This window comes from Staurois parvus, unplaced genomic scaffold, assembly GCF_062004578.1.
Source record: "Staurois parvus isolate SC_StPar_1 unplaced genomic scaffold, SC_StPar_1.0 ptg000661l, whole genome shotgun sequence".
Classification (NCBI taxonomy): domain Eukaryota; kingdom Metazoa; phylum Chordata; class Amphibia; order Anura; family Ranidae; genus Staurois; species Staurois parvus.
The window spans coordinates 579,744-651,832 of record NW_028318457.1 but is presented as its reverse complement, the minus strand read 5'-3'; positions in this window follow the sequence as shown (position 1 = coordinate 651,832).

The following is a 72,089-nucleotide window of genomic DNA, read 5'->3' as shown; positions in this document are numbered from 1 at the left end:
TCCAATGCAGGGCTATGGATTCTGCATTCAGCTTGATGACGTCAGGACCTAAGATCATTAAAGCATGGGGAGAGGACACTGCAGAGACTGGTGCATCAGCACACAGTAGTGAAGGATAAAGTAAGAAAATATTATTTTCTGTGTCCCCAAGACCTAAATGAGCAATTAACCCTTGCAGTGCAGGTGCAGCCACACTGTGAGACAATTTTAAAGTGTCTCTGAAGTCGGGCTTAATCTTTCTGTGGATTGTGCCAAGTCAGAATGTGGAGTGTCTTGTAAATTGTGCTTAATCTTTCTGTGGATTGTGCCAAGTCAGAATGTGGAGTGTCTTGTAAATTGTGCTTAATCTTTCTGTGGATTGTGCCAAGTTAGCACATGGCCACAGATTGAGATCTAAAGGAGGTCAATGCGTGAAGTGGAATTTATAACAGAACAGTATGGTATTTACTAATGAAGTACATCTGCATAAGTATCATGTATATGTAAATAGTCAGGCTAAACCTGGAAGCCTACAAAGCAGTTGCAATACAAATTGGTAACTTAACAAACAAGTCTACCATGAAATCAGTTATATATGTATTCACTGTGCCAAGTTTTGTCATGTAATTTCTGTACACTGTAAAACAGCCAATATTTATATGGATTCACTTTAATATAATAATCAACAAAAATACAGTTGAAAGAGTATATTTTTATAAATATGTTCTCAAAGATTTACATTAAAAAGTTGGACAGTAATTCAAATATGAATGAATAAAATTTACTAATATCAGGTCACTGCTCTTATGCATGAGCATGCAATCTAGTTCTGCATACAGCAGGCAGTTTATGTGAATGTGACTTATCTGGACGGGTATATTGTACATGCTGCTAAGCAGTCACTACATTATACTATTTGTAATTATTGACCCATTCCATCTTTGTTTCATAATTGTCAAACACAGTTTCAGCATTTTCAGTCAATCTTACATTCAAACACAATAAGGATTGTAAATGTTTTATTCTTTCAATTACATACATTCTGGTAGTACGTAACAAAAAAAAATTATAGCTTATGTTTATTTTTCTTAAATTGTAGGTTTGTATATTTGCCTTGAAACTACCTTTGTTGCTTTAATCTGTCATTGTAGGTAAAACATAAATGCAGAGTTCTGGTAAACAAGACAATCTATCTAGATTATGAATTCAATTTATTGCAGCTGTGATTTCGCCTTTTGCTTCTAAACAATATTGAACTACTTGCTTTCTGGCTGCTACAAGTAAGACATCTGCGTATTGTATTCCTTAATGTAATCAACAAAGAACAAACTGCACCTCCAACAGCAAAGTGCATATTAACTGAGCTCTTTGTTTTGGCATTCTCTAAATGGCACAAATACTTCTTTGTTAACTGGCATTATCTTAATAATTTCCAAAAAGAATTTTGGAAAAGATCACACATAAATTGCAATCTTATACTGACAATTACCATTAATGTCAGAATAGTATTTTGCATTACTTATACTCTATTCCATCCACATCACTATGCAAGCAGTTCATGATCTATTTGAAGAAGGAGTACTGATGGGCTTTACCCTTTGTCTCATCACAAGGTCACAGATAGTACAAAAAACTGAAAGCAGTTTTCATACTCTAGTGTATGTAAAATAAATAAACAAAAATATAACTTCTACTTTAAAGTGCATGTACAACTTAAAGTCAAACTCAGATCAAATATATCCTTGCCATTCCTCCCTCCAATCCCTCTCTAACAGATCCTGCCAGGTGTTTTTTGTATCCGGTAAAGAAAATTATACTCACATGAGTGCCCACATCCAGGTTTCTCACTGACACTGTATTCTCATGCGAGGACTGCTAGTTCGGTGCCACAGATTAACCCTTGCTGCTCAGTCCCCTCGACTGCCCCCAGCCAACATCAGTAATCTTCTGGATCCCGAGCAGGGACGGACTGACAACTCATGGGCAATAGGGGATCATGGGGATGGGCAATAGGGGATCATGGGGCCCCTGTGTTCTTGCCCAAACTCAAAAAAGCCTATGAAAAAGGTACCAGGGGCATCTCATGGGGCCCCCTACTGACCCCGGGTCCTCCAAATGGTCAGTCCGCCCCTGATCCCGAGAGGTCCAGCTATAACTTAATTTTATTAAAGTTCAGGGGTATAACTCAAAAAGTTCCAATGCATTTATTTATTGGGGGGGGACTCTGGTACTGTGAGTACTGTACTGTGAGTACTGTGCCCCACTTTTGTTCTGCCCCCTCCCCCTCTCCTACCCCCCACCCTTTGTGTGTCTCTTAGGTTTTTTGCTCTTATCTCTTATAGTGGGATGTTAACTATTATTTATGTTAATTGTACTAATTTTGATTGTTATTGTCTTAGAATATTGATGTATAAATTGGCTCCTGAAGAAGTGGAATTTGTCCAAGAAATGTGTTGGGCATTTCTTTACACATTACTTCTTGAATGCGATATATCATATGAGTGATATTTTCTTTTATTGTGTAAAGCTGTTGAAACATTTTTAGATGTAATTGATGATGCAGTTTGGTCAAATACCTTCTCTTTTATATATGAATGAAATAAAAATTTATTTTAACCACTTCCTGACCTGACCAGGCCATTTTTTGCATTACGGAGCTACGTTACTTTAACTGGCAATTGCGTGGTCATGCAATGCTGCACTCAAATTAAATATACGTCCTTTTTTCCCACGAATTGAGCTTTCTTTCGGTGGTATTTGATTACCTTTTGTATTTTTTGCGCTATAAAAAAAAAAAACCTACAATTTTGAGAAACAACAATATTTTTGACTTTTTGCTATTAAATATGTCCAGTCAAAAAAATTTGTAAAAATCAAATTTCGTCATAAATGTAGGCCAAAATGTATTCTGTTACACTTCTTTGCTAAAAAAAATCCCAATATGTGTAAATTAATTGGTTTACGTGAAATATATAGTGGGATTTTTACTTTTAATATTTTTTTTTCATTAGTAATAGCGGCGATCAGTGACGTCTAGTGTGACTGCGGCGGACATTCTGACACTGGGGGGAAACTGACTTGGTGTCACTGACATCCCCAGTGACACCAATACAGTGATCAGGGCTAAAAATAAAGCACTCACACTGTACTAATGGCACTGGGCAGGAAGGGTTTAACATGAGGGGCAATCAAAGGATTAACTGTGTGCTGGGTGTGTTTTACTAGGGGGCGGTGTCTGTGTGCTTCACTGTAAGCACACTGCTTTGGATGGCTGTGCTGTGCACAGCCATCCAGAGCACTGTGCCCGAGCTGACAGGGAGGAGAACTATTAGTAAACAAAACAGTTCTCCCCGTCGGAGATCCTCGGTAATCACCAGGCGCCAGCAAGTAATCACAGGCCGGGACCCGGTGATTGACAGCCTCGATCGTGAATGGCAGCGCGGGTAGGGCACGCGTGCCCCATACCCGGAAATGCGAAATCACGTATATATACATCATCTTGCGCACCCGTGCCGCCCTGTAGCAGTATTTCTGCTATAGGTCAGTCGGAAATAGTGTGCCTCAAAAGTCCCATTCTACTAATTTTTCGATATAGCAATAAAAATTAGGTGAGTCTACAAAAGGACAATGCTCGGCTGAAAATTTTTTATGCTTTCTCATTAAAATTCTACAGGTGTAAGGCCAGCATAAAGGTCACCACACAATCTGACTGTACAATTTCCTTTAGATCTACCAACAACTAGTGAAAGGGCCTGTCTGTATTGCATAATTTTGGAAAACTTAAATGAGGCTGTGCACTCAAATTGCAACATGTTTTGTAAACTTAGAGTAGATGTAAATCTAATCACTAATATCACATATAGTCTTTAACATGTTAACATTGTTTCAAAAGTCATTTCCATTATGTTTAAATCTGGAGCTCTCATTAAAATAACAACAACTCATACTGCCATTAAAGTCCTTGTTAAGGCACTTCCTGGTATAAGGTGACAGTACTCTACTCTGTCTACAGATCATGCTTTATTGTCACCATGTCACATGGGCCTCCAATGGAGACTGCAAGTCTCTAATTATGCATTGTCCACTCTCACATTGAAAACTAGACCTGAGAAAAGCTATGCAGCCAGTGCTGAAGTGTATGCATGTTAACAGAAATTTTCTGCAAAGAGGCTGCATGAGATCAGCAATGCTAGGATGCAGCAAATGGTATAAAAAGATGGCAATAGTATTTTGTTTTAATAAATCGACAATTGTTTATGGTAAAAAGTGCTTTAGCAAACTAAAAGTCATCTGGGTAACATTTTATTCAACTTTAAAACTGCACTAAATACACAACTGCGGAATTTTGTGGGACTGTCCTGTGTTTTTAACAACATTCCGACTTCCCGCAGATCTGGGCAGTATCTCGTACCTCGCTGCCCGTCACTCTTGAGTCCAAGTAAAGGCAGAAGAGGCACTAACCACTTCTGGTGCCATGCTGCAGAGTGTGCATCTGGTGTGGGAGTCTCTTCTGCCTCTACATTGTCAGGCTGCCAAGGTGGAGAATCACCCACTTTGGACTCAGACTTCTCTCTTACTCCTAGTTTTTCTGCAGTTCTTGTCCTGTCCTTCGGGGGGAGAGGCTAGTCGGGCTACTGGTGGATGGAGCTCTGACTGAGAGCTTTTGCAGCCATATGGAGGAGGCTCAGAAGAGCTCTGTGGTATGAGGGGCCAACCAGCACAGTTAGAGTTGTGGCAAGTTCCTTTGTTTACTAACAATGCCCTCTCCCCATTGCCATCTCCCCATGTGATGTATTCCAGGGATAGGAGTAATGTTCTGCAGGGCTTGGAGCAGGGAAACAGAAGTGATGATCTTCAGGGCAGGGAGAGGGGTGACAGGAGTGATGTTCAGCAGGAATGGGAGCAGAGTGATGGGAATGATGTTCTGCAGAGCTGGGAGTAGGCGTGATGGAGTGATGTACCACAAGGCTTGGAGCAGGGTTACAGGAGTGATGATCTATAGGGCTGGGAGAAGAATGAAAGGAGTGGTATTCCGAATGAAAGAGGTGTGACAGGAGTGAGTGTGACAGGAGTGATGTTTTGCAGGAATGGAAGTGGGGTGACAGGAGTAATGTTCTGCAGAGCTGGGAGTGGGGTGACAGGAATGATGTTATGCAGGGTTGGAAATGGGGTGACAGGAGCGATGCTCTGCAAGGCTGGGAGATGGGTGACAGGAGTGATATTCTGCATGAATGGGAGAAGGGTGACAATAGTGATGTTCTGCAGGGTTGGGAGTGGAGTGACAAGAGCAAACCTCTGCTGGGCTGGGAGCAGAGTGACAGGAGCGATGTTATGCAGGGTTAGGAGTGGGGTGAAAGGTGCAATCCTCTGCTGGGCTGGGAGCGGAGTGACAGGAGTGATATTCTGCATGAATGGGAGAAGGGTGACAGGAGTGATGTTCTGCAGGGTTGGGAGTGGGGTGACAGGAGCAAACCTCTGCTAGGCTGGGAGCGGAGTGACAGGAGCAATGTTATGTAGGGTTGGGAGTGGGGTGACAGGAGCAATCCTCTGCTGGGCTGGGAGCGGGGTGACAGGAGTGATATTCTGCAGGAATGGGAGAGGGGTGACAGGTCACAATGTCTCCCTCAAATCACCCTTAACCCCCTAATGTATGCAGGGGGCAATATGTATGGGGGCAATGTTTACACAGAGGGGGGCAATGTGTGTGGGAGAATGGGGGACAATGTGTGCACAGGGGGAGCAGGGTGTAGGGAAGGAGAGTGTGTTTGCAAGGAAAAAGGGGTCAGTGTATTCAGATGGTGAATTTAATTTGTGCTAAATCTCTTTCGGCATTCAGCACACACCATGGTCAGTGTCTCTCTAAAGTGTCCCTTATTCTCAGGTTCTAAAGTTGGGAGGTATTGGTTTACAGCAAATAGCTCACCCTTATTATTTATTTATTTATTACAAGTACTTATATAGCCCCATCAATTTACACAACACTTTACATATACTGTATATTGTACATCAGTTTCTGCCCTCAAGGAGCTTATAATCTAAAGTCCCTAACTCACATTCATACATACTAGGGCCAATTCACCTACCAGCATGTCTTTGGAGTGTGGGAAGAAACCAAAGGACCTGGAGGAAACCCACACAGGCACAGGGATAACATGCAAAATCCAGATTCCAGACCGACATAGCCTTTGGATTCACCTTTAGTCTTTTGCTTCTTAAACCAAGACTTTCTTCCAGCAATAACAAAAAATGATAGATGCTCTGCAGCTAGAATTTACAGAATAATATTTGAAAACTGGCTATAGTATAGGTAGACCTAATCACCAATATCTTTAACACATTAATGTAATTTTTAAAGTAATGTTCAATGCTTTTAAATCAGCAGCTTTCATTAAATATATGCTTGATGATCCTGCCATTAAGATCCTTGTTGAAGCATGTCCTGTTATAGTGTGACTACACTGTCTTCCTGTCTCTCAATTGCTGTCCTGCATCAATTAATACATTGCACTTCTGGTGAGGCCTAGTAACAAACTCTGCTGATGCTTATTGTGCAGGGCAAGGTTGTCACCATCATGAAACCAGCCCTGAGCAATGACATGTAGCCATCACTGAACTGCATGCATGTAGACAGGAAGTGGCAGAAGCAGGGCTGCTGGAGATCAACAGCACCGAGATGCAACAAATAATGAAAAAAAAGTGAATATAGTATTTTTAAAAATAAAGAAATGACAATTATTTATAATACGCACTACTTTAGGAAACTGAATACCATCATCTTAGGGTTTGGGATGGACACATAGTTGTGCAGCCAGTCATCGTGATTGTCAAGGACCTACAATGCTGGGTGATATAATTGACGGATTTACACTGGGACTAATAAATGTTATCAAGGTGTCTTGTATTTATGTTGTCAAGGATTGTTTGTATTTATTTTTAATGGCGAAATCACACTATACAGCCAATAAATTGTAAAGCAGCTGGAGTGATTCACCGTTCCAGATGCTCTGTGTTGCTAGGGTGCAGTGTGATGTGCGATTCAGTGACCAGTGCATTGCAAGGCTCTCTTTTTTTTTTTAACAAACTTTATGTGAAATGTACAATACGTACACTCCATTCACTGCAATGTCGGGCATTGTGATGCACTGCGCTGTCCGACAGTGCGATTCTGCCCTGTACACTGTGATAAAATACAGCATGTCTGCATTTTACTGCAGCATGCTGCAGCGCAGTGCTAGGCTGTGTTGCAGTGTGAAAGGGACACATAGGAAACAATTGTTCCTGCGGTCACAGATGTTTTACAATGCGGTAAAACGACTGTCACCACACATAGAGTGAATTGGCCCTTATTTTCTTTTAGGAATGTGTAATATGGGATATTAATGTTCCCTGTACTCAAATGGAAAGTAGAGATGGAGCTTATATCCTCTCAACATGGGCACATGATGCCTTAAAAGGGGGGGAAGTTTTACCCCCTTTCAGTGGTAAAGGCATTGGGTCTCGTGTGGTTCATGCTGGAGGGGCTGCAGTCTCACTGACCCCCATTTCTTTCCTGGCCACCCAGGGCACTTTTACACTAGTAGGCGCAAGCTATGGTGCACATCAATGCATGTGCGCTGGTGTGCTTAGAGTGTTACAATACATCACAGTGCTTGATTTTTTTCTTTTAAAAATTACCTTTATTTTATTTTTTGCATTGCTACATGTTTTTTTTAAACAATATCCTGCAAATTGAAAAAGGCTATAAAAAAAATGACAGATTCACCTCCTATAGACTTCAATGGGGTCCGGTGCCATGTTCAGGGGTTTGCGGTCTTCCTGCTGGATTCGCTGAATGTCCAGCCAAGCTGGACTAATGTAAGTGTAGAAAAAAGATGATTTCTGGAGTTGTTCTTTAAGTCTAAGGTTGCTGGATTTGCCGTTATGGGAACCTTTAGGACAAAGTAAGGCCTGTCAATTTTTTTTGTTTTATATATAATGCATTATTATCAAGCAATAATGGTGCTAAGCACTATGTATCAATACCTAAGATTGCATTTAGTTTAGAGCTTGCGTGGTGAAGCGAAAGCAGAAGCTTATTGAGCCATATGAAATATACATGTATTAGTCTAATTGCATCAGTGAGCTTCATATACTTCTGATTACAACAACCTTGTTGTCTAAAACACACTAGAAGTCTCATGAGAGACGCAATGTCAGACAGGAAAATGTGTCCCCTGTGAAATCTGTTTAATTACGTCAAGTGAAATGTTAGAGCAAAGATCCTGCAGTCATCTTCTTCGCAGTAGATTCCCTCAAAAGCTTTTTTTCCTTTAGCTACATTTATTTATTATTTAAATGGTTCATTAATTATGCATTGTGCTCAGTATGTAAATGCACATCTTTTTATAGCTGCAACATTGACTTTGTATTTTCTTTTCTTACACTTGTCTACAAAGTTCCCCATGCTTAATAAGTTCAAAAAAGGATGTATAGAATAAAAAGGATTTTACACCTAATATGAAATGTGGACATCTGACTTTATGTAGGCCATAGACGGGTTGAAAATCAGCCAAAAAAAAAAAAAGAAAAAAAAATCGGCTGATTTTTGCACCGTTAGTGGGTCAATTGGTCGGCTGTTTTTCGGGACTTTGACACTTTTTTTTATCGGTGAAATTGGAAGAAAATCGGCCGATTTTGCCAATCGGCCAATTTTCCCAGCAATGATGGGCAAATCGGCCAATCTTTTTACTGATAAAAAATCTGCGCATGAGCCGTGACCTGCAAGAAGAAGAAAAATAAGAAGAAGAAGAAAAAGAAGAAGAAGAAGAAAAAGAAGAATTCCAGTCCGCTATTATATTTGACATGAAAAAGTATTGCGGTTGCAACAATGTATCTATTTGTATCCAAATAAAAACATCTGTATCCGAAATGGATACAAATAGATACATTGTTACAACCGCAATACTTTTTCATGTCAAATATAATAGTGGAGCTCTCTGCAGGGTCAGAAGTAATTAAATGCTGGCCGTAGACAGGACGAAAATCGGATGATTTTTTTTACCGTTGGTGGTAATGTTGGCCTATTGAATGACCGATTTTTCGTTTTTTTTTTTTTTAAAACGGACGGTTTTCAAAATGTCTATGGCCTGCATTAGCCTCTCTAGTGACAGTAGGGAAAGCCCAGGTGCTAGTTAGTCTAATGAAAATAAAAGAACTGCACTAGGGAGATTTGTGTTGTGCATTTGATCTGAAGTGGTACAGTTTGGGCCTTGATTTCCAGAAAACCCACCTTGCCAAAAGTTTGGGGCAACAAAATTTCAAAGAGGTGACAGAACGTATTCATTATGTAATCACTCATCTTTCTCATATAAGCCTACAAGGATAAAGCAAGATGGAATAGGCACATAAAAAGGAGTAGCAATTTCTGCAGCACATTCAAAGGGCTTCAAGAGGTGTACTGATGTTCTGATGTAATGTCAGTGCCAAGCATTATTGTTTTTCTCGGCTGAGCAAATTGTGGTCATATATACAAATGTATGCCGCAGTAATAATCTGCATTTTGTTCCCAGTTTGACTGGCAGAGAAGTCATTTGCAGCACCCCATCCCTTAAGAGTTCTATTGTTTATAATATCTCTGTCAACTTAACAGTTCAATTGTTGCATAGCTAGAAAAGCTGAGCAATGATATTAGTTTTTACCTGCAGTATCCCTAGAAAGTGGAAAATGGGTGTCCTAAGTTTCTGTATTGAGGGGTACGCAACAAAGTTTCTTTCTACAAGCACTGTGCTTTCTTTTAAACAAACCCTAAATTTATTCTGTTTCCAGCTGAGCAGTACATCTTATTGTTTGTGGAAATATTTTTCCTTTGAGCTATAGTGATATTATGTGTAGCCCTTTTTTCGGGGGGGTTATGGAAAATGGCCCTTCCCAACCAGGATAATGAACTAATCCTGTAGGTAAATAAGAGAACCAGAATAAGGTTGGCAGTGCCTCCAGCCAGGAAAGGGCCTCTGCGTACAAAGAGGTTTCCCTTTCTGGGAAATTAATTAATTAAGTAATCTAATCAAACACATAAGGAGAAGTCATTATATAGCATTAACCATGGGCATATACTGTAGATACACAACAGTATGGGAATAATTGAAGCTCTATATAAGAAGGGATTAATAACAGTACACACGTCCAATATACAAACAGGTAATATAAACAAAGGGCCTAATAGGATTCCTGGTTTATATGTGCACATATAACCAAGCATATATTGTTATTAATAAAAATAACTCTAGATACATTTTGCAGCAAAGTCCAGTTGCAGGGCCCTCTGAGGTTGATGACGGGAAGATCCTCCAATCATTGTGCAACCAGCCTGGAATGTAGTTTCTCACCAGCAGAAACCATGCTGTGAAACTGGAACTCAGAGTCAGTCTTTCTTTAATCTGCCATGCAACCGGACCTCTACGTCTGGGACGTTGGATGCCTAACCTGGTTCTAGCCTCTGCTGGTTATTGAGCCCTGAGCTACATTTAGCTATAGAATCCAAGGCCAGAAGTGACAAGATTACAGTAACTAAAAAAACAAGAGCTGCATGGAAACTTTATTGAAAATAAACAGACTCCTATTAACAAACAGCAAGGTGACCACTACACACACACATACACACACATGCACACAAACACTGTATCACATACTCTATCTGGTATAGTGCACATGAAATAAAAATACAGTATCTCACAGAAGTGAGTACACCCCTCACATTTTTGTAAATAATCTATTATATCTTTTCATGTGACAACACTGAAGAAATGACATTTTGCTACAATGTAAAGTAGTGAGTGTACAGCTTGTATAACAGTGTAAATTTACTGTCCCCTCAAAATAACTCAACAAACAGCCATTAATGCCTAAACCGCTGGCAACAAAAGTGAGTACACCCCTAAGTGAAAATGTCCAAATTGGGCCCAGTTATCCATTTTCCCTCACTGGTGTCACGTGACTCGTTAGTGTTACAAGGTCTCAGGTGTGAATGTGAAGCAGGTATGCTAAATTTGGTGTTATCGCTCTCACTCTGTCATACTGGTCACTGGAAGTTCAACATGGCACCTCATGGCAAAGAACTCTGAGAATCTGAAAAAAAGAATTGTTACTCTACATAAAGATGGCCTAGGCTATAAGAAGATTGCCAAGACCCTGAACCTGAGCTGCAGCATGGTGGCCAAGATCATACAGCGGTTTAACAGGATAGGTTCCACTCAGAACAGGCCTCGTCATGGTTGACCAAAGTAGTTGATTTCACATGCTCAGCGTCATATCCAGAGGTTGTCTTTGGGAAATAGACGTATGAGTGCTGTCAGCATTGCTGCAGAGGTTGAAGGGGTGGGGGGAATCAGCCTGTCAGTGCTCAGACCATACACCGCACACTGCATTGAATTGGTCTGCATGGCTGTCATCCCAGAAGGAAGCCTCTTCTAAAGATGATGCACAAGAAAGCCTTGTTTGCTGAAGACAAGCAGACTAAGGACATGGATTACTGGAACCATGTCCTGTGATCTGATGACATCAAGATAAACTGATTTGGTTCAGATGGTGTCAAGCGTGTGCAGCAGCAACCAGGTGAGGAGTACAAAGACTAGTGTGTCTTGCCTACAGTCAAGCATGGTTGTGGGAGTGTCATGGTCTGTGGCTGCATGAGTGCTGTCGGCACTGGGGAGCTACAGTTCATTGAGGGAACCATGAATGCCAACATGTACTGTAACATAGATCATAAAATATGCAGCGCTCCTAAATATGGTCTCAAAATCCACAGAAACCTATTGACATATAATGTTCTAAATATACCATTAAATATGAAGTATATAAAACTGGTGACTTCTGTGGTGCATCCCTGGTTAGGGAACCGGAACAAAGTTCGTGACTCTTGTGTTGAACAAGCTGGAAGAAGTTTGCACTAACCAGATATATCAGCAAATGGAGCATGGAGTAATTAAGACCTACTCCTGGTACTCTGGAAGAAAGCCACTGGAGAGGATGATGTCATCTGATCACTCGCCACTAGATGTCATGTTCCCAGGACAGCAGGACGATGATTCCAGAAATGCACAACAGCCAGTAAGGAGATGAATCCAGTAAGCCAGCCAGCATCACACAGGAGACCAAGAGAAACCAGGCACCTTCAAAAAGCCCAGGCTCCCTCCAATAAAGAGAGCCACAGGCCAGAAGCTTTGATAGTGTAGTATTGCATTTAATAAGTGGTAATTCAAATTACAAGAGAAACAACACTTACAAAATTGGTCACAGGAACAAAGGGCAGCTAAAGGATATGTCCAGACAGTGGGGGGGCACCTCCCTGACGCGTTTCGTGTCAACACACGTTTTCAAAGGAGAAAACGTGTGTTGACACGAAACGCGTCAGGGAGGTGCCCCCCCACTGTCTGGACATATCCTTTAGCTGCCCTTTGTTCCTGTGACCAATTTTGTAAGTGTTGTTTCTCTTGTAATTTGAATTACCACTTATTAAATGCAATACTACACTATCAAAGCTTCTGGCCTGTGGCTCTCTTTATTGGAGGGAGCCTGGGCTTTTTGAAGGTGCCTGGTTTCTCTTGGTCTCCTGTGTGATGCTGGCTGGCTTACTGGATTCATCTCCTTACTGGCTGTTGTGCATTTCTGGAATCATCGTCCTGCTGTCCTGGGAACATGACATCTAGTGGCGAGTGATCAGATGACATCATCCTCTCCAGTGGCTTTCTTCCAGAGTACCAGGAGTAGGTCTTAATTACTCCATGCTCCATTTGCTGATATATCTGGTTAGTGCAAACTTCTTCCAGCTTGTTCAACACAAGAGTCACGAACTTTGTTCCGGTTCCCTAACCAGGGATGCACCACAGAAGTCACCAGTTTTATATACTTCATATTTAATGGTATATTTAGAACATTATATGTCAATAGGTTTCTGTGGATTTTGAGACCATATTTAGGAGCGCTGCATATTTTATGATCTATTATTCGAAGTTTTTTGAGGTTTACTTTCTATGCTAGCGGCTCTATTAATCATCTTTATAATCCTTATACTCATTCATCTTACCATTATTAGACACCTAGCGCTGTTCCTTTCCCATTTTTATGTACTGTAACATACTGAAGCAGAGCATGATCCCCTCCCTTCGGAGACTGGACCACAGGGCAGTATTCCAACATGATAACAACCCCAAACACACTTCCAAGACGACCACTGCCTTGCTAAAGAAGCTGAGGGTAAAGGTGATGGACTGGTCAACCATGTCTCCAGACCTAAACCCTATTGAGCATCTGTGGGGCATCCTCAAATGGAAAGGTGGAGTAGCGCAAGGTCTCTAACATCCACCAGCTCCGTAATGTCATTATGGAGGAGTGGAAGAGGGCTCCAGTGGCAACCTGTGAAGCTCTGGTGAGCTCCATGCCCAAGAGGGTTAAGGCAGGGCTAGAAAATAATGATGGCCACACAAAATATTGACACTTTGGGCCCAATTTGGACATTTTCACTCAGGGGTGTACTCACTTTTGTTGCCAGCGGTTTAGATGATAATGACTGTGTGTTGAGTTATTTTGAGGGGACAGCAAATTTACACTGTTATACAAGCTGTACACTCCCTACTTTACATTGTAGCTAAGTATATCTTCTTCGGTGTTGTCACACGAAAAGATAGAATAAAATATGTACAAAAATGTGAGGGGTGTACTCACTGCTGGGATATAGTGTGTGTATATATATATATGTATATACAGTTGCAAGAAAAAGTATGTGAACCCCTTGGGATTACGTGGAGTTTTGCATGAATTAGGCATAAAATGTGCTCTGAACGTCATCTAAGTCACAACAATAGAAGAACACAGTCTGCTGAACATAATACTACACAAACATTAGATGTTGCCATGGTTTAATTGCACATAACATGTAAACATTCACAGTGCAGGGAGGAAAAAGTATGTGAGGCCCTAGCTTAATGACTTCTCCCAGAGCTAATTGGAGCCAAGAATGAGCCAACCTTGACTCCAGTCAGTGTGATGATATTGGATGTGTTGCTGACAGCTGTCCTGCCCTTGAAAAACACACACCTGTTTTGGGTTTACTGGTTTCAAGTAGCACTGTGTGATGTGAACCATGCCTCACAGAAAAGAGCTCTCAGAAGACCTACGATCAATTGTTGACTTGCATGAAGCTGAAAAGGGTTACAAAAGTATCTCCAAAAGCCTTGATGTTCATGTGTCCATGGTAAGACAGACTGTCTACAAATGGAGAATGTTTAGCACTGTTGCTACTCTCCCTAGGCGTGGTCGTTCTGTAAAAATTACTGCAAGAGCACAGCGCAGAATGCTGAATGAGGTAAAGAAGAATCCCAGAGTGTCAGCTAAAGACCTACAGAAATCTCTGGCACATGCTAACATTTTTGTTGACACATCTACAATAAGGAAAACATTAAACAAGAATGGAGTACATGGGAGGACACCACGGAGGAAGCCATTGCTGTCCAAAAAGAATATTGCAGCACGTTTGAAGTTTGCAAAAGAGCACCTGGGTGTTCCACAGCACTACTGGCAAAATATACTGTGGATAGATGAAACCAAGATTGAGTTGTTTGGGAAGAACACACAACACTATGTGTGGAGAAAAAAAGGCACAGCACACCAACATCAAAACCTCATCCCCACTGTAAAACGTGGCGGAGGGAGCATAATGGTTTGGGGCTGCTTTGCTGCCTCAGGGCCTGGACGGATTGTTGTCATTGATGGGAAAATGAATTCCAGAGTTTATCAAGACATTTTGCAGGAAAATGTACGACCATCTGTCCACCAACTGAAGCTCCGCAGAGGATGGGTGATGCAACAGGACAATGACCCAAAGCATACAAGTAATTCAACAAAACAATGGCTGCAACAGCACAGAATACGCCTTCTGGAGTGGCCCAGTCAGAGTCCTGACCTCAACCCGATTGAAATGCTGTGGCATGACCTTAAGAGAGCGATTCACACCAGACATCCCAAGAATATTGCTACACTGAAACAGTTTTGTGAAGAGGAGTGGTCCAAAATTACTCCAGATCGTTGTGCAGGTCTGATCTGCAACTACAGGAAACGTTTGGTTGAAGTTATTGCTGCCAAAGGAGAGTCAACCAGTTATTAAGTCCAAAGGTTCACATACTTTTTCCTCCCTGCACTGTAAATGTTTACATGTTATGTGCAATTAAACCATGGCAACATCTAATGTTTGTGTAGTATTATGTTCAGCAGACTGTGTTCTTCTATTGTTGTGACTTAGATGACGTTCAGAGCACATTTTATGCCCAATTCATGCAAAACTCCACGTAATCCCAAGGGGTTCACATACTTTTTCTTGCAACTGTATATATATATATATATATATATATATAGATATAGTAAACCGTTAACATAGGTGTACTTGCCTAATATTCCCTGATTCTGGTCTGGATTAGCAACAATTCTTAAGTTCTTCCATAGGGATATGTGGTTTCAATCTCTCTCTCTCTCTCCTTACTTCCTCTGGGGTTTCTAACCCAGTCACAAAGAGATAGGAAGTGATATACATAAATAACTTTGTGACATTAAGCAGCACAGCCATTCACAAATAAAGACAGCAATGGACAGGAGATCCCTACATATGTATTAACATCCAAACCGGACTATAGCTTTTGTAGTGTCCACAGAGCATTTCTCCACAGCTGCACTGCTCATTGCTCCCTTCCCTGCCTTGATAGACACTGCATGGAGGAAGGAGAGCCAAGGAGGACTTTACTAGTTGCCATTGCAGCCAGGGACTGAGCTGGCCTTTAGCAATGAGACAGGGAAATAATTTCTATTGGCCATGGCATGGTCTGGAGAGGAGCTCACCCAGAGCAGAGAGGCCAGGGAGGACACTGCTGGTGAAGGTGGTGTGTGTCCAGGGGCATCAGTGAGCCCAAGGAGGGGGCTCAGGACCTGGAGAACCATATAGCTGCTGTGTGGTGTCTTGCGTCAGTCTGCTAGGGATGCCAAGGATATATACTGCTGTTCCTGTGCTACTGCTGCAATGCGTTGCTTGCTGTGCTCACCAGATACAGTATCACTGTACGGATACTGAAAACTGTGTACTGTACCACTGTTTCAGTGTGACTCAGGGTACAATATGCTGCTGGAGAGTGAGTCACTATGCTATTGATCCAGGTTGCTCCAAGAAAGAGAGAGCTACAGACCTAAGAGAGCTACAGACCCAAGAAGGTGTTCTCCAAGACTGTGCTGTGCACTGAGAGACTGCAGAGAGACCAAGAGTTGCAGACTTGAGAGGTAATCCCGAACTCTGGCTGGCTGTTTTTTGCCTGAATCTACTCAGTAGGGAGCAAGGGCAGAATGACCATTTGGAAACTTGGGCACTGCCCAAGGGCCCGGGGTCAGTAGGGGGCCCCATGAGATGCCCCTGGTACCTTTTTCATAGGCTTTTTTGAGTTTGGGCAAGGACACAGGGGCCCCATGATCCCCTATTGCCCGGGAGCCCCATGAGTTGTCAGTCTGCCCCTGGTAGGGAGTGGCCTTGGAATGACTGTAATTGGGAGATCTGCACCAATGTACCAGGGAGGTGAGATGCCTACTGGCCGTCTTGTTGTACTGTTTTGTTATTTTTGCTGCTTTTTGCTTGAGAAAGGCTTTTTGCTAGAGGGTACTCTACAGTTCATCCCTTACTCTGCAAATTACAAATCTCCTATTTGGGGAGTGAGCACTCCAACTCAAGTTAAAGGAAAGGGCCCAACACCCTCCACTGGCCAGTGGCTCAGTCACAGATAGGGACTCTCAGAAAGGTTGCTCTCTATTTAAGTTTCAGTTGTTGAAATGATTTTAATATTGTTCATTGTGAATTGCTTTAATCCTGTCTGCATTGAATTGCTGTTACTTATGATTAATACGTTCTTTCCATTGTTGCATTTTCTTGTGTAACCCATCTTCCTTTACAGGGCTTTTTATGTTCAATAAAGCCCATTCCAAAAGTTCTAGATGTGTTGGTGCTTCTCAGGTTAAAGTATAGGGCAGTTTATCACTGGAGCAAGGCAGGAGGAACCAAACAAACACAAGTGATAAGGCACCAAGAAAACACTGGGCTGAAGTGTAGCATTGTTATAGCTAACAAAGAATAAGGATCAATACGACATGCACAGAAGACAGAAAGGGTAATGGGAACAGCATAGTCTAACACTGAATTAATCAATTACAGAGGGCACCATCAACATGACCTAGGCTCACAAAAAAGCACATTAGCAATGTCCATTGGAAGAAGACAAAAACATACATTTCTCTGGAGATGATTGAGATCATAAACACCAGAAATAGGACAACAACAAATAGACATATGGAAATAAAAAAAACAAATTATAGTAAAAGAAGAGGGAATGCATTGCCTGTTCTCATGGCCTAGAGAACATGCAAGCACATGGATACAGGTGGCAGGATTGAATCTGGGGAGATCATTTCATACCTTGAGGCTACCAAGGAAAACCATGACCATTGTTAAGTACAAAATGTTTGAGGGGGTGGGCATAAGTTGGTGTAAAAATTGCACAGGAATGATTAAAAAAAACACATACAAAAAACAAAAGTGATAATTAGTATCCATAAAACACACCCAGAAATAATGAAAAGTCCAAGTATAATTAGAAAAATCAGCAGTGTTCTAGACCAGTGGTCGGCAAGCCGCGGCTTGCGAGTCACATGCGGCTCTTTACAAACTTTAATGCGGCTCTTCTGTGTGCCGGGCGCCCGCTCCCCTCCCTCCTCTCGGGTGGCCGCCCCAAAAGTCAGGACTCTGCAGCTAGCCCAGCAATGGGCAAACTACGGCCCGGCGGACCTTTTAATCCGGCCCGCGGAGCGTGGCAAACATTGGCTGTCAGGATGTAGGCGGGGCAGCGTGACAAACTCCTCTCCTCTCACAGTCCGCCCTGAAGACCGGAACGGTGCGGGAACACGGCGAGAGGAACGCGCGGAGCAAAGGTAAGTGAATTGACACAATATGGGGAATGAATTACTATAGGGGGGATGAATTACTATATGGGGGATGAATTACTATGGGGGATGAATTACTATGGGGGATGATTACTATATGGGGGATGAATTACTATGGGGGATGAATTACTATATGGGGGATGAATTACTATGGGGGATGAATTACTATATGGGGGATGAATTACTATGGGGGATGAATTACTATGGGGGATGAATTACTATGGGGGATGAATTACTATATGGGGATGAATTACTATATGGGGGATGAATTACTATATGGGGGATGAATTACTATGGGGGATGAATTACTATGGGGGATGAATTACTATATGGGGGATGAATTACTATGGGGGATGAATTACTATATGGGGGATGAATTACTATGGGGGATGAATTACTATGGGGGATGAATTACTATGGGGGATGAATTACTATATGGGGGATGAATTACTATGGGGGATGAATTACTATATGGGGGATGAATTACTATATGGGGATGAATTACTATGGGGGATGAATTACTATAGGGGGGATGAATTACTATGGGGGATGAATTACTATATGGGGGATGAATTACTATATGGGGGATGAATTACTATGGGGGATGAATTACTATGGGGGATGAATTACTATATGGGGGATGTATTTTCAGTTTTAAAAATGTGGCTCTCAAAATAAATTTCAATCGTGGTTTTGGCGAGATTTGGCTCAGTTGAAAAAAAGGTTGCCCACCACTGTTCTAGACAATTCTAAAGTGAATGAAATTGTTTCTCTTATATAATTCATATAAAATAGAAAATTGTTCACTCAGTGAGTCTTCAAACATACACTATTCCTTCATGATCCGTTCACCTCACAATCATGCACTCACCACTCATCTGTCTTTTCTCAAGCTAGGAAAGATCCACTTATGTTAAACCCAAGAGATTGATTCTCCACTATCTGCATGCACAATCACTCCAGGAATCCAGGAGGATGGATGGATCGTCACCACAAAGAAAATTCACATAGTATAATATTGTTTTGCAAGGGACATTTATTATAAAATCATCTATTTGCTCACATTGATGCAATGTTTCAGTGCAGTGAAACACAGAAAGAAACACACAGTGAAGTCCTGCAGTTGGCTGGGTTCCCACTCACAATAGAGAACTGAACTGGCCACTCAATGAAGGAGTGCTCAGCTTTGCAAAAATTCACCTGCACTGTCTGGCTCCATCCACAATGCGTTTCATCACATTACTTTGTCAACAGGATGCTCTAGACAAAGTTGTGTGACGAAACACACCACACCACTGAATGCTATTATGTTGTAAAGAAATCCTAGACTGAAGTGCTTCCTGCCACGCTCAAAGGTTCCAACTGCTGACCTCCATGCCATACTGTGTCCTGTACAGGGGCGGACTGACCATTTGGAAACACGGGCACTGCCCGAGGACCCAGGGTCAGTAGGGGGCCCCATAAGATGCCCCTGGTATCTTTTTCATAGGCTTTTTTGAGTTTGGGCAAGGATACAGGGGCCCTATGATCCCCTTTTGCCCGGGGGCCCCATGAGTTGTCAGTCCGCCCCTGGTCCTGTAGTGACATAACAAATGGGGGGCACTAAATGTAGCAGGGACACAACAAACCCAAGCACTCCCAGAAATGTTGGTTTAATAAGACACTTCACAGGAGAATTACTTTGCAAAGGAGCTGTTTATCTGAGCTTTACAGGGGCACTGCTTTAGTGCAAATTTAGTTTTTTTACAGGATCGCTGTAAACTAGTTCGCTAAGGTATTGGGAGGTTAGTAGTTTTCCGTATCTAGCTTTAATTTGAGTGTCTAATTGTAATTTATCACAGGTCACCTTCTGACTCTATTTTACTTCTCCTTTGGTAGATCTTTAGGGGTCACTGTAAATAGACTTGCACTCTTCCTTTAGGTCAGTTGCCCCTGGGTATTGTCACACAAATACTGCCAGCAAGAAAACTATATGCTATATATTTACACGGATACAGCTGGGACACGTATCTCTCAACCCTTATAGGGTCACTGAATTGCATACTTCTCTTCCACTGATCTGCCCCTCAACTCCTACTACAATGCAACCTCATGTTCTAAAGACCTTCATTCCTCATTTTGTGTATAGTATGGCTTTCTGCAAACTGTATTGAAACTAATGCAGTCAAAGTAAAAGATTTTAGTCCGGTTTATGCATTAACTGCAATTAAAATGGCAATGGTAGACAAGCCCTTTTCTGCTTGTCCTACATCAATTTAAAATGTTATGGCTGTTGGAAACATGCAGGTGCATTTTTAGAACAGAGATGCAATCTTGGCTTTGTATTCTGTATTGTACTTTCCTGGGGCTTTCAAGAAGAGTCAATTTCTCATCTAATCATACATCCCAGTGAGGAAATAGCACTAAAACATAGCAACCATAAGTGGATTTTATACTCCAAAAACCACTGCAGACAAATATGCAAAATCAATTCAGCGGCTGGGACTTGAAGTATGATTAAGTATATCAATGTTTTAGTGGGTAATAACATTTGAAGATTTACCACAAGGTCAGAAGAGCTGTCTGTTATAACTGTGTGCCTTGCCTTTCTGCCTTTCTTAGCTATATATCTTGAAGCATTCAGCATGCAGCAAATAGTTTACAAAAATATATTATGACATGTATGAAGCATTTAATGATGGCACTCATAACTAAAGTAGAAAAGATCAGTCATTGGCGATCAGTTCACAGCAAAACTATTTATGTAGGTGACTTAGAGCAATACTGATACATCTGTTTAAGGTGAAACGCCAGTATAATTTTTTAAAATAAATAGCCCAGCAGTGGTAAAAATATCTTTTACTGCAAAGTTTAGCTATGATGTCCTCCACAGACTCCACGCTTTATGATTCAGGACTGGTTTATAGGTTTAATGTTGGCAAATGTTATTTAAACCTTTTCTGGGATACTGAACTATAACTGAAGCCCCATACATCTAAAAGTCTCAACTTCCATTCATATCCCATTACTCATACTGTAATGGAGTTACCTTCCTAAAAAAGTGACTACACTAACTATCCTTTGGAACTTTTCTCCTGCTTCTTGACCTGGGGGGATTTTGTTTAATCTAAACTATCTCCCCTTTCCTGCAGTTACGTGGACTTTGTCCCTTGATTTTGTCCTAAATATGGAGATTCTTTGGAGCTGCACTGCTGGTTTCCTCCTGATGATCTTGCATGCTCGGCAGAGGGAATCCTTGATCCTTCCAGTCTCCTACATACAATGGAACTTGCGGTTGGCCGCTGATAGAACTTTCAGTTGGATTGACCCGTCAAACTACTCTATCTTCCCTTTTTCGTTGGTTAGTGTTGTCCTCCCTTAGTTGCACGAGATGTTCGTTCAGACTTTAAAGAAGGGTACACTCCCAGCCTCTATGGCCCAGGCGATCATTGTGGTGGTCCTTAACTTTCCATCTCCCTGCTAAATGCAGATGCAAAGATATTGACCAAGGTCTTTGCCAAGAGACCTAATGAGGTTATCCTTATGCTAATACATTATTACATTACCCAGTCTAATGTGATTGCCTCACTGGACGCCGAAAAATCTTTTGATTCAGTTGAATGGGCTTACCTGTGGGAGGTATTACGCTGCTTTGGATTTGGCCCTAATTTTATTTCTCAGTTACGGACCTTATGTCTCCAACAGCTCGAGTATACAAAAGGACTACTCTCTCTCCTTCTTTTAGTCTCCACAGGGGAACAAGGGTGCCCACTCTCCGTTGGGCTATCTGCTCTTGCCATTGAGCCTATGGCCATCCTTCTTTGTTCCTCCCCGGATGTTCATGGGATAGCCATAGGTCCATTTGAGGAGAAAATCTCTCTATACTCTGATGATGCCTTATTGTACCTCAGAGATGCAGATGACTCACTACTAGCGTCCTTGTCTGTTACTAATGACTTGGGAAATTACTCAGGGATCTGCATTAACTGGGGGAAGTCTATTCTCTTTTCCCTTCAACCTTTAGCTGCCCTGCCAGTGATGGCCACTCCATTGCAGGGGGTCTCCCAGTTTCGGTATTTGGGTGTTGATATCCATAGTGATTTATCACATTACATCCTTCTAAATTTAAACCCAGTGGTCTCCCATCTGAAATGCACTGTGTGGAAGTCCCTGTGCTTGACACCAGTTGGTTGTGTTAATCTTATTAAAATGTCTATTTTACCTAAGTTTCTATATTTGTTTAGGCACACCACGACACATATACCCAGTGCCTTTTTCCATAGACTGGACAATATAGTTACCTCCTTACCTGGAAAGGTACTATGCCCAGAGTAGTTAAAAATACTTTGAAATTACCAATCACTGTTGGAAGTCTTGCATTCCCATGTTTTATTAAATCATATTGGGCTGCAGTTCTAGTCACAGTCTGTTGATGATTCTCAGAAGAACCAGCTAACACTGCGGCTACCTTGGAGGCAGCCTTGCTTGGCTCTTACACCGAAGTTCGTAAACTGGAGGCCTGCGTTCTAACCCTAATATTAGTCTACCTACGAAGGCAACTCTTAAAGTGTGGGTAACTGTGAAGGCTAAAGTGGCAAAGAATGACATCTAGTTCCCATCTACGCATCACACTCAGGGATTGGTATCCAAAACCCCTTTCTTTGTGCTGATCCAGTGGACAAAATTTCTACAAAGACAACTTGCCACTGGACAATTGGCTAGGATTTGTTGTGACGCCTTTGAAGAAGAACTGCTTACTGACCCAAGTCTGGAGCAGCTTAGAAGCCTAGCTTCAAAGGCAGAAATGGTCAAAAGGCAGCTAATTGTTCCTGACAAATTTAGGAGACACTTGCAGGTCACCTGAGAATCGCTAAGTCCAAGGTCTGAGTGATGCAGATTTTTTATTGTAGACTTTAATTTTGCTTTACGAAAGAATGGGCTTCCTCCAGGCATACATGCCCTAATTTATCCATTGTTATATATACTCCAACATAGAAACTCCCAAAGATTAGAGTAAGGACTGCACTATACAAAGAAGCCTTGACAAGGCAGTGCAGCTTTCACATATACAGTATTTGCAAATGTTGTGCAACTAAAATCTCTATTTTTAACTAAAATTGTTAGACAGAGTAATTTGTTTTGTATGGTTAGCAGGAAAGTTTCCTGGGAAATATGTTTTGTTTTGTTTGCTCTGTGGAAAACTCTTACATGATACTTCTAGATCCTGCATGATGCAAGATTTCTGTGATGTAGTCAATTATCCTTATAAATGTATGGAGAGTTCAAATCTTTAACAACACTTCCATAGCTGAAAAGCAGGGCATGCTCTATCACAGACATGCCAGTAGGATAGGCAAAGTCTTAGATCCTGGACTGCAGTGATGACTTTGGATGGGAAGTCCTCCCAAAGTAACTACTGTATATGTTATTGGAAGAGCTGTTTCTTGAAATTCACTAGTTTCCTTAAAACAGTCAGTTGGATATGTCAGGTGATGGCTATTCTAAGGGTGAACCTCTTGGGTGGAGGGGGCACCCCGGAATCCATCTTCCTTCTGCAGCCTTTAGAGGAAAGTGACGTAGGTAGTTGCAATGTATTTACATGCAAATGCAGCCTGCATAGGAATGCCCACTTCTCCAGACTGACATCCACCCATCAAAGCATTTAGAACCAGCTCACTGTTTGCATCAGGGCTGAAAATACATCAATGAGGGGAGAAAGGTGGAACCAGCGAAGGCAAAATATATGCAAATTAAAGTTCAACTTTAACTTGTATTTATTAACATGCAAGCCTTGTTTAAAATGCCAAACTCTAGTAAGAAATATGTATGCAAATTATACACTCCAATGATATTTACAGCATATCACGTAACATGGTAAATTATACAAACCAGGGACTTGTTTAGCTGTTAGGAATGACAGTGTACTTGAGAAAGATGCGCAGAAAGGGCACTTCCTTAACCACAAAATGTTGTTTCTGTCTGTAGTCGGACTCTAACCACGACCCACTTACTTCCAAATAAGTTAGAATATAGCCCAATATATCTTTGTTAAGAGCTTTAAAAATGTGGTAATAATTATTCTGGCTTTGTGGTAATAGCTGCCCACCACATCAAATAAAAAGAGGAATTCCTTGATGGTCACATCAGATACACTACAGTTAAATATAGATCCTTTGCCATACTTATGGGTTTTTTTGCACTATCAAAAATAAAAAAAAATCCATTGTATTTTATAAACACTTTATTATATAACAAAGTACTAGTACCTTTGGTTATTTACAATTCAGTAGGATTTTTTTTATTTAAGTGAGTAAAGCAAACTGGATGTTCCCTTAGTTCACTTACCTTAGTGAAATATGTAAAGCTGTGCTCACTTCAATCAACCAATAATGTACAAGTAAAAATTGGGTATTCAAAGTAAACTTTGGCTTACTTTAGCTTCTTTTTATTCACTGAGCTAAGTAAGTATGAAAGTAAATCCAAGAACATAAATATAATATCATGTCATTATTTTCACCTGGTGATCCTGTCACAAACAGTCGTCTTGTCCTGGAGTGAAAATGCTCACTTGACTGTATTGTATCTATGGAAGGGTAGTGTTGTCACCATAGGACAGGAAAGACTACAGAACCGTCACTATTTCCTCATCTTCTCAACATAGGAGGAAGGGGTTCTGTTGGCCACAGAGAGAGCTGGGAATGGGTTTTATAGTGAATCATGACAAGCATTGATGCTATAAAAATAGACATGGGGTTTGTAATAATTATTTATTACAGATATTTATATAGCACTGACAATTTACGTGGTGCTTTACCTATATTGTACATTCACATCCATCCCTGCCCTCAGGGAACTTATAATGCAAGGTCCCTACATAATACATACCAGGATCCACTTAACCAGCCAGCATGTCTTTAGTTTGTGGGAGCAAACTAGAGTATGTGGAGAAAATGCACAGGGAGAACATGCAAATGCCAGGCTGGTAGAATCCTGGCTGGAATTCAAACCAAGGACCTTAGAGACGCAAGCCACAGTGCTTACCACTAAACCACTGTGCTGCCAATGCCCATGTTGGTTGGGATAAAGGCATCTCCCCCACATCCTTAGTCTGATAAATGTGGGGATAAAAATATAAAAGCCACCTTTTAAAAAAAGGCTGCATGCATGGTATGGATTCCTTTTTCAAGTTCTCCCAATTAATCCATTGGTCTTGTTTCACCATTGAAATGGCCTTGGTGTGTCACTCTGACTCCTTCTGTCTTCTCACCTCCTTAAACATAAGCCTTCTTATCTGCACTGATGTTGTCTTGTGCCACTGAGGAGCTTTTAGGAGAATCCCAAGACCAGCTCTTCCATGTGAACTTGGCCAACCATGTCCGTGAAATTAAGAAAACTGTCAACAGCTTCAAACGAAGTCCACTCTCTCCCCTCTACCACTTGGGTGGGGGGAACCAATGCTGAATAACAGTATCTTCAGATTCTGTGAGGGTCATAACTTGCTTTGGTGCATTTAAATTTTTCCACAAGACTCACAATTGGTAAATTCATTTTTTAGGTCCTGTTCAATATGACAGGGCTTAAACACATGTGTGCTGACTACTCTTTCCCACTTTCTAGACTTTATTGCTGGAGATTTCATACACTGTCAGAGGCCACATGAGTCTTGGGAAAATTGCTTGGTGTCCTTGAGCTTTGCATCATGTCATCTGCCCAAGCTCTTTACTGGCATTTCTAAAACAGTTGGGACAGGTGTTCCATCAATATAGAATATATAATCTTTTGTTCTATTGACCTTTGAAAAGCAGATACTTCTGCACTGGATTTGATCTTTATCCATGCACACATGATGTTCTAATGAAGCTTCTACAGTTGTCGCCAATGTTGTTGTATCATCCATATAGGCTTGTATTGGTGGTAGCTGTAATCGTTGCTATAATGAAGGCCAATGGGGAGATGCTGCACCCCACCATAATGCCCACCTCCATTGTTTGTCAAGCTATAGTAAAGTCTGATGTTGAGAAATAAACTTGTAAGTCCTTGACATTGTATTGAGCCAGGCTCTCCCGGCTCCTCCTGTCTGTCGGATGCCCCCACAGCAAGCATCTTGCTATAGACCATGCTTACCCAAGATGCCTGCCAAGGGTCAAATGGCTGCAGTGTAGCAAACCAGAATTGTGCTCCTTCGACCCAGGAAACCATAGACAAACCATGTTTCTCCTGACTTCCTGTCCAGGTTGTGGTACCGCTCAGGTTGAGTGCCACCTGCAGTGGAGAAAACAGACTGCGCCTACCTACATGCCATCTGCTTTTTGTTCTCACAAGCAGTCTATTGCAGGGCCACAATGCAAGCCTTGAGACACATGGGTCTTCACCAGGACTTTTTCAGCTGGAACTTGGTGGAACTCAGGTCTGCCATTTCTGGTCAGGCCCTCTGCTCCCTGCTCACCACTATCACTTGTAAACACAAAAGTCCAGCTTCTGTGTTTACTAGTGATAGCTTGTCTCTCAGCGGCTCCCCCAGTTTGGATCTCCTGAGCAGATCCCACAGAGTGCAGAATAAGGATATGAGATGCAGTGTAGTCATGGGCTGGAGGGGTTGTGTGGTAGGCTGCACCCTCTGGGATCTAATTTTTTTTCCTGTTGCCCGGATGCCGATGCTCCCAGTGAATGATCTCCCTGCAAGTGAGAGAGGCGGAGCCATCTACAGTGTGTGGGGAGGTAATAGAGCCATCTGGATGCTTCAGCTTAATACAACAGCAAAAGTAAGATATGTGGAAGATGGTGGAACGTTTAAGGAGTGGGGGAGAATATGAAGGCAGTGGAGGGGGGTAGGTGGGGGGTTCTGTGCAGAGGTCAGAGCTGAAGAGGGGCAAAATTGAGATGTGGTTGGGGGATGGAGAGGTAAGCAGCTGAGAAAGAGGGCTGAACTCTGCACGCTGTATGTAGTACACTACTCTACACTCTGAGTGTAATGCACCCCTGAATTCTGCACTCTGGATGTAATGCACTCTTGCTATTTAATGCCCTTTAAGACCCTCCCACTGTTATGTGGCCACACCTACCATTTTATGCAGCTTGGCAAGTGTGTATGAGGGTTATTTTGGGAGGACATGCTTGAGTTCCTGCACCTATTCTTTGAGAAAAAAGCCCTGGTCTTTGTCATGCTGATGTGTGCACCTCAAGGAGCCCGAGGAGCATGTCTCTTCTGGCTGGGCACAGTACTGCAGTCTTACATTCATCAATTTTTGTTCTGCACATGTTCATCCAATTTTTTTTGTTTTTGGCAGTACTCTGGTAATCCGTAAGGTAGGCTCCATGCTGTCTCACACCTAAGACAACACTGATTGAAAAAATATCAGTACTAGGAGGTTTCTTACAATTACAAATCAAATTTAAACTGGCTTGGAAATCTGTATGTGCCTTGTAAAGCAGGAAGATTAAAAGAGATGTTACATATGTAGCACTACCCCCTTAGGAGTCACTGAGTTTTGGGTCCCCCTAAAGCTTTGCACAGCCAGGCAACACATTTTCTTCCATACTTTGCACATCGGAGTCAGTAAACAGTCCTTGAGCTTGGTTTTGTTGTTTTATTAAGGGGTTAACAACTTGGATGGGGTCTAGGGGTATATGGGTGCCCAAGAACTGTAGATTTTGAATAGTCCTGGATGAAGACTAGTTTGATATTGCACATGACCACCCTCTCATCTTAGCTAGCTCAAGGGGTGTAGGAGTACTCCCTGTTTGCTTGGTGGGTTGGTGGCTGCCTTCAGGTTTTATGCTGGGCTGCCTCCTTCCTTGCTTCACAGGCGAGACAATGGGACAGAGGCGATCCTCTCTTCCAGCAACTGACTGCAGGTAGGCCCCCTCCCAGGTTCCTCACTCCAGCCTTCCTCTCAGTCCATCTGCCACCCTACACTGCCCGGACTCCAGGCTCTGTGATACTTAAGGGCTGCCTTGGTCACCATGCCCAGCCTTCTGCCAGGGGAATGGCCAAGGTCCCTCAAGTATGCAGATCTGAGGCTATTTCCCTTCTCCGTCCCTGCTCCAGAAAGCTCTCAGGGTCCTGGAGAGGTAGGAGGGCTCCAAAAGTTCTGACCTTCAGAACCTCCCTAACCCGTCCTGAGGTGAACTCCTGCCTCACTCATAGGTTCACTCATCCCAGTCTTCCACTCTGCTTCTGCCTAAAAAGAAAAAAAAACGAACAGCTATCCAGCGAACCTGGAAGGTGTTACACATAGCACAGTTTCAAAGAAATACATTCTTACAACCTCCCTAATGATGGATGGTGGATTACTTAGAATTTATATTCTGGTAAAGTGAATGAATGTTCTCATTTTAGCGTAATTGCATTGTTTACTTTATAGAATTAGTAGCTCACTAATTGCTATCACTTTGTCTGGAATTGCTCATTATGCAACAATATACTGTACATTTAGCAGCAGCATATATATTCTCTGTTGTTGAAGAGACTGAGGTAACCAACATTTTATTTGTCAATTTGAGGCTGTCTACACCTACTGGTGGCAAAAATAAGGCCGCTATTGTTACAATATATAATTACACTCACAATGCCCAATCCATATTTATTAAATTGAGATCTTCACAAATGGTCATGGTAGAAATTACAAATTGGTTGATTTTTTTTAATGTAATACTGAAGTCAGTATTAGTCCCTGTATGACCATCTTGGCTTATAGTAGTAGTGTTCTCATTAGTACAGTGATAGTTTTCACTGATTTCCCAGACTCACATCTTTGACTTATACTGACATATATCACATGAACAGAACACAGCCAAAGCAGAATCTATCATATTTAGCTATTTGTGTGTATGTAAATAGAATCCATTCTAGGGTCAAATCCTCAAAATTTTGTTTCAGAATAAACTGCCACATATCGTAATCTTTCAAACCACAGATAGACCATACGCTCGTTTATAAATATTTCATTTTTATTGGTCTTAACCTGTTTGGTTTAACTCAATATGCCCCCTATGTATGTAGAGCCAAAACCTTTATAGTTTTGGATTGAGTGGGAGTGTCCAGTTTTACTGCAGTCGGAGACTTGGAGGGATTTTACATACTGTCTGGTGATAGGATTGTCCCCAGGACAGAAAGTTAGAGAAACTAACAACAACACAGATAGAAATGAAAATGTGTTTTTAAGTTAAGTACGAGAATGCTAGAACCTCTGTCAGCATTGTATTGTTGTCTGTTTCCCTATCACAGATTTTTTATTACTGTCTGGTAAAAAGTCTTTCGCAAACAGTAAGTGGGGGAGTCCTATCTAGCAGTGAAACCAGACAGGGGTTCTAAGTTCTTCTTATTCTGTGCAAGCTAAAAAACAGCCATGGGGTTTAGATGGTATAGATTCACTCTCATGTTTATTTGGCATTTGTCACAGTATATTAGGGTTAATTTACTAAAACTGGAAAATCTGGTGCAGCTGTGCATGGTAGCCAATCATCGTCTAACTTCAGCTTGTTCAATTAAGCCTTGACAATAAAACATGGAAGCCCCTTGGTTTGTATGCAGTGGTAGACGCCCATAGGCTTTACAGGAAAGTCAGATAAGCAAACTGAATATAATTGCCCTCAGGGAACAAAATTCTCTGGGTGCACCAGAGTGTTAAATTATTTTAAATTGTATGTAAAGGCTAGTTTTTTTCTAGATTTGGATAATATGGTGGGGAACGCTGGAGAGATTCACCCTTCTACTTGTTCTGGTGACCATTGGCGCTGAGGATTTTAGCAGAGCAAGAAGTGAGGGAAAATCCTCCAATCGCGACATCGGTTCAAATGACAACTTTCTAATATGGGAATGTTGTTCACTATGGAGAAGTTTAAAAATTTCTTCTTACTTTTCAACTTTCTGCTGTAGAACACAGGCAGCCAAAAAATAACCTGACCAGTTTGATCTATCCTTACTCTATCTAAGAATAATGTTTTGGCTTTACATACACTTTAAGCTTGGCTTGGCAATTTGTGCTAGTCTAAAACATATCAATCAGAGGGTAATTCTAATCTATTGTGCCCACATCCCAAAACTATCCATGATTTCAAACAACAAATATGTAGCAAAGACTTTTCAGGCAAATACAAAAATTATGATAATGAAAAAGTTAAATACAGTTAAAAACTACATCTTCTTTATTAAATAATGATAAAAACATGCATTGTGATCTGTTTATACAGCCAGCATCCATTTGATATATCAATAACATGATTCACATATTGACTAGTGGTAGCTGTTGTTGAGAGATGACAAAGTCCACTTGAAAAGAGCTCAGCGTGTTTCGAACCCAAGTCTTCTTCAGGAGTACATGCAATCAATATGTATTGTTACCATCACAGCTAGCCTTAAACATGAAAATTCACAAGATGTATGGATTGTTGTCTTAGTAGTACAGAATGGAACCCACCAGATCCACAATAATCAAAGAACATTCACAACTGATGCCAATATAGGTCTCAAATTGTGTGCCCAATTGCATAGAACCACATAAAGGTATAAGAGGACCATTTTGTTTGAAAGTCAATGTGTGTGTTCAGTTTTAAAATACATTTAAGCCCCTATAGTTTAAATCACCAGGGTCCATGTCTCATCCATCAGCATCCAAGGTTGCCCAAAGTCCATTTGACAATCCATACATCTTGTGAATTTGCATGATTAAGACTAGCAGTGATGGTAACAACATATTTTGTTCACATGTACTCCCGAAGAAGACATGGGTCTTTTCATGTGGCCTTTGTCATCACTCAACAAGAGCTACCTATATTTGATATGTGAATCATGTTATTGGTATATTACATGGATGCTGGATATATAAATGGATCACAATGCATATTTTTATCATTATTTAATAAAAAAAAAATATAGTAATACTTTCTCATTACCTTTTTTATATTTGCATGCCCTGAAAAGTCCCTGCTACATATTTGTTAATTGAGAATTTGTGCTAGTTTGGCCATAAAAATGGAGGCTTCCTTGCACAATGTGAATGACACTAAAGATGATATTATGGCATTGGAACAGTGGCAATATCATAGCACTGTACCAATAATAAAGCTAATCATTTTGACATCCCTCCATCTCTAAAACCAAGTACGCCTAAATCAAAAATTTCAGATTGCTCTTGCGTGGGAAAGCTTCATAGGAGTATTTTGCAGAGCTAAATATTGTTTGTTGTAGTTTCTGTGATATAAAAGCATATTAAAGCAGAACTTTACTCTCTCAATCAACATGAACTATTTCTAATTCTTATGCTGCTAGCATTATTATAGATAGGAAAGTATATAATATTTACTTGTTTTAACCTTTTTTTTTTGCATTCCCTCGTTTACTTTCTGGTTTTCATGCCTAGGCAAATGATGTCATACATCCCAGGAGTCTTCAGGAGGGGAGGGAAGGTTCTCAGCTCAGCCAATGCCTGAGCTAAGGACAGATGGATTCCAGGAAGTACCTGCTACATGAATCATCTGCCCTTACTCAAGATGGCCACTTCCAGAAATGCAAGAAGGCGTTTTTCAAAATAGTTTCTCAGCAAAATAAAGCATGGAGACATGGATGTATGGAGGAGTTTGTTTAGAATATTATATAGAATTATATAGCATTTGTGATTTGTGGTACTCAGATGCAGTGCAGCTCCACTTCAACATACAACAGACACAGAACCACTTGCTGTGGCAGTTGTGTAGTCCTGATAAGTCAAGCACAGAGATTTCACTATAAGGGTTCCTTAAATAAATAATAACCAGAACCTCGAGGGTCCAAATATGCCCATTGAAAGTTCACTCTTGTTACTGTTGGAAAATCTCCTCAACAAGGACACGGACATAAAATAATTTGCACTCTGATTATTTTCAGCTATAATCTCACATCATAACAGAACTGTAAAATGCCATATTTTTGAATGATGGGATTTGGAACTTGTCAGTTTGCCAGTTGCTGTCAACACAAAATAATTAGATCTGAATTCTTGAACACAGGGTATGAAGCTGTGGACTCTGGACTATGGATTGTGATGAAGCATCAGCAAATTCCTTGAGGCATTCGATTATGTCTATTAGAGTAACAGCTAGGAATTTCTTAAGTCAATGCAGCAATTGGAACATTTCATTCATCTTATGCAGCGAGGTCTAAATGTGAAGGCAATGGAGAGTTTAAAATTTTCCCTCCTCCAAAATGTTTCATGGGACTATAAAGCTCCATGCACACTGGGGCTCTTCAAAATGATTTTCTCTTGGCAGGAGAAAAGCAGCTTCAAAATCATGCCTAAGTTGCAATTTTGAAAATGCGTTTAGGCTAGTGTCTAGGCGTGTCAAGCACTTGGACGTTCATTTATTTTATTTGCCAGAATATTAGTTTTTTCAGATTTAGGAGAAGAACTTTTGGCCAGAAAAAATGCTTGATGTACATAAACGTATGAAAATGGTGTTAATGCATTCCCATAGCCAGAATAAATTAATATCCTGGCCAGTGGAAGCTCAAACGCTTGACGCTCCTAAACATGTGTGCAATACATGGATTTAGGCATGTTTTTTAAGCTGGTTTTTCCTGCCAGGAGTAGAAGACATTCAGACTTAAAAATCAAATGCCCTGTATGCATAAGGCCTGAGAAAAAAAAAAAAATCTTTTTACCAAAATAGCTTTTACATTGACCCTTCACGCCGAGTGTACGCAAATATGCGGCCTCTCGGTGGCTGAACCTTGACCCCGAACGGCCGCATATTTGCGTATCATTCGTAAACAAACATGTGCTGAGAGCACGCGCCCTGCACGCTCCCAGCACATGTCTTGGCGTCCCACGGAAAGGTCCTGATCTCTTCTTGTGATCGGGACCTTTCTGATCATGTGACCGCCATGACAGTCAATCACGGCGGTCACATGACCCTAAACCCCACCCCACCTTCCAGCGCTAGAAACCCCGTTAAAGGGCCGGGAGACACCGGCTCAAAGGAGTTAAATAATCCTAAGGGTCCATTCAGATCAGATGCGGTTGGACTGCGCTGACAGGTTATTCCAGTACAGTCCCATAGCATGAGAAGGCAAAATGCCTTGTCTCCTGTGGGCCCAGTTGACACCACTGCATTGCGGTGGTGTGTGGGCACGCTGCGCTGAAACAGAGTAGTGCATGCACTACTTTTTTTTCAGCGTACCGCAGTGCAGCACGAGGCACTACCTCGCACCGCACAGTGGCCAATTAAACAATGAAATGTATGTGTGACAAGTTCATTAAAAAAAAAAAAAGGAACGGTGCGGTGATACCCGCCAAATGCACCACAGTGGCTGGCGTGAATGGACCCTAATAGTTAAACTCTATTTTCACAATACCTTGATGGCAGGGGTGTAGCTAAACTTTGGATCCTTATATGAAATGAAGTCCAGAAGGTGCCCATGACAAGTTCTTATTTTTAATAATATCTGCTTTAGGATGACCATATGTAGCCTGGGTTTCAGCCACTTCAACAGTCTGATGAGATAATAAGGTGGACTTAGGGCCATGTAATGTTTCTTTAAGAAGTAATAAAGACCATTTCCCACCATCAGAAATGTTCATTGCTGCATACAGACAATCTGATGTTTGTGTGATGGTGCAATATGTATTAACCATTTGTGTACCACTTAAAGCGGAATTTCAACCAGAAGGGAAATTTCCACTTGTTTGCATCCTCCCCCCTTCCACTGCCACAGTTAACCCTTTTTTTAGGGGGAGGGAGGAATGAGTACCTAGTTTTGACAGGTATCCCCTCTCACTTCTGGTCAGATTGCTGCAGTGACGTTCAGCCCCTCCTCCCTCCTGCGCAGCCTTCTGGGACACATCACAAAGTGCAGCATGTGCAGTAGGACACTGGCTGGGAAGCTGGAAGGTTTCACTGCCGGTTTCCTTTACCTAAGATTTTGATGCCTGCACCTGAAGCCGATTGAAGAATCTGCTTGGGTGAGGACATCGCTGGGTCCCTGGACAGGTAGGTGTCCTTCTATTAAATGTCAGCAACTACATTATTTGTATCTGCTGACTTATAATTTTTCTTTTCTTGGGGGGGGGGGGGGGTGTTACTGGAGCTCCACTTTAATGCTTTTATGTACCAAGGTGCAATTTAGCATTGCATTGCACAAATCACCAATCCTTCTCTATGAGACATTTATGGCCAGCATACATACATATGATTCACCCAATATAATAAGTCATAAAAGTGATAATAAATCCTCAGTTTTAAGCACTTTTAGCTGCAGATTTATTCATTTATGAAGTTTATCTGTTCATCCTTGCCTATATTCCTGTTTAAGTTGGTGCCAAGACTGCTGCTCCAGGTTTCCTAATTCAAAGCGGTTTCTTTCTCTTGCAGCATCCCATGGAGACAATCTTACATGCAGGGAATAACATGGTGTCTCCCTACACTATGTACATCAATAGAAACACAAAGCCCCATCGCCTAAACTGGCAAGGTGCTTCCCTGCTCCTCTCTTCTCCAAGCTAACAGACTGACTGGAGGCTGCACTGTCCACTGTTAACTCTTTCATGTGAAGACTGGAAGTTCAGGGAAGCAACACTAAGAGAGCAAGAGCCAGCAGCATTGAAAGTTGTAAACTGCAAGTGTTGGGGTAAGAATTATAACATATTTTTTACTGAGGTATGTTAATGTGCTCATTGTGTTAAGCTAAAAGCACTAAAAGTGTAATAATACTTTAAGCACTGTGTGCCTAATAAACACAAAATGTTGATGTTTTTATTCCCAAAGCATGGGGCGACCTGAGCTGTCATGGCCCTGATAATAATTCCTACCTCTGCTACCCCTGTTGGTTTAAATCTACATTTTTACTTCATCATATTCACATTTTCTGTCTATGACAAGTTATTTATATTTTCCATTGCCTCAACAATATCTAGCAACTTTCAGTAACCTTTTCATACTTCCTCAATTTGAATTGTGCTTCTAGCTCTTTACACTTTCTCACGATAAGTGTTTTGAACAAATATGAGTATTATGTGTTGTTGGAATTCATTGTTTATGTATTTTGTGCAACAAGTACAATAGTATTCAGTGGAGATATGTTCTTCAACTAGTAGATGACAGTGGACAGTGTTTATAAGTATGTAGCTACATCTATCGTTATACTCTGTCTTTTCTCTGAATAAAGTTTCCTGTTTCTTGGTTGTAGAGAAGCAGAAAAGCACACGTGGACTGTGCACTGTCTGTTCTGTAATGACCTTCCAAGGTGACAGTTGTGCCATCACAAAAGGGAAAATCTTACTTGCAAAAGCTAAAACTACAGATAAACTGTATCAACTGAACTGCAATGAGGTGGTTAATACTGCCATGGAGGAAAAACATTCAAACTGCATTCACACATGACACAGACGACTTAGACACAGATGTCCTGACATAAAGAAATCAATGGAGAAAACGCCATATGAACTATGGAATAGAACATTTTTAGAAGCAAAGCCTGTGTGCACATTGAAAGAAAAATGTACAAAGTGGGATGCTTGAGCAAATGAAGGTGTACTTGTGGGGTACAGTGAATCTAAAAAGGGTTACAGAATGCTACACCAAGACACAAACCAGGTAACCCTCATGTCAATGAAATTTCAGTGTGCTAAAAATTTCATAAACTAACCCAAACTCTTCAAACTAAGGGAAATTTAACATCAGTGTCACATGAAGATAAGCAACAAAGTGACACAGAAATAGAAATTAACACAGACAATCCACATACTGTAAAAGAAGAAACCACGTCACAGGAGGCTTCAATCAGAAAATCCACCAGAAGCAACAAAGATATTCCAGCCCGAACGTCTTTCCTGTGTTGTTGTGTAGCATTAAATCTAGAGCCAGATTCATGGGATGAGATGCAAAGACTTCCAACCAATGAGAAACAAAATCGGATCACAGCTGCTTATGAAGAGATTAAATCTCTTAGTGAACTGACTGAGATCTGAAATGGGACTAGTATAAGGAGTAGTTGTTGAGTGGGGGTGTTGGAATACATTGTTCATGTATTTTGTGCAACAACTAAATCAGTATTCAGTAGAGATATATTCTTCACCCAGCAGATGGCATCTATAATTAAACCCTGTCTTTTCTCGGAATAAAAAGTTTCCTTTTTCCTGGTTGCAGATAAGCAGAAAAGCGTACTGTCTGTTCTGTAGGGCTATATACATAATTTCTCATGTGTACAGGAGCAAGGACTGCAAGAATCCGCCAAAGAAGACTACAGTGAAGATCAATTTTATGTTTAGTTCCATGACACAAAAAACATAACACATCATGTACATTGTCATAGTAGAAGTATGAAAACCTGTGAACGCAAATGGGGAGCATCTGAAATGTATTGTTTAGGGTGGAAAAGCAGAGCTTCACTTTAGGTAAAGCTTCTACAAGTCTCTGAATTTGCAGTATTAAACCCAAAAGCAAACATTTATTATATTGAAGCTTATCAATCCTTAGATGTAATGGCTGTATTTATTTTCTATTAATGGCCCACCACGACCCTTGAAGCCGCGGTCTCTCCTACCGGCCGCAACAGATCACGGTTGAGCACAAACCACGCAGGGCCGACGATCGCTACCGCAACGCCCCGCTCGACCCTGATGACGATCCTTCAACACCTTCAGCGCCTCACGACGCCGAGCCCTCAGCACCCGACGCCTGGCCTCAACAACCCCAGTCACCGAGCCGCCAGCATCACCAGTCGCCGTGCCTACCATCACCCCCAGCCATCGCACCCTACGACCCCTCCACTAGCCGAACCACCGTACCCACTGAAGACATGCCACAGCACCCATGGTCGCCAGCTTACTGCACCCACAGACTGCTGCCATCCAGCTGCCGCCCTCCACCCTCACTCTACCCCTACAGAAGGACTCAAATGACTCTCCCACGGTAATACAGATTCCCCACACCACCTTGCCCTGACCTGTATCCCTTCACCTCCCCTGACCCAACTGTCACCCCACCCACCCCAACATGCCTCCTGCACTCCTCCTCCTCATTTTCCTCTCCACCATCCCAAAAATCACCTCCCTCTACCCGCCTACCCCCCCAAAACAGCTCTACATTGCCCCTTCACTTCTCCCCTCTCCCCACTACGGCACTCACCACCTCCTCCTGCTACTCCACTCCCCCGTCGACCCACGTGCCACCACTATCAGACCCACACGCTCCTACACTTCCCATCCCCATGCCACCTTCCTCACCCTTCTCCTATCTGCTGGGGACATCTCCCCAAACCCTGGCCCCTCGCCACCTCACCCCTCCTCTAGGGACCCCCCTGCTCCCGCCAGCTGCTGTAACCCCCTCAACCTCATATCTGTGCCCCTTCTCCCCGCATCCATCCCCCCTTCTCGGTTGCACTCCTGAACGCCCGCTCGGTCTGCAACAAACTTACTGCCATCCATGACCTCTTTATCTCCCACTCCCTTAACCTCCTAGCCATCACCGAAACCTGGGTACAGGCCACTGACTCCACCTCCCCTGCGGCACTCTCCTATGGAGGTCTCGTCTGGTCCCATTCACCAAGACTGAGCGGTCACAAAGGTGGTGGGGTCAGCCTGCTCCTATCACCGCTGAGCACCTTCCAGGTCCTCCCTAACCCTCCCTCCCTAACCTTCTCCTCCTTCGAGGCTCACTGTATCCGGCTCTTCACCCCCACCCCCCTAAGGATCGCAGTGATCTACAGGCCTCCCGGATCCATACCCCGCCTCCTGGATGACTTCGCTGCCTGGCTTCCCTTCTTCCTCTCCTCTGAGCTACCAACCATCATCCTCGGGGACTTCAATATCCCCATCAATGACAACAGCCCGGCTACTTCCCAACTCCTCCACCTAACCTCCTCCTTTGCGCTCACACAGCACACTCAATCCTCCACCCACATCATTGGGAACACCCTGGACCTCGTCTTCTCCCACCTCTGTACCCTCAACCAGTTCTCTAACACCCCCTTCCCTCTCTCCGACCACCACCTCCTCACGTTCTCCATCTCCCCTTCCCCTAACTCCCCCCCCCCCAGAGCGCCAAACCATCACCAGCCGCAACCTCCGCAACCTGAACCCGGCCCCCCTCCACTCAGCTGCCGACCGCCTACACGACAGCATCCTTCCACTGTCTTGTCCTGACCTAGCCACTAACACGTACAACGACTCACTATCAGCTACCCTAGACTCTCTGGCACCCCTAACCACACGCTACATCAAACCCAGACTGCTCCAACCATGGCAGAACGACAGCACTAAATGCCTCAAACGTCGCAGTCGCGCGCTAGAGAGACTATGGCGCAAAACCAGGTCCCCCCGTTCATTCTCCCTCTACAAATCTGCCTTCCTCACTTACACCTCCTCCCTCCACGCCGCCAAGCAGGCTTACTTCGTAAACCTGATTAACACCCTCTCCTCCTGCCCTCGCCGACTCTTCTCCACCTTCAACTCCCTGCTCTCTCCCCCCCCCCTCCTCTACTCAGTACCTCACTCACCGCCCACGAAATTGCCACTCATTTCCACAACAAGATTGATGCAATCCGTCAGGACATAGTCAACTCGCAATCTACCTCCCCACCTAGCCTCCCCCCCCCTATCTCCCCCTCATCTCTTCCCTCCTCTGACCTCGCAACCGCACTGCCCCCCTCCACACTCAAGACCCCGCTTACCATAACCCCACCAGCTCTGCACTCCTTCAGCCCCGCTACCACTGAGGAAGTCACCAGGGTCTTCTCAGAAGCCCGCCTCACTACCTGCCCCCTGGACCCTATCCCCTCTCGACTCCTCCAGTCACCCCCCTCTTCCCTCATCTGCTCCCTCACCCACATCTTCAATCTCTCCCTCTCTACTGGCGTATTCCCCTCCCCCCTAAAGCATGTGCACATCACCCCCATACTCAAAAAGCCCTCCCTGGACCCCTCTGACCCAAACAACCTCAGACCCATCTCCCTGCTGCCACTCACTTCCAAACTCCTGGAGCGCTTAGTCTACAACCGCCTAAGCGCCCACCTAACTGACAACAACCTCCTTGATCCACTACAGTCCGGCTTCCGTCCCCTACACTCCACCAAAACCGCCCTCCTCAAAATCACCAATGACCTACTAACCGCCAAAGCCAAAGGCGACTACTCTGTCCTCCTCCTCCTGGCCTTCGACACAGTTGACCACCCCCTCCTCCTTAATAAACTACTCTCCCTTGGCATCAGAGACACCGCTCTCTCCTGGTTCTCCTCTTACCTATCCCGACGCTCCTTCAGCGTTTCCTACAATGGTGCCACCTCCCCTTCCCTCCCCCTCTCTGTTGGGGTCCCCCAGGGCTCTGTCCTTGGACCCCTTCTCTTCTCCATCTACACCTCCTCCCTTGGCAAACTCATACACTCCCACGGCTTCAACTACCACCTCTACGCTGATGACACTCAAATTTACCTCTCCACCCCCCACCTCACCTCCACTTTCTCCGCCCGCATCACTCACCTCCTAAACGACATCTCTGCCTGGATGTCGCTCCATTTCCTCAAACTCAACCTCTCCAAAACCGAGCTTCTCGTCTTCCCTCCTGCCCGTGCCCCCCCCCATCCTATCCATCACTACTAACATCACCACCATCAATCCCGCCCCGCAAGCCAAAGTCCTTGGAGTCATTCTGGACTCTAACCTCTCCTTCCAACCTCATGTCAAATCACTTACAAACACATGCAGACTCCACCTCAGCAATATCGCCAAAATACGCACCTTCCTTACCCCAGACACCGCTAAACTACACTCCCTGATTATCTCACGCCTTGACTACTGCAACTCCCTCCTCACCGGCCTACCCCAGTGTAGGCTCTCCCCGCTTCAGACCATCCTCAACTCAGCGGCTAGACTCATCCACCTCACCACCCGCTCCACCTCTGCCACCCCCCTCTGCCTCTCCCTCTCCCTCCACTGGCTCCCTATCGCCCAACGCATCAAATTCAAACTACTCACTCTGACCTACAAAGCCATTCACAACACTGCCCCTAACTACCTCACCGACCTGATTCCCAAGTACCACCCTACCCGTACCCTTCGCTCTTCACAGGACCTCCTTCTATCTTGCTCCCTGGTCTCCTCCTCACACGCACGTCTGCAAGACTTCTCCAGGTCCTCCCCCATCCTCTGGAACTCACTACCCCAATCCATCAGACTGTCACCTTCCCTCCTCACCTTCAGGCGCTCCCTGAAAACCCACCTCTTCAGGGAAGCCTACCCCACCCTCACCTAACTGCTGCTCTCCTTCATTCCTCCTACCACTCCATCCCCCACAGCCACTTCCTCCTGTACCACTACCCCCTCCCTCCTAGATTGTAAGCTCGAAAGAGTAGGGCCCTATAACCCCTCGTGTGCTGTTTGTAGTTGCTGTAATGTTTCATGTATTGTCCCCCCCTCTATTGTACAGCGCTGAGCAAACCCTTTGGCGCTATATAAACTCAATGTAATGTAATTTTAGGCTTTCTTTTTCGATTTCCACCTGATGATTCAGCCAGTAAGTCTGCTGGGTTTCAGAAGCTCAAGTTCTCCAGCAGAATGTACCAGTTTAGATGGATGAGACCATTCAAAACTGGCAGGGATGACTAAAATGCTAATCTTTTTTTTATTAATGTAAAACCTTTATCTCAAATGAAAAGAATACCTGTTTGCTGTAACTGATAAATGTATAAAGTGTTAGCTGAAGTTTGGCTTAAGTTTGTTAATGTATTCAAATCTGATAATGCATGTAACACTCCCATCATCCCCCCCCCCCCAGGCTGACAATGCTGCTGTATGTTGTGCCCTGTGCTCATTCTTCCAGAGTGGTATCTCACTAATACAGGAGGTGTGTTACTGGCCAGATCACCAGGTGAAAACCGGGGGAAATAGCCAGAGAAAAGAAAACTGATGCAGCCACCGCACGTAATGATTGGTAAGCTGCAATATATTGCATTTTGGGGTTTAATACCCCATTAAATAATACAGAAGGGGTACTGTTTATAAAAAGTACTATTCTTAGAAAATGAGATTAGTTTATTTAGGCAAAAGGAAGGTATATTTCTGGTCCATAGTAACCAGCTATCCTAAAATAAACCTGTCCTTTGCCCATTCATCAATTTTGCTATAAAGTAACACTAAACTCTGGTTTAAAAGTATATATGTTCTATCTAAGTATGTATTCTTAACCTCTGCATCAGCAACGCTCCTGTCTGGCCGTTTATCGGCATTGCCGATGCAGGGGGACGTTTCTAATCCATTGCCTGTGTACATTCCCTGGGAGCGCACAGCGATCTGTGCCCGTTGTGTTCAGTGGATCGCTGTATGGGACCTCTGTGTGAGGTCCCGATTCATGTGATCAGTGATTGGCCAATCAGTAATCACATGAACAGTAGTAAACAAGATGTCACTTCCTGACATCATTGCTTACTACTAGTGAAATCTGTGAATGATCACAGACATCACATGGTAGAAGGCTATTCACAACAGCCTTGTACCATGTGACAAGCTATGACCAATAGCAGCTCTCACAGTATTTCTCAATGGCTGCAGGAATGCAGCCAGACAGAAGGAAAAATTATTGCTTTTACAGCCTTTATAAGTGTAAAAGCAATCAGTGTAAAAAAAAAAAAACAACTTCATCGCCCCTCACAAGTAGTACAGTGTCACTATGGTGACACTGTACTGCTAAGGTGACAGTATGTAATTCTTTTTTATAAATACATAAATAATAATCTCCTAGATTGTAAGCTTGAAAGAGCAGGGCCCTCGAACCCCTCATGTACTGTTTTGTTACTGTATTGTCTCATGTTCTGTCCCCCACTATAATGTACAGCGCTGAGCAAACCTTTTTGGCGCTATATAAATACTGTATAATAATAATATAAAAAAATAAAATAAAAATGTGAATTTTTTTTTTAAATTATGCTTTTTTTTTTATAAACTGATTTGGGTTATTTTTTTTTTTTACCAAAAAGATAGCTGAATACATTTTGGCCAAGATTTATGAAAAAAAAAAAAGTTTAAGTCTTTTTCATTACATAGCAAAAAAATAAAAATCCCAGTGGTGAATAAGTACCACCAAAAGAAAGTTTTATCTGTCTCAAAAAAAATGCTAAAAATTTACTTTGGGTACAGTGTTGCATGACCGCGCAATTGTCATTCAAAGTGTGATAGTGCTGAAAGCTGAAAACTGGCCTGGACTGTAAGGGGGTGAAAGTGTCCGGATTTGTAGTGGTTAACTAAGAAAAATGCTAAAAATTTAATTTGGGTACAGTGTTGCATGACTTCGCAACTGTCATTCAAAGTGTGACAATGCTGAAAGCTGAAAATTGACCTGGACTGGAAGGGGGTGAGAGTGTCCGGAGTTGAAGAGGTTGACTAAAAAAAAAATGCTAAAAATTTCATTTGGGTACAGTGTTGCATGACTGAGTAATTGTCATTCAACGTGTGATAGCACTGAAAGCTGAAAACTGGCCTGGACTGGAAGGGGGTAAAAGTGTCTGGACTTGAAGGTGTTAACTCAAAAAAACTACCTGCTATTGTTTTCAGCTTTCTCCAAATCTCCAAATTCCTATTTTTTACTGCTGTGATCTGACTTCTTGTCAACAGGTGGCTACATTCATTTTTCACAGTCCCATTGTAAATAAAAGTGTAGCCACCCTCTCTTTCCCACTCAGTGCTGTGCCATGGACTATGGGATATGTAGTGTGCATAGAGCAGTGCACATGACCACAACTATTGAGCAAAGCTCATTCCAAACAAACAGAAGTGAGTAGGAAAATGAGAGGTTTGGGAACTCACAGAAGACGTTACAAGGAGGCAGAAAAACAGAGTAAAAAATGATTTCATGAAATACAGATTACAGGGACATTAAGTAGTGGATGTTTATAAAATACCTGATATTTCTGGGTTTGGAAGAGCAGGTAAGTCGCTCCATGTGATGACACTGGACCAGTCAGCACTGTCACATGAAGTGTCTAGCTCTGTGTGAGCTATGTCTCCAGCAATGCATAGATTATGCAGGATTTTTTTTCTTTCATTTGCAGCAGTTAAAGGGTGGCTGCATTCTTATATACAGTGGGTCCATAGAGAGCGAAGGTAGCCACCCTCTAACAGGGTGATGGATCATAGTAGCAAAAAAAATAAAAATAAAGGAATTTGGAGATCTGGAGGCTGAGAGCAATAGAATGGGATTTTTTGAGATAATAATATATATTTGAACAGATATTTTTTTCTTTTTAAACCAGAGTTTAGTGTCCGTTTAATTTTACTGATTTTGAAAGCAACCTAAGTGCAAATCCATGTGACTCTACTTCAGAAAACATTCTGCTCAGAACTATACCAACTTTCCTCCCTAGTGTTACATACAAGTGTGGTGAAGTGTTTCCTGTCCCTGCTAGGGAACAGAGAACAAACACAGCATGCACGTCTGATCTGCAAACCACAAAGAGTACATTGTCTCACTGCGAAAGCACTTATTTGCTTGCCGCATAAACGTGGACATACATGACGATTCCTATTGTATAGAATCATCTCAGTAAAGAGGGAGATAGTAATAATGATGTGGCAAAGTGGATCAGTCTGAAAATGCATATTGTGGAGGAAGATTTTCTACTTTAATGACTGCATTTATTAAAGAGCATTTGGTTCTGCCTCAGGGAAGGGAAGTGAGAACTGTTTGTACTAAATATTTTGCAAGCCAAAGAAAACGTTGTATTAGTCAAATTAGGTACAAACATCACAGGCTTCTTCCTTATCCTGTCCTGTACACAGGAATACTTTGTAACTTGTATACCATTATACTGTGTCTTTTGCATGCTTATTTGAAACATAAATAAAACAGTAAAACAAAAAAAAAATCCTGACATTTGAATAAAGCCCACATGCAGGTCTGGCTAATCTGGGGGTGCAATAAAAAAAAAAAAGTCACAGGCATAATATCAACAATGTGAAATTGATGCTGGGAAACAGTAATTTCTTTTCACTTAATACACTTCTGTACCACAAGTCACAACCCAAAGGTAATGTCTGACAGGTAGTGCAAGGATGGTTCAGGAGTGAACAGGGAATGCTAGTATGCATCCAGCTCTCACCAGATTAGGAAGAATAAACAGAAATTGTACCCCCTTAAATCAGGTGTCCCTATCAGAGTACTTCCTTACATTAGTAGTCTTCATCAGAGTCCCTCTTACATCAGGGTGCTCATTCAAGTGCCTCTTTACATCAAGTGTCCCCATCAAAGTGCCCCCTTACATCAGGTGCACCAATCAGACTGCCCCCCTTACATCCAGAGTCCTCATTAGCACCTCTTTTACATCAGGGTCCTCATCCAAGTGCCTCTTTACATCAGGTCCCCCTCACCACAGGTGTCCCCATCAGAGTGCCCCCTAACATGAGGTGTCCCCATCAGAGTTCCCCCTTACATCAGGTGTCCCCATCAGAGTGACCCCTTACATCAGGTGCGCCAACAGAGTGCATCTTCAAATCATTTGTTTCTATCAGACTCCCCTTACATCAATTGTTCCTATCAGAGTGCCCCCTTACATCAACTGTCCCCATCACAGTGCCCCCTTATATCAATTGCTCCATCAGAGTGCCTCCTTACATCAAATATCCCATTAGAGTCCCCCTTACATCATTTGTCCCCCCTGCCTTATGGACCAGTGGATGTACTCGTAGAGACCTGAGGGGGGGGGGGGGGCACAACTGAAATCTAAAGGGGCACAGCCCACCCCAGCACCCCCCTCGATCCAGGTGGGTGCGAGAATTCTTTAATGGAACTGTAAGGATTCAAAATAGGACACTTTGAGGGCTTATTTTCTTCAATATCCAGTTTTATGGAGTGTAAATGGTAAAATCCAAACTCATCTTACAAAGAATTACTTGAAAGTGACCTCTCCATATATTCAGCATATACAGCTCACTGCACACTGCTCTGGAGAGATGGGGGGGCAGCATAATTGAGAGGCATATGTACCTTTTTCTCCAGCCCCATAGAAGCTGGTGCTCCTACCTTCTTTGTTTCTGCTTTTAATATATAGTCGGGATCCCCCACCCCACTCCCTCTTCCTTTCTTCTTGCACGTGTAACCTGGCCCCTTGGGATTTATGATATAATGATCCACATTGTATATCGGGCCATTGTTTTTATTTGGTTTACAATCCTTTTGCTGTATTACTTGACTATTACTAGATGTTATCAATTTGGCCTGACCTGGCTCATGACCAACTTTTTTTGGCTGAACTTGTGTTTCCAAAAACACCCTGTTACACACCATCAGTTTTTTTTGTTCAACCCAGTGGCAGTGATCAGGTGCTAATCGGATGCTGGTTTTCCAGCATGGCCGTTTGACAGAAGCCGGCCATTTCGTCTGGCTTCTGTTGGACAGGCGGGTGTACACACAAGTCGAATACGGGGTGTGCATGGGGCTTTAGATTGGCCTATATTTTCATGTCTACCTTGCTTTTGTCTTGAGTTAATGTAACTCTACTTTCTGTTATCACTTTATAATGGCTTCTGTATCTCAAGTGACCTTTACCTATATTGAAAATAAAAACATTGAGCGGGAATATAGTCAAACCCTTCACATCATCAGGTAATGATTGCAAGTGGTCCTGCATTGTACAGTACATGATGACATTGAGATAACACATGACTGGAGAAGTTGTACAGCTTTGTAGGGCTGGCTTTCACTATCTATACTGTTAGGGAAAGAAGCTTCTGGGACTATTTGTAAGGTAAGTATATCTCTCCATTACACTTTAGTAAAATAAGGCAAGAAATGCCTAACAAACTTTAGCCCATCAGAACCCCCCTCCCCTTACATCAGGGTCCCAATCAAAGTCCCCATCAAAGCCCATCATTACAACAAAGTCCCCATCTGAGTCCTCTCTTACATATGAGTCCCCATTAGAGTCCTCCCTTTCATCAGAGTAACCATCTTATAATCAGAATACCTGTGGCTTGGACCGTATACAAGAAGGATTAAAAAAAAAAGAAGTGGTAAAAAATACCACCAAAAGAAAACTATATCTGTCTTAAAAACTGAGATAAAATGTATTTAGGTCGGGCACTGTGTAGCATGACTGAGCACTTGTCAGTCAGTCTATCTATCTATCTATCTATCTATCTATCTATCTATCTATCTATCTACACAGTATATAGATATGCCAGTGTTTCTCAACATATATATATATATATATATATATATATATATATCAGTGTTTCTCAAACTTTTTTCAGTTAAGGCACCCTTTAAAATTATGGATAATCTCAAGGCACACTTTAAAATTATGGATAATCTCAAGGCACCCTTTAAAATTCTGCACAATCGCAAGGCACCCCAATCTAAGATGTAAAAACCTATTCTACACATATTCAGTACACCCAACATTAGAGGTGATTTATTCCTCCAAAGCAAATACACCTTTGTACACTGGTACCGATTAGTATTCCAGTGTGTCTCTCTCATTTTCTTTCCCTCCCTCTGCTAATGTAACCCCAGTGCTGACGGAGAGGGGCAGGGGAGGGCCAAACAAGCATGATGTGCATGCATCCGACGTCCTCCTTATCAACTGACGATGTCATTGGTTGTTAGGATGCTGGCAGCTAGAAGGTCATAAAAATGCACAATGAAAACCTGTGGCTTTGTGTACTAAAAGGCAGGATTGATCCACCTGCTGGCTTGTATATAATTTTTGGCCGTTTTGCCAAGACACCCCTGAAGAAGCATGAAGGCACCCTGGTTGAAAAAGGCTGATATATACTATATATGTTTGTGTTTTTATCAGCTGTCTAGGACCTTTCATCAAGCACCTTCTGGTCCAATCAGTGATGTATTTTTTTTTTTAATTTTTTAAGTTTCAGTGGGTTATATATTACATAACTCATGTAGTCATTTAGGATTAACATTATTTTCTGTTTGCCTGAGTTGCCCCTGTGACCTAAACTTGACATTTGCACCACTGACCCAGATATTGTATGTAGCTCCATATTGTTTAAATCCTGACTATAATGGTGATAATGGTGTGTGTGTGTGTGTGTGTGTGTTTAGAGGGATTCATTGTCCAAAGCAGTGCATAAAGGAAACAGTGTTAAAAATACTGTTACAGATCTCAGGCAAATCAACATATAAAGGAAAAACACGCAAGCAGTAGAACCATAGATCTAGGCAGAAGAGTAATATGCAAAACTCACATTTTCTGTAAAAGTTGAGGCTTAGTGCCACCCTGTTTCCCGAGCCTTCCCAGCTGATGGGATGCTTCACTGGCCAATAGGGAGATTTAAGAGATTAATATAACGCTTACCTAGGTGCCCCTGGTAAAAGTTCCAAGTATGCATATTTTTGCATAGTTATATTGGCCCAACTTGGACCAAAGTAAGTATGCACGTTGCATACCTTGCAGATATCCATGAAAGCTAAAAATCACTATAGTAGGTACCGCTACTACAGTGATCACTGCTAGCTTCTGAGCCCTGTGCCAAGTGGCTTCCCTTCTGCTTAGTGAGCACAGGAGGTTGCCTGCTCAGCACAGGCCATTCAGAGAACACTTTTAATTTTCTCAATAGGAAGGTGCCCAATCACAGAACACTTTGCAATCACTGAGAAAATGCAAAATGATCTCTGAATGGTGCCTATGCTGAGTGGGTGACCTCCTGTGTCCAGTAAGCAGCAGAGCAGTTTCTCAACATGGGACTCAGAAGTTAGCAGTAATCACTGTTATAATGGTGTCTATTACAGAGATTTCCAGCTTCTACAGGAATCTTCTAGGTATGGCACATTCATACTTAATATTGGTCCAGGTTGGACCAATGTAACTATGTAAAAATATGCATACTTGGAATTCGCCTTTAGACTTGGTTCGCACTGATGTGATGCAGGAAACGCACAGGAATCACTGCGTTTCCCGCATCACATAAAAACTGCACTGTTGGCATGCCATCTGCTGTGGTTGTCAATTAAAAGTTAACAATACTCCCAAAGCAAGTTGCAGAAAGCAGTGCGTTTGCCTGAATCGGATTGCATGGGTATGAACACCCATGCAATCCGATTCCAGTGTGGCAAAAAAAGGTGACTGAATCTTTTTGTTGCAGATGTGGTGAGATTTGAGCCATACAAAATTGTTTGCATGTGATATGAATGCATGTGAGTTGCACCTCATTCCTGTGCGAATCGCATGCGATGTGACAGTGTGATCCGGAGTTCATCGTACCACAAATGATTAAAAACACAGATGTTGCAAATACTTTACACACTGATCTTTGATAAATAGTAAGGTTTAACCCTACAAACTTCCCTTATTCCATTAAAGGGTTGCTTGGTAATTTCTACGAATGAGTTGTAGGAAGTTAAAGAACATAAATAATTTTTTTTTCTGTTGATATACTGTCAATTAAACAAAAAAAGGTCCAAAAATATAAGAAGGGAATCAGCAAACAGGAAAAAACAGAAAAAAAAAGTGTAACCACTTCCCCTCTGGAGCAATTTTTTTCAATTGTTGTACACGTTACAATCTACATTTTTGACTAGAAAAACATAAAACCACCAAAGATTCCTCCTACACTCCAAAGACATGCTGGTAGGTTAATTGGATCCTGTCCAAATTGGCCCTAGTACGTGTATGTATGAATGTGATTTAGGGACCTTAGATTGTACACCCCTTGAGGGTTAGGGACTGATGTTAATGTACAATATATACCGTATTTTTCGCTCGATAAGACGCACCTGACCATAAGACGCGCCTAGGTTTTAGAGGAGAAAAACAAGAAAAAAAATATTCTGAACCAATGGACTGCAGACACAGTACAGGGGATGACCAGAGACTGCGGACACAGTACAGGAGATGGACCAGAGACTGCGGACACAGGACAGGGGATGACAAGAGACTGAAAATAGTACAGGAGATGGCCAGAGACTGCGGACACAGTACAGGGGATGACCAGAGACTGCGGACACAGTACAGGAGATAGCCAGAGACTGCGGACACAGGACAGGGGATGACCAGAGACTGCGAACACAGTACAGGAGATGGCCAGAGACTGCGGACACAGGACAGGGGATGACCAGAGACTGCGAACACAGTACAGGAGATGGCCAGAGACTGCGGACACAGTACAGGGGATGACCAGAGACTGCGGACACAGTACAGGAGATGACCAGAGACTGCGGGACACAGTACAGGAGATGACCAGAGACTGCGGACACAGTACAGGGGATGACCAGAGACTGCGGACACAGTACAGGGGATGACCAGAGACTGCGGACACAGTACAGGGGATGACCAGAGACTGCAGACACAGTACAGGAAATGACCGGAGACTGCGGACACAGTACAGGAGATGACCAGAGACTGCGGACACAGTACAGGGGATGACCAGAGACTGCGGACACAGTACAAGAGATGACCAGAGACTGCGGACACAGTACAGGGAATGACCAGAGACTGCGGACACAGTTCAGGGAATGACCAGAGACTGCAGACACAGTACAGGGAATGACCAGAGACTGCGGACACAGTACAGGGAATGACCAGAGACTGCGGACACAGTACAGGGAATGACCAGAGACTGCGGACATAGAACAGAAGACCATAGACTGCGGACATAGTACAGAAGACCAGAGACTGCAGACAGTACAGGGGATGACCAGAGACTGCAGACAGTAAAGGAGATTACCAGAGACTGCGTACCTTTGGGGAGGGAGGGGGAGCAGTGACCTGAATTTGACAGGTACTGCTCCCACTTCCGCGGAGTTGTCCTTCCTTCTTCTTCCCGCGGCGGCTTCTGTGACAGCCGGGTGCCCACTGCGCATGCGCGAGAAGCGCTGTGCTTTGTGAATGGCCCGGAGCCTTCTGGGACCTGTCATGTGTCCAAGAAGACACCGGACCATTCACAAAGCGCGGCGCTTCTCGCGCATGCGCAGTGGGCACCCGGCTGTCACAGAAGCCGCTGCGGGAAGACTGCAGCGCTGGAGCAAAGAACAGGTGAGGTCCTGCAGGAGAGAACAGCTGAGCGGCCGGCCCGGTATTCTGACATGGTGGCGGCAGAAATACCGGACCGGCCACTTTACATTCGCTCCATAAGACGCACTGACATTTTCCTCCCTTTTTTTGGGGGAAAAAAGTGCGTCTTATGGAGCGAAAAATACGGTATATGTAAAGCGCTGCGTAAATTGACGGCGCTATATAAGTACCTGAAATAAATAAATAAATAAATATTTTTTAAAAGCAAAGGCCCTGTAGAATAAAAAAGATGGTCATCTTTTATGCTGCACGTTATTTGTTCAAATGATTATCAAATCTTTATTTTTAGGAAAAATGGAATAAAATTAATTTTAATCCTCATTTTTTTGCACAAAATAAAAGATGAAGTTGTGCCAAGTAAATAGATATTAAATATATAGGCCTGAAAACTGTGTGTGCCCACAAAATGGGGAAAATTATGGTATTAAGTTTTAAATGTCTTTACAGCTCATCAGTTTAGAGATAATTGTAAATGAGGGACCTCAAAACATTTCTGTCCATGTACATGGAGATATGGAGTGAATCAATGTTCCTTGATCTCCTGCTTGCCATCCTCATATGATTTGCTGTGGTCCCAGGCTCCCAGGAGGAGTGGAAGAGCCCAGGAAGCACCAGTCAGTGGGGGATCATGTAAAAGTGATCAGGTGCTCTACTGCTGCCCAAATCATTTTTATAGCAAAGCTCAGAACCTGCTGATAAAAACAGAAACCAGTTCAAAGCTTATATTTGATACAATAGCTATAACCCCTTAAGAAAAGAGCTGCACTAGAGCAGTGTGAAGGTCCATTAATCTTTGTGCAGATGTTGGCAAGTTTGACAACATAAAGCAAGGTTGAGACAGAGATTAAAATTCCAGTTTCCAGACCCTGAATACAACATTCTAGACTAAGATGTCTGAAATGTCCTGGAACCAGATGTCTGAAGGACAACAGATTTCTCCAACTCTGACCAGTGCCCCTATATTGTAAAAATGACTTTCTTGTGGACTTGGAGTACTTGGGGTCTTATTGAAGAACTGATTTCAAAGCTTTAACTTGGACCTAGAGGCCTGAAAAAATGAAAGGGTCTCTTTTTTCCTTCAGAAGTAGAGGGTTTCCCAGATGAAGATTTTGCCTTCTTTTTCTGGGGCTACTCTTCCCCCCAGTGACTTTCATAGTGATGTTTTCCAAAAATTTGCAATCAAAGGTTAGGAGCAAAAGGTGGTTCTAGTACTGTGCTCCAAAGACCCACATTTGAGGTATGTGTAGCAAAAGGTGACATTCTGGATGACGAAAAGCTGGGTTGGCGGGTTGTGGCAGGGTGCGACCTGTGACATCATCATGCCTGCTGGCTGGTTAGCATCGCGGCGATACATGTTTGGCCTCTCTGTTACACATTGTGAGTACCTTTCTTTTTAATAAAGTATATTGATTTTAGCAGTATAATAGAATGTGGTTTGCCTTTGCTCTTCCTTATGATTCCTGAGGTTATCAGCTTTTTCCATTGAGAACTTAGAGTGGGCTGTGCAGGGTGCTGTGCTGGCATTCATACCCTCAGGTGCTATGGATCTCTTATAATATGGAGATCAATAACATCTGGTAGGATGCACTAAGGAGGCACTGGATTAATTTTATTTTTGGCACAATACATTTAATGGACTTTTATCACTAAATCTTTTATTATATATAGAGATGAGCGAATCGAACTAGGCGAACCGGAATTCGAGTCGAATTTCAGGAAATATTCGATTCGTGTCGAAACCGAAATTTTGCCTACTTCGGGTGCGCGAATCGAACATTTCCCGATCAGCCGGCAAAAGTGTCCCTGCAGTGAGCTCCGCTATTTCTGACAGTTCTCTGACAGAAGGAACACATGTTTAGCGGTTGAAACATTGTATCTATTAGTTTACATTTAGGATACAGATGTTTCAACCACTGTACATGTGAAGAAGTTGTGAGAGAACTGTCAGAAATAGAGGAACTCTGCACATACACTTTTTGCCGGCTTGGAATTATTCTTCTTTTCATCCTACTTCTTCTTCTTCTTCATCCTCAGAAGAAGAGGATGAGGATGAGGATGAAGAAGAAGAAGAAGAAGAAGAAGAAGAAGAAGAAGTAGGATGAAAAGAAGAATAATTCCAAGCCGGCAAAAAGTGTATGTGCAGAGTTCCTCTATTTCTGACAGTTCTCTCACAGCTTCTTCACATGTACAGCGGTTGAAACATCTGTATCCTAAATGGAAACTAATAGATACAATTTGTATCTATTAGTTTCCATTTAGGATACAGATATTTCAACCGCTGTACATGTGAAGAAGCTGTGAGAGAACTGTCAGAAATAGAGGAACTCTGCACATACACTTTTTGCCGGCTTGGAATTATTCTTCTTTTCATTCTTCTTCTTCTTCCTCATCCTCATCCTCATCCTCATCCTCTTCTTCTGAGGATGAGGATGAAGAAGAAGAAGAAGAAGAAGTAGGATGAAAAGAAGAATAATTCCAAGCCGGCAAAAAGTGTATGTGCAGAGTTCCTCTATTCTGCAGATACACTTAGAGGAGCTCTGCAGATACACTTAGAGGAGCTCTGCACATACACTTTTTGCCGGCTTGGAATTAATCTTATTTTCATCCTACTTCTTCTTCTTCTTCTTCTTCTTCTTCATCCTCATCCTCAGAAGAAGAAGAGGATGAGGATGAGGATGAAGAAGAAGAAGAAGAAGTAGGATGAAAATAAGAATAATTCCAAACCGGAAAAAAGTGTATGTGCAGAGCTCCTCTAAGTGTATCTGCAGAGCTCCTCTAAGTGTATCGGCAGAATAGAGGAACTCTGCACATACACTTTTTGCCGGAAACCGCTGTATGGAGTGAATGTCCCAGAACTGTCAGAAATAGACTATTTATGACAGTTCTGGGACATTCACTGCATACAGCTGTTTTAACCGCTGTATGGAGGGAATGTCATGGAACTGTCAGAAATAGACTATTAATGACAGTTCTGGGACTGTCCTTCAATGCAGCGGTTGAAACATTGTATGTATTTGTTTCCATAAATGGATCCATTTATGGAAACAAATACATACAATGTTTCAACCGCTGCATGGAAGGACAGTCCCAGAACTGTCATTAATAGTCTATTTCTGACAGTTCCATGACATTCCCTCCATACAGCGGTTAAAACAGCTGTATGGAGTGAATGTCCCAGATCTATCAGAAATAGACTATTTATGACAGTTCTGGGACATTCACTGCATACAGCTGTTTTAACCGCTGTATGGAGGGAATGTCATGGAACTGTCAGAAATAGACTATTAATGACAGTTGTGGGACTGTCCTTCCATGCAGCGGTTGAAACATTGTATGTATTTGTTTCCATAAATGGATCCATTTATGGAAACAAATACATACAATGTTTCAACCGCTGTATGGAAGGACAGTCCCACAACTGTCATTAATAGTCTATTTCTGACAGTTCCATGACATTCCCTCCATACAGCGGTTAAAACAGCTGTATGGAGTGAATGTCCCAGATCTATCAGAAATAGACTATTTATGACAGTTCTGGGACATTCACTGCATACAGCTGTTTTAACCGCTGTATGGAGGGAATGTCATGGAACTGTCAGAAATAGACTATTAATGACAGTTCTGGGACTGTCCTTCAATGCAGCGGTTGAAACATTGTATGTATTTGTTTCCATAAATGGATCCATTTATGGAAACAAATACATACAATGTTTCAACCGCTGCATGGAAGGACAGTCCCAGAACTGTCATTAATAGTCTATTTCTGACAGTTCCATGACATTCCCTCCATACAGCGGTTAAAACAGCTGTATGCAGTGAATGTCCCAGATCTATCAGAAATAGACTATTTATGACAGTTCTGGGACATTCACTGCATTCAGCTGTTTTAACCGCTGTATGGAGGGAATGTCATGGAACTGTCAGAAATAGACTATTAATGACAGTTCTGGGACTGTCCTTCAATGCAGCGGTTGAAACATTGTATGTATTTGTTTCCATAAATGGATCCATTTATGGAAACAAATACATACAATGTTTCAACCGCTGCATGGAATGACAGTCCCAGAACTGTCATTAATAGTCTATTTCTGACAGTTCCATGACATTCCCTCCATACAGCGGTTAAAACAGCTGTATGGAGTGAATGTCCCAGATCTATCAGAAATAGACTATTTATGACAGTTCTGGGACATTCACTGCATACAGCTGTTTTAACCGCTGTATGGAGGGAATGTCATGGAACTGTCAGAAATAGACTATTAATGACAGTTCTGGGACTGTCCTTCCATGCAGCGGTTGAAACATTGTATGTATTTGTTTCCATAAATGGATCCATTTATGGAAACAAATACATACAATGTTTCAACCGCTGCATGGAAGGACAGTCCCAGAACTGTCATTAATAGTCTATTTCTGACAGTTCCATGACATTCCCTCCATACAGCGGTTAAAACAGCTGTATGCAGTGAATGTCCCAGATCTATCAGAAATAGACTATTTATGACAGTTCTGGGACATTCACTGCATACAGCTGTTTTAACCGCTGTATGGAGGGAATGTCATGGAACTGTCAGAAATAGACTATTAATGACAGTTCTGGGACTGTCCTTCAATGCAGCGGTTGAAACATTGTATGTATTTGTTTCCATAAATGGATCCATTTATGGAAACAAATACATACAATGTTTCAACCGCTGCATGGAAGGACAGTCCCAGAACTGTCATTAATAGTCTATTTCTGACAGTTCCATGACATTCCCTCCATACAGCGGTTAAAACAGCTGTATGGAGTGAATGTCCCAGATCTATCAGAAATAGACTATTTATGACAGTTCTGGGACATTCACTGCATACAGCTGTTTTAACCGCTGTATGGAGGGAATGTCATGGAACTGTCAGAAATAGACTATTAATGACAGTTCTGGGACTGTCCTTCCATGCAGCGGTTGAAACATTGTATGTATTTGTTTCCATAAATGGATCCATTTATGGAAACAAATACATACAATGTTTCAACCGCTGCATGGAAGGACAGTCCCAGAACTGTCATTAATAGTCTATTTCTGACAGTTCCATGACATTCCCTCCATACAGCGGTTAAAACAGCTGTATGGAGTGAATGTCCCAGATCTATCAGAAATAGACTATTTATGACAGTTCTGGGACATTCACTGCATACAGCTGTTTTAACCGCTGTATGGAGGGAATGTCATGGAACTGTCAGAAATAGACTATTAATGACAGTTCTGGGACTGTCCTTCCATGCAGCGGTTGAAACATTGTATGTATTTGTTTCCATAAATGGATCCATTTATGGAAACAAATACATACAATGTTTCAACCGCTGCATGGAAGGACAGTCCCAGAACTGTCATTAATAGTCTATTTCTGACAGTTCCATGACATTCCCTCCATACAGCGGTTGAAACCGCTGTATGGAGTGAATGTCCCAGAACTGTCAGAAATAGACAGAAACTGTCACAGAACTGTCCTTCTTCTCATCCTTCTCCTTCTTCTCATCCTTCTTCTCATCCTTCTTCTCATCCTTCTCCTTCTTCTCATCCTTCTCCTTCTTCTCATCCTTCTCCTTCTGCTCATCCTTCTTCTCATCCTTCTCCTTCTTCTCATCCTTCTCCTTCTCCTTCTTCTCATCCTTCTCCTTCTCCTTCTTCTCATCCTTCTCCTTCTCATCCTTCTCCTTCTCCTTCTCATCCTTCTCCTTCTTCTCATCCTTCTCCTTCTTCTCATCCTTCTCCTTCTCCTTCTTCTCATCCTTCTCCTTCTCCTTCTCATCCTTCTCCTTCTTCTCATCCTTCTCCTTCTCCTCATCCTTTTTCTTCTCATCCTTCTCCTTCTCCTTCTTCTCATCCTTCTCCTTCTTCTCATCCTTCTCCTTCTTCTCATCCTTCTCCTTCTTCTCATCCTTCTCCTTCTTCTCCTTCTTCTCATCATTCTCCTTCTTCTCATCCTTCTCCTTCTTCTCATCCTTCTCATCCTTCTTCTCATCCTTCTTCTTCTCATCCTTCTCCTTCTTCTCATCCTTCTCCTTCTCCTTCTTCTCATCCTTCTCCTTCTTCTCATCCTTCTCCTTCTTCTCATCCTTCTCCTTCTCATCCTTCTCCTTCTCCTTCTTCTCTTCCTTCTCCTTCTTCTCATCCTTCTCCTTCTTCTCATCCTTCTTCTTCTCATCCTTCTCCTCCTTCTTCTCATCCTTCTTCTCATCCTTCTTCTTCTCATCCTTCTCCTTCTTCTCATCCTTCTCCTTCTCCTTCTTCTCATCCTTCTCCTTCTTCTCATCCTTCTCCTTCTTCTCATCCTTCTCCTTCTTCTCATCCTTCTCCTTCTTCTCATCCTTCTCCTTCTCCTTCTTCTCTTCCTTCTCCTTCTTATCATCCTTCTCCTTCTTCTCATCATTCTCCTTCTTCTCATCCTTCTCCTTCTTCTCATCCTTCTTCTTCTCATCCTTTTCCTTCTTCTCATCCTTCTTCTTCTCATCCTTCTTCTTCTCATCCTTCTCCTTCTCATCCTTCTCTTTCTTCTCATCCTTCTCCTTCTCCTTCTTCTCATCCTTCTCCTTCTTCTCATCCTTCTCCTTCTCCTTCTTCTCATCCTTCTCCTTATTCTCAGCCTTCTTCTTCTCATCCTTCTCCTTCTCATCCTTCTCCTTCTCATCCTTCTCCTTCTTCTCATCCTTCTCCTTCTTCTCATCCTTCTCCTTCTCCTTCTTCTCATCCTTCTCCTTCTCCTTCTTCTCATCCTTCTCCTTCTCCTTCTTCTCATCCTTCTCCTTCTTCTCATCCTTCTCCTTCTTCTCATCCTTCTCCTTCTCCTTCTTCTCATCCTTCTCCTTCTCCTCATCCTTTTTCTTCTCATCCTTCTCCTTCTCCTTCTTCTCATCCTTCTCCTTCTTCTCATCCTTCTCCTTCTTCTCATCCTTCTCCTTCTTCTCATCCTTCTCCTTCTTCTCATCCTTCTCCTTCTCCTTCTTCTCTTCCTTCTCCTTCTTATCATCCTTCTCCTTCTTCTCATCATTCTCCTTCTTCTCATCCTTCTTCTTCTTCTCATCCTTCTTCTTCTCATCCTTTTCCTTCTTCTCATCCTTCTTCTTCTCATCCTTCTTCTTCTCATCCTTCTCCTTCTCATCCTTCTCTTTCTTCTCATCCTTCTCCTTCTCCTTCTTCTCATCCTTCTCCTTCTTCTCATCCTTCTCCTTCTTCTCATCCTTCTCCTTATTCTCAGCCTTCTTCTTCTCATCCTTCTCCTTCTCATCCTTCTCCTTCTCATCCTTCTCCTTCTTCTCATCCTTCTCCTTCTTCTCATCCTTCTCCTTCTCCTTCTTCTCATCCTTCTCCTTCTCCTTCTTCTCATCCTTCTCCTTCTCCTTCTTCTCATCCTTCTCCTTCTTCTCATCCTTCTCCTTCTTCTCATCCTTCTCCTTCTCCTTCTTCTCATCCTTCTCCTTCTCCTCATCCTTTTTCTTCTCATCCTTCTCCTTCTCCTTCTTCTCATCCTTCTCCTTCTTCTCATCCTTCTCCTTCTTCTCATCCTTCTCCTTCTTCTCATCCTTCTCCTTCTTCTCCTTCTTCTCATCATTCTCCTTCTTCTCATCCTTCTCCTTCTTCTCATCCTTCTCATCCTTCTTCTCATCCTTCTTCTTCTCATCCTTCTCCTTCTTCTCATCCTTCTCCTTCTCCTTCTTCTCATCCTTCTCCTTCTTCTCATCCTTCTCCTTCTCATCCTTCTCCTTCTCCTTCTTCTCTTCCTTCTCCTTCTTCTCATCCTTCTCCTTCTTCTCATCCTTCTTCTTCTCATCCTTCTCCTCCTTCTTCTCATCCTTCTTCTCATCCTTCTTCTTCTCATCCTTCTCCTTCTTCTCATCCTTCTCCTTCTCCTTCTTCTCATCCTTCTCCTTCTTCTCATCCTTCTCCTTCTTCTCATCCTTCTCCTTCTTCTCATCCTTCTCCTTCTTCTCATCCTTCTCCTTCTCCTTCTTCTCTTCCTTGTCCTTCTTATCATCCTTCTCCTTCTTCTCATCATTCTCCTTCTTCTCATCCTTCTCCTTCTTCTCATCCTTCTTCTTCTCATCCTTTTCCTTCTTCTCATCCTTCTTCTTCTCATCCTTCTTCTTCTCATCCTTCTCCTTCTCATCCTTCTCTTTCTTCTCATCCTTCTCCTTCTCCTTCTTCTCATCCTTCTCCTTCTTCTCATCCTTCTCCTTCTCCTTCTTCTCATCCTTCTCCTTATTCTCAGCCTTCTTCTTATCATCCTTCTCCTTCTTCTCATCATTCTCCTTCTTCTCATCCTTCTCCTTCTTCTCATCCTTCTCCTTCTTCTCATCCTTCTCCTTCTCCTTCTTCTCATCCTTCTCCTTCTCCTTCTTCTCATCCTTCTCCTTCTCCTTCTTCTCATCCTTCTCCTTCTTCTCATCCTTCTCCTTCTTCTCACCCTTCTCCTTCTCCTTCTTCTCATCCTTCTCCTTCTCCTTCTTCTCATCCTTCTCCTTCTCCTTCTCCTTCCTCATCTCCAAGGGCATTTAAATTAAAGGTACAGTGTTCTGCACTAATTTAAAGGCTCTCTGAAGCCTAGAAACCCTTTAAATAAGTCATCTTCGTAGCGGAGAAATTCGCATCGAATCGAATTTCACACTGGAATTCGCCGAATCAGCCGAATCGAATTTTTCATTTCTTCGCTCATCTCTAATTATATACATGATCCTGCTCTAGTGCCCCAACTAAAGGGAAAATCCCCCCCCCTTTTATAACCCCTTTAATTGGTCGCAAGTGGCACCCAGGAATGCTGAATTTGGTGTCCATGAAGCCAAAGATGGCTGCTGCCAGTGCTGAGAGCTTGGGCACATGAACGTTTAAAGATGGACAGGTGGTGTAGGACGTCATGGTACAAATGCCTGACATCATTTGTAACCTTATGTTGTGGAGATGCGCACTCTCCTCCGTATCAATGCATGTTTTCCTTTTAGAAATAGTCAGAATTATCTCAGGCTTGAGAGTTTATCTTATGGGAGACTATAATGGCTGCAACTTAGATACATTGCTAGAACTCACACAATATGGGGAGAATGGCTATCACAGTTATTATAGCCTTTGGCCATACATAAAAGGACTTATGGATTGCAATAAAAAAATCATACTTTTTTGCACTTAGTGACCAGGGTGGAATCAGCATTTGTTATAGAGAGTGCTTATGGTGTTCCTGGTCTTTTTGGGATTGTATGCCCTCCCCTTGTGACCCTTGCCCAGAGCCAGACATGGGCTCCCTGTTGTCTTTGCTGGAAAGGAGATATGCAAGTACACCACATCACCACATGCTGTAAAACTAAGAGATACATACAGTATTTGTCTATACTATTATTAGAATGAGTATATTTGATACTCTCAGTGCCAGTTCACATACAGTTGCAAGAAAAAGTATGTGAACCCCTTGGGATTACGTGGAGTTTTGCATGAATTGGGCATAAAATGTGCTCTGAACGTCATCTAAGTCACAACAATAGAAGAACACAGTCTGCTGAACATAATACTACACAAACATTAGATGTTGCCATGGTTTAATTGCACATAACATGTAAACATTCACAGTGCAGGGAGGAAAAAGTATGCAGAGTAAATTATCACCACCAATACTGGATGCAAATTATTTTATTTAGATCATGTAGATCATGGAAAGGTTAGGCATTTTAAACATGGTGTACACACGGTCAATCACAAAAATAAAATCAGTGAATGTAAAAACAAAAAACAAAAAAGCGTTCTGCAAATACACTTAGCTGTATCAATTTAAATGGCTGTAAAAACCGTAGTAAGTACTGGACAGAAAAAATCTTCTTTTATGATGTTTGGGGAGTCCATGATAGTAGTATTCAGGATGGTTATATCTTCACAGTTTTGATTTCCTATTGTTCTCCAATCTTGGAAATGTCTTTGGACTTCCCTCATATATTCATCAATGTTGGATGGTGGAATAATAAGTAGTAAAACTATTATTCATTTTGATTGATACTGCCCATAGTGATGTATGATTTTCTCTATACTAATATCTATATTATTCATCATAGATTTACCATTATTGTTATCCACTGAGATCATCTCTTTTAAGGAATATCGGCCGATTGAGGTTGGCCATACACAATGCAATCTCTATTACCAGCTTATATGATGATGATTAAACATAAGGAAGGTAATAATGTTTATTATAAAATTTTCCTCTTCAGAGCCATTAGGAACTATTGGATTTAAGCTTGTTGCTATAGATGCAGACACATGTATATGGTGACTCTTCCCCGATTGTTTATTCACTGCACATGTTTATCCTCCAGGAGTTTTACTACTTATTATTCCATTATCCAACATTGATGAATATATGATGAGGGAAGTGCAAAGACATTTCCAAGATTGAAGAACAATAGGAAATCAAAACTGTGAAGATATAACCATTCTGAATTCAACTATCATGGACTCCCCAAACAACATAAAAGAATATTTTTTTATGTCCAGTACTTACTACAGTTTTTCCAGCCATTTAAATTGATGCAGCTAAGTGTATGCGCAGAACGCTTTTTTGTTTTTGTGTTTACATTCACTGATTTTATTTTTGTGATTGACCATGTGTACACGATGTTTAAAATGCCTAACCTTTCCATGATCTACATGATCTAAATAAAATAATTTGCATCCGCTATTGGTGGTGATAATTTACTCCGCATAGGATTCATAATATACCGTCTTTTTCTGGCAGGTCTGCTCTAGTCAGCTGCCAAACTTTTTCTTATAAACTATTATTGGTTTAGAATCCACACCCAATATAGGGTGAGTCGGAGAAATTCTTCTGATGAGTGGCTACACCCTTAGTAATGGCACTTTTTCTTTTTTGTATAAGTTCTAATTTAAAGGTGTTTGTACCTGTTCAGCCATTTTTCTAACGCATTATTCACAATTGTTTGGTGAAATATTTTGACTTTTACATGGTGAACCCACATTGATCATTGAGGATGGCCTATCAGATAGGAGATGATATGGATGCAGAAATCAGATCTGCATTCTCAAAAAATATGAATCAGACAGCAGATGACAGTACAGGTGAGATTAACAATAAAATTAGAAACCATAAAAAACTACCAATAAAATATTTGAATAGAAAATGGGATATACCATCATTAGAATCATATACTGAAAATGGAATAATCCTGAGAGGACTAAGGGAAAGAGTAATTCCAGCTGAACACCTCCATACCCCAACATTTTTGGAAAAATGGAAGGATAAATGTATAAAGCATGGTATAGAAATCATGCGTTTAATAGCTGAAGAAGAAAAAATTCAACTAACTGAATTATCTGAACAAATTGAAATAAGTACTAAATCCCTTGATCCTCTTAAGGATAACTCAGAATTTGATAAATATAATGAGCTTTTGAAGAAAGAGATTGAAAAGATTCAAAAAAATCTGCAATTTACTAAACTACAAAAATTTTAAAGATATATAGAAGTCTGGGGCAAGGATGAAATATTTGATTTATCTAATACACGTGGAAGAAGTAGGTCTAAACGGAAACGTTATCCATCACGTAAAAATAGACCAGGATCCTCGGTTAGTGAGGACGATGAGGATAATAATATTACGAAATCAATGAGATTTTTTAAAAAAGGAAAAAACCAATATGGAAAATATAGAGACCCTAAAATCTAGGAACAACCATATGAAACTACAAAAAGACGAAAAATCTGCCCAAAATGTCCCCAAAGCAACAAATATAAATCGAACAAGGAGTCACAAAAAATAGGCTCACTAATTAAATCTAATCTTCATGAAAATATTGAAGATCTTAAAGTAATTAATGTGTCTAAATTTAATCTTGAATGTAGACATTTTGATTTATTACGTAAAGGACTATCCTTTTCCCCTACAAATAGAATGGAACTTTTTGAGGTATTTAAAGATTTGAACTAATTTTTGAGAAAAACACTATTGAGAATTCCATTCATTACAGAAAATACATCTAATAAATTTGAACTAGATACTGAGGCAGATAAACAAGCAATCAATGACCTATTAAGTCTCTTAGAAGAAGGGACAACAGAGGAGGAAATAGGAGAGGGGACAAATTCTACCAATTGGAAAAGAAATACTAGATTGAAAGTACCCTCAAAAAGAATGTCCAATGTTAGTGAAAATAAATGGCTTAGCCTTTTCTTAGATCTAGTTCATAAAGATTTACGGAAAATCAACTGGATAAAAAAAAACCCAGATAATTTAACTAACGATGAGAGAATAGCCCTAGATGAATTACGTAATGCAAAAGAAATAGTAATTAAAAGAAGTGATAAGGGAGGCAATGTAGTACTTATGGATAGTGATGAATACGAAAAAAAAATTAAAAGGCAATTGAATGATTTAAATACTTATCATAAATTATATGAAAATCCATTTCTTAAAATAGTAAAATATCCTTAATCGTAAAATTATTTGGGCATATGAAGCAAATCTGTTGACCAAACAGGAATACGATATGCTCAAAATTGACATCTACAATATCCCTACATTTTATGTGATTCCGAAGATCCATAAGAATACACTTAAGCCACCTGGTCGTCCTATTGTGTCAGCTGTAAATGGTCCTCTGGAAACGGTAGGTAAATTTATAGACTATTTAATTAAGGATTTGGTAGTTGCCTTACAATCTTATGTTAAAGACACAAGAGATGTTCTATTTAAAATAGAAAATATCAAAGTCCCAGAAGGTGCACTTCTGGTAGGTATTGATGTAGAATCTCTGTATACAGTCAGGTCCATAAATATTGGGACATTGACACAATTCTAAAATTTTTGGTTCTATACACAACCACAATGGATTTGAAATGAAACGAACAAGATGTGCTTTAACTGCAGACTCTCAGCTTTAATTTGAGGGTATTTACATCCAAATCAGGTGAACGGTGTAGGAATTACAACAGTTTGTATATGTGCCTCCCACTTGTTAAGGGACCAAAAGTAATGGGACAGAATAATAATCATAAATCAAACTTTCACTTTTTAATACTTGGTTGCAAATCCTTTGCAGTCAATGACAGCCTGAAGTCTGGAACGCATAGACATCACCAGACGCTGGGTTTCATCCCTGGTGATGCTCTGCCAGGCCTCTACTGCAACTGTCTTCAGTTCCTGCTTGTTCTTGGGGCATTTTCCCTTCAGTTTTGTCTTCAGCAAGTGAAATGCATGCTCAATCGGATTCAGGTCAGGTGATTGACTTGGCCATTGCATAACATTCCACTTCTTTCCCTTAAAAAACTCTTTGGTTGCTTTTGCAGTATACTTTGGGTCATTGTCCATCTGCACTGTGAAGCGGCGTCCAATGAGTTCTGAAGCATTTGGCTGAATATGAGCAGATAATATTGCCCAAAACACTTCAGAATTCATCCTGCTGCTTTTTCAGCAGTCACATCATCAATAAATATAAGCGAACTAGTTCCATTGGCAGCCATACATGCCCACGCCATGACATTGCCACCACCATGCTTCACTGTTGAGGTGGTATGCTTAGGATCATAAGCTGTTCCTTTCCTTCTCTATACTCTTCTCTTCCCATCACTCTGGTACAAGCTGATCTTGGTCTCATCTGTCCATAGGATGTAGTTCCAAAACTGTGAAGGCTTTTTTAGATGTCGTTTGGCAAACTCTAATCCGGCCTTCCTGTTTTTGAGGCTCACCAATGGTTTACATCTTGTGGTGAACCCTCTGTATTCACTCTGGTGAAGTCTTCTCTTGATTGTTGACACACATACACCTACCTTCTGGCGAGTGTTCTTGATCTGGCCAACTGTTGTGAAGGGTGTTTTCTTCACCAGGGAAAGAATTCTTCGGTCATCCACCACAGTTGTTTTCCGTGGTCTTCCGGGTCTATTGGTGTTGCTGAGCTCCCCGGTGCGTTCCTTCTTTATAGGAATGTTACATACAGTTGTTTTGGCTATGCCTAATGTTTTTGCTATCTCTCTGATGGGTTTGTTTTGTTTTTTCAGCCTAATGATGGCTTGCTTCACTGATAGTGACAGCTCTTTGGATTTCATCTTGAGAGTTGACAGCAACAGATTCCAAATGCAAATAGCACACTTGAAATGAACTCTGGACCTTTTATCTGCTCATTGTAATTGGGATAATGAGGGAATAACACACACCTGGCAATGGAACAGCTGAGAAGCCAATTGTCCCATTACTTTTGGTCCCTTAACAAGTGGGAGGCACATATGCAAACTGTTGTAATTCCTACACAGTTCACCTGATTTGGATGTAAATACCCTCAAATTAAAGCTGACAGTCTGCAGTTAAAGCATATCGTGTTTGTTTCATTTCAAATCCATTATGGTGGTGTATAGAACCAAAAATATTAGAATTGTGTTGATGTCCCAATATTTATGGACCTGACTGTACCTCCATTCCACATAAATGGGGATGTAGGGGGGTAGCTTATTTCCTGGAGTTACACTACCCAGAAATGGGAGCCCAAAATGAATTGATTCTTGATGTTCTGGAATTCTTGCTTACACACAACTGTTTTCAATTTTTGGGTACATTTTTTCAACAAATTTGTGGAACATCTATGGGAGCCCCTTGGGCCCTTGCTTATGCGTGTCTGCATTTACGACTTTGGGAGGTGGATTCAGTTTATACATCACCAATGTATGGGAGCCATGTAGCACAATGGCTCAGATACATTGATGATATATTTATGATTTGGGAAGGAGATGTTGATCAATTACAGAAATTTCTTACTATTCTAAATCAAATTGATAGGAATATCAAACCAACATATAATTATGATTATAAGGAAATTTATTTTTTATATCTGTCCATTTCAGTTCTAGGTAACACACTGATTACCAGAAAATATAGGAAAGAGACTACAGCAAATACTCTTTTACACACAACTAGTCATCACCCTGAAACATTAAAACAAAGTATACCGGTTGGCTAATTTATTAGAATAAGAAAAAATTGTACAAATGAAACTCAATTTAAAATAGAGGCGGCACAGCTATATCAGAGATTTAGAGAAAGAGGCTACTTGGATAGAACTCTGAGGAGAGCTAAATTCAAGGCTTCATGCAAAACTAGAGGGGAATTACTTGGAAAAAGTAATAATAAAGTAAATAGAAAACAAAATTACCCTATTAGATTCATAACAAAGTATGGACAACAATGGAAGGAAGTTAAAAAAGTATTGTACTCTCATTGGCATTTACTAACTATGAATCCAGGAATAGCGGAGATAGTAGGAGATAATCCACAGATGGTAGCTAAAAGAGCCTCTAACCTAAATAATATTTTGGTACAATCGGAATTTAGAAAAATCCCTAAAGAAAACTGGTTGACAAAAATGGGTAAAACTACAGGTATGTATCCATGTGGCCACTGTCAGATTTGCCCCATGTACAAAAAACTAAAAAATTCCATAATGTAAATAATTCAAAAACTTATGAAATAAAGAACTTCATAAATTGCTCTAGTAGTAGAGTAATTTATATGCTAGAATACCCATGCAAAAACATTTATATAGGAAAGACAAAAAGATCCCTAAGAATACGCATTAATGAACATATACGCAATATTAAAAATTAACATAAAAGTAAAAATGATAAAGAAAGGGAAAATCCCCTAGCCCAACATTTTAGGGAAATACATCAGGGTAAAATAGATGGTCTAAAAGTAAAGGGTATTTTTCTTCTCAATATCTCTTCTAGAAGAGGAGATTTTGATAAGGTTCTTTTGCAAAAAGAGAAATTTTAGATCTATATTCTGGGTACTTTGATACCATACGGATTAAACACGGAGTTACATTTCAAAATATTCCTTAAATAATATGCTTTCTTTTAAATATTTTGCTCATGCCTTGGTACTATTTGCATTAAGCAAATGGTACTTGATTTTTGAAAAAGGAAAAAACTTTTGATGTTATATTATTATTATTGTCATCTTCTGAATGACATTTGATAGTTAGAACACTTGATTAACTACCCATCTCATGACCATTCTTCAATGATCTATATATGTCAGTCATATATGTTTTAGAATTCAATTCAGATTTGGAAACAATGTAGTGATGAGATTTCAACACAAGAGGGCGACAAAAAGACGAGATCATGCAAATTCTGCACTATATAAGGAATGGAAAAGCTCTCCCCTACTAGTTCTGATGAAGTCCGCGATGATTGGTGGACGAAGCGCGTCAACGTAATGACACCATCACGCTCTGCGTAACACCATGCTGCAATGTCCATGAGGGGAAAGAGGTACGCCATACTCCTCCATCTTGGATATACACTGGGCAAGACGGAAAACACCAGTACTTAGGCTGACTCCCGGGAGTTCATTCAGCTTTACATGGCGATAAACCACTTCCACCGGTGACAAGTAATTTTTAAACAGCGCTAAGTAATGACTTGCACTTTGTAATACTAATGGGACTTTAATGTTCTTAGCCTTGCAGAGGAACTCTATCACTCTTATTTAGGAGAAATTTTTGGGCCTTACATAGGTGACAACTTTTTATGTGTTATGCGATAAGCATTGATAAAGGAAAACGGGACTTTTTTTGTCCATAAACCTTTCTAAAGGAACCACCTTGCTCTTACTTAGAAGGGCCTGCAGTAGGCTATTTACATACATGTCTATTGCAGTATTGCGATTCAAGCTATACCTACAATACAAATTTTTGGCTCATAGGAGGGTTATTACCTCGCATCTTTTGACAACGGGTCATAAGATCCATATTTTTATAAGTGGAAACAACGGTGACTTTCATTAGGGTAATTATTATTTTTATTGGCACTGCCCATAGTGATGTATGATTTTCTCTATACTTATATCTATATTATTCATCATAGATTTACCATTATTGTTATCCAATGAGATCATCTCATTTAAGAAATATCGGCCGATTGAGGTTGGCCATACACAATGCAATCTCTTTTATTAGCTTATATGATGATGATTAAACATAAGGAAGGTAATAATGTTTATTATGACATTTTCCTCTTCAGAGCCATTAGGAACTATTGAATTTAAGTTTGTTGCTATAGATGCAGATACATGTATATGTTGACTCTTTCCAAATTCTTTATTCATTGCACAATTTATCCTCCAGGAGTTTTACTACTTATTATTCCACCATCCAACATTGATGAATATATGAGGGAAGTGCAAAGACATTTCCAAGATTGGAGAACAATAGGAAATCAAAACTGTGAAGATATAACTATTCTGAATACTACTATCATGGACTCCCCAAATATCATAAAAGAAGATTTTTCCTGTCCAGTGCTTACTATGGTTTTTCCAGCCATTTAAATTGATGCAGCTAAGTACTGCGCAGAACGCTTTTTGTTTTTTGTTTCTACATTCACTTTTTTATTTTTGTGATTGACCGTGTGTACACCATGTTAAAAATGCATAACCTTTCCATGATCTACATGATCCAAATAAAATAATTTGCATCCGCTAAGGTGGTAATTAAACTCACTTAGTGCCTTATCTGCATCAAATTAGCCTCAGAAACTGTGCAATTATGTGTTCGATTTTAAAGGGATGTGGTGGTAACCCTAGTCTATAGTACCAGAATTAAGAGATTCTACAAAAAACAAATATGGGAGAAGTTTGTTTTCATGTAAACTGCTTTACTCTAAGCGAACAATAGTTGATGCGAAGGTCATGTTTTTAATAATCTTTTAAAGAAGTTTGTAGTTTTGTACAATTTTGTGTTGTAGAAGAGATGCATCAATAGAAATATGTGTTTAATGAAAATTTGGTGTTGCACAATGCTCAAAAGTCCTGGCAATTTCTTATATGTCTGCTTAGAAGCTCTCAAATAAGGATCAGGTATAATCTTCCTCATCCTTGGTTGACTGTGCAGATGCCACTGCAGCCTCAGGAAATTCAGGGACAAAATGTGGAGGAGAAGGCATGGAACTACACTTGCAGCCATTCTGAGTCAGCCATCCTGGCTACAATTTTGTCCATAAACTCAGACATAGTAGCTGAGAATTCTTTCCTAGAAAGTAATGAGGAAGAATGACTCAGGGGAGTGCTTTGACTATGGCAGGGGACAGTCATCTTTTCTATCAGTATCAGGTCCTATAGAGGGGAATGCTTCTATAATTGAAAAAAGTTCTATGAATTGAGGGGATCAATAATCTGCCCATCCTTCATTCTTAGATCCTGTTTCACTCATAGAAGCTGAAGTACAGCTTCTATGAATGGTGGAGTTGGGTAGAAAGAGTGGGCATAGTTGATGAGAGCATGTGACAGCTCCTCAGCTGTATGACAGGCAGAATTTGGAGGCAGGGGTGGGGGAGGAAATTAACAAAGAAGGATTTCAGATAAAAGAAGAGACATCAGCAGCACAAGGGACACATCCTATGGACTGTATGTTATAGCTCTTGTGCTAATTTTTTTTTTTTTGGCACTTAGGAGTTTCAACCATTCTCATTTTGACATGTTTACTTTTTCTGTTAGATCGGAGTTACTCTTTAATACATTCCTATTAAAGACCCATAAACTTTCACCTTTTTGCCTGCTCTAAGTTGATGACATGGAAAAGACTAATTGAGGAACTTAAAGTTTTGTCAGCTAGAGTTTAGGGAAACATCACTTGCCATCTGCTCTATAGCAGATTTACTGCTACAGGGCAAACGTTCATGTGTATAAACGTGATTTTGCACCTCCACTGCAGGGGGCACACGCGCGCCTCTGGAGCTCCGCTTCTGTTGTGATTGATACAGCAGAAGCCAATCATCAGGTGCCAGCCAATGGATGAGTGTCGGCACCCATTGATAATCGAGGAGAGTGACAGGACACAACTCTGCCTACTGTATGTAAACAAGGCAGAGCTGTGTCCTGTCATTGGTGATGTGCTGGATTGTCATTCCCTACAAAGCAGGGCATGCAATCCAACACATCTATTAGTAAACAAAGCACATAGCACACAGTAAAACACTGGTTAGGCATATATTTAACTCTTTTATTGCCCTAGATGTTAACCCCTTCACAGTCCATGTAATTTAATACAGTGACAGTGCATATTTTGGGCACTGATCACTGTAATAATGTCACTGGAAAGAAAGCTATATTTGTGGGAAATAAATTATCTAAATTTCATTTATGTACAGTGTTGCAAGACTGCACAATTATCAGTTAAAGTAACGCAGCGCCTAATAGCAAAAAATGGCCTGGTCATGAACGTGGTAAATCTTCCGAAGCTGAAGTGGTTAGGCAGAAGAAAAACAACAAAACAGATCTAGTTATCAAAACACCTTTGTCTTTAACCTCTTCTCAGCCACCCATTCTACATAGACGGCGGATGGGAAGCAGCGCCAATGCGGGCTAACGTTCCTGTACGTCAGCCAGCATTAATGGCTCCTGCGTAGCTCACAGAGCGCGGTGATCGGTGTGTCACCTGGACACAGTGGATTTCATTACCCCTGTATTTGGGTGATCACGTGGTGTTTAGCATGCGACTGCTGTGACCAATCACTGCTATGAGAGCAGAAAGAGGCAATCCTGCAGTGTGTGAGTGTACTGCCTGTCAGGCCAGCCACCACAGTGCCCCAGTTTAGTGCCCCAGTGTCCCTGATCACTGCCCCACAATATCAATAACAAATAATTCCATAGCAGCGTCCTGATCACCGCCGTACCCCATACCAGCGTCCTGATCACCGCCATACCCCATACCAGCATCCTGATCACTGCATATGTCATACCAGCATCCTGATCACCGCTATACCGCATACCAGCATGCTGATCACTGCCATATCCCATACCATCACCCTGATCACCACCATACCCCCATACCAGTGTTCTGATTGCTGCCATAGCCCATACCAGTGGTGTGATCACCACCATACCCTATACCAGCATCCTGATCATCCCCATACCCCATAACAGCCTCCTAGTTACTGCCATCCCAGCTTCCTGATCACCACCATACCTCATACTAATGTCCTGATCACCCCTGTACCCCATACCAGCATCCTGATCACTGCCATATGCCATACCAGCATCCAGCATTTTAGGATCTCAACTGTTCAATTTTCAAATATATATCCCATAGTTTATAGACTCTATAGCTTTCACACAGACTAAATAATATAAACAGTTTTGGGTTATTTTTAGACTCAAAATGTAGCAGAATACATTTTGGTCTAAATTTATGAAGAACAATTATTTATTTGCAAATTTTTATAACAAAAACTAAGCAAATGTAATTTGCTTTTTAAAATTTTCAGTATTTTTTCATTTATATAGCAAAAAATATAAAACCCAGTGGTGATCAAATATCACCAAAAGAATGCTCTATCTGTCTAAAAAAAAAGGATAAATATTTCATATGGGTACAGTGTTGTTTGACTGAGTAACTGTCACTCAAAGTGTGATAAGCTGAAAGCTGAAAATTGGCCTGGACTTGAAGGGGGTGAAAGTGTCCGGACTGGAAGTGGTTAAGTGTGTACATAGACAAAACTGTTTTTTATATTGGTTAGAGTAGGGAAGGTTAAGACACTCTGCAAAGTTTTTTTTTCTTCAGTCTGTGTTCCCACACAGTCAGGGTCACTGACTCAGTCACTCCTCTATTTGTTCTGGTGAGCACTGTCACTGAGACAGAGTGTAAGGGGAAATCCTTAAAGTTCTTATGAGAGCTAGAGGTGAGGGGCATTATTTCATGAGCAAAAAATGTTCTAGTGAAGTCTAAGATGGAAATTCCCCTCACTTTGGGAAATTGCGTCTGTAATTCACTTCCTGTTGCGTCAGTAAGCAAAACAGTAAGTGACATCTCACTAGCATGGCAGAGAGCTAAAAATAACGAGCTAGAGGTTTTAATCTTTCTATACTCTGTCCAAAATGAAGGAAAAAAAGAGCCCCATTTGGTGTGTATTTCTGTCCATAGGATTGTATTCACAGAATATGTTGTATGTGGGTATACACATGTAAGCAGCCTTAACTGAGTTTACAGGTGCATAGACACATATGAATATTCTGATAGTACAATCCTATGGCATACCTCCTAACTTTTTGAGATGGGAATGAGGGACACCTATTAGCAAATCTATGTAGACATAGGACACACCAATGGTCATACCCCCTTAAAGGAGAATTAGACAAAAAAAGATTAGTTAAAACTATAAGTGCTTTTTTTTACCACTACTAATCCTTTATACTGGCTTATGAAGTTACAAATGCAACAATTTAGACATTGTATGAATGGTTTAGCACTGTGAAACACTTTTTGAAGGATAACTAGTGCAATTTATATACAACTATATAGATCGGACCAAAATGAGGGAAAAATTAGGAGGAAAGAGGGACAGAGGGAGCTATGGACAGATTCACAAACCTACTGAGGTTCTCAGGTGCTGCGAATACAGGTGCATGTTATATTGTACATCCATACGCTTGTATTTATTTTGGTTTGCATGAGCTCTATTTTGAATAACCTATTGCAGATGTTATGTTCAGAATACATACAAACCATGCTAACAAATGACATTATACAAAGCACTTTACAGATACCTTGACATTTGCTATGAATTGGATGTCAGATATCAAGCTTTGTAAAGCCACAGAATTAAAGCATAGCAAAACTTAAAACAAATAAAAAAAATATATATATACTGTATATACAACAGGTAAAATAAGTATTGAACACATCACCATTTTTCTCAGTAAATATGCAATATTTCTAAAGGTGCTATTGACATGAAATTTTTTACCACATGCCAGTAACAACCCATACAATCCATACATACAAAGAAACCAAAACAAATAAGTTCAGAAATTAAGTTATGTGTAATAAAGTGGAAAGACACAGGGAAAAAGTATTGAACACACCAACTGAAATTTATTTAATACTTCGTACAAAATCCTTTGTTGGTAATGACAGCTTCAAGATGCCTCCTGTATGGAGAAACTAGTCACATGCATTGCAGGTGTGATTTTAGCCCATTCTTGGCCCACATAGTCTTCAAATCTTGAAGGTTCCGTGGGTTCCCTGGGTCTGTTCTATGAAAGCTGATCTTTAGTTCTTTCCATAGATTTTCTATTGGATTCAAGTCAGGTAATTGGGTCATTCTAGAAGCTATTTTTTCTTTCTTT